General features: G+C 42.4%; 2 protein-coding genes across 2 annotated transcripts; both read left to right on the top strand.

The window, feature by feature from the left end:
* Window positions 1-16863: 16863 nt before the first annotated feature.
* Window positions 16864-51755, top strand: LOC128354056 (bone morphogenetic protein receptor type-2-like). The gene is made up of 13 exons (XM_053314300.1): window positions 16864-17765; window positions 31632-31817; window positions 33588-33767; window positions 37804-37911; window positions 38089-38180; window positions 41171-41401; window positions 43668-43782; window positions 45091-45251; window positions 46767-46914; window positions 47155-47291; window positions 47616-47788; window positions 47895-49237; window positions 49807-51755. The coding sequence occupies exons 1-13, from the start codon at window positions 17687-17689 to the stop codon at window positions 50055-50057; spliced, it is 3204 nt and encodes a 1067-aa protein (XP_053170275.1). The 5' UTR covers window positions 16864-17686; the 3' UTR covers window positions 50058-51755.
* Window positions 51660-63155, top strand: fam117ba (family with sequence similarity 117 member Ba). The gene is made up of 9 exons (XM_053314474.1): window positions 51660-51693; window positions 55204-55502; window positions 58825-58932; window positions 60433-60516; window positions 60775-60885; window positions 62005-62148; window positions 62305-62512; window positions 62670-62814; window positions 62930-63155. Exons 1-9 carry the CDS (start codon window positions 51660-51662, stop codon window positions 63153-63155), a joined length of 1359 nt encoding a protein of 452 aa, XP_053170449.1.
* Window positions 63156-67124: the final 3969 nt, after the last annotated feature.

Raw genomic sequence — 67124 nt, 5'->3', positions numbered from 1 at the left:
CAAATAATAAAGAAAAAGAAAAAAAAAACAACAATGACTTTTCCTCTAGCATCACAGATTTGAATGTCATTTCTACACTGGAACAGACAAATTTGGAATACTTTCATGTTGGTACTCTTTTCATGTTAGCATATTAACAGGCTAAACTAAGAGGGTGAACACATACCTGTTAAGCATCCGCATGTCTTTTGGCACTTTTCCACTACACAGTTCCAGCACTACTCGGCTCACCTCGGCTCACCTCGACTCGTTTTTTTTTTGCGTTTCCACTAGGGATAGTACCTGGAACTGTGTAGTGGAAAAGCGCCAATTGTGAGCAAATTAGCATGCTAACGTTAGCATGTAACTCAAAGCCCCACTGTAGTACAGTCTCACAGAGTAGCTAGTGTCACAGTCATTTTGTTGTTTTTTTAATGTATGAAATTGTAGTCCTCACCTCTAGTTTGTATTTAATGCTAATTAGCTAATGTTTGTATGCTAACAGGCTAAACTAAGATGGTGACAACAAGCACGTTATACCTGCTAAACATTGGCATGTCACTGTGAGCATTTTAGCATGCTAACGTTAGCATGTAGGCAAGCTCAAAGGCCCACTGTAACTAAGTACAGTCCCACAGAGCCACAAGTTTTTTTAATGTATGTTTTATAGTCCCAACAAACTCACCTTTACTTTTTTTAAATGTTAATTTAGCGTGAGCATGCTAACATGATAAACTAAAATGTTTAATGGCATAGAAACATCGTCATAACGTCTAGTTCAATTTTGCTCCCGGACCTTTTTTTCACGTCATACCCCTCTTTCTACTTTGCTAGCATGGCTGTGCTCTTCTTCATAATATATTCATAGCATAGTCATTATCTGCTTTGTTTCCTCTTTGAACACTGTAGCATATACCGGAGGTAAATATGATAGATGTTAGGAATTGGTGCCACAATGCAAGTGCCTGGCTATAAATCATCTGTATTGTGGTGTACAAACTGTTCAGAATTAGAGTTAGAGGAAGCGGAGATTGAACTATTTTGGCAACTCAGTATTCTGTATCCAAATCTTATACAGGTGTCTAACTTGACTTTCCTCTGGCGTCAGTGTCATTCTGACTGCTGACTGTACTGCATCACTGTGGGCCTGCAGAGGACTCAGTGACAGCGTCACCAGCTCAGCGTGATAATCAGCCTCTTGTCAAAGCTCTGGCTGCGCTGAGGTCATCCTGCTTCATTCACCCACATCTCTGGAGCGCTCTCACGCCACCACGCTTCCTGGAGCTATCGCTGGTACCGTGCCATGAATGCGTGTATGATGGGTGAAGGCAGTGCAAATTAGTTTACAAGGCCATCTGCGAAAGAGCTCAACACACACACATACACACACACACACACACACACACAAAGTTGTCAGAGAGAGGGTGAGCATGAGGGAGGAGGCAGTGGGGAAGGATGTCCATTTGTTTTTACACAGCTTGAACCCATTAGGACATGTGAGCCTTCCACACCCTTCCCAAGAGGCATACATGCATACGCACACATATATAGATGTAGAGCGTCACACAAGCCTGTGGAGAATTGCATAAGGGCAGGTTGATGTAATGTTTGGGAGCCGACCATTGCTACAGGCGCCCTGGAGAGAGAAAGTGTGAGGGAGTTGCCTGAAAATAAGTGAAACTTCCCCTTGGACTGATTCCCCTCCAAACACATGCTACACACACAGACATGTAGTAATCACATGAACGTTAGCTCGCTGATCCATAACTCACAGCTGTAGCTCTACCCGGCTTGAATGATGAGCAAAGCTCTCTGTGACAAGCACAAAAACTAAAAATGTCGACTCTGGTGTGTCTTGTGGTCAACACTGTATTGCTGTAACTCCAGGTAATACCAGGGAAAACATGTGGGACAAGTTAAATATGATACGTGAGAGGGGAGTTCCCTAAGACTATGATGTCAGAGCTCTCGGAGGTGCTGAGAGCTCGGCTCAAGACTGTAGAGTAACATCAACTGAAGCAGAAAGTTCCTGCATAGGATTAGCCCAAAGGAACAAAATGAAAATGCAAAATACACACACACACACTCACACACTCTGAGATTCTTTCAGCCTCCACAGTCTCACTGGAATGTTACGAGCTGGTCTCAGTGTGGTAGGGCTTCCAATATTGTATTATGTGTACTTTACAGTATACAATACTTATATTGTGTATAGCACAAATAAACCATTTAATTAAAATATGGATAGCATTTATAGCTTATAAACTTATGGTATTTATATAACACTACAGGTACATGACAAGTATGATTGGATAATTAATCAACAGGAATCAATCAGCAACTATTTTGATAACTCAATAACAATTTCTGTAACTTTTCAAGTGAAAAGACAAAATATTCTCTGGCTCCAGCTTATCAAATCATTTTCTTTGTCATATGTGACAGTTAATCAAAAATCTTTAGGTGTTGGACTGTTGGTAGAACAGAGATCAAACTAAGTAGCTTGCTGACAGTTAGCAGGCTCGCTAGATGAGAACAACAAGCCATGAGGGAGTACACAGGCACAGTTCAGTGAAACAAGCTCGGAGGGTAATTGAGACTGACTAGCATGTTGGTGGTTAGTTTTCCAGCTATATTGGTATACTAACCAGCCTTGCAAGTGCTTACATCACTATACAAAAATGCATGGGCTAGTTTCATTCCACCACTTTTAGGTGTGGCCCTAAAAACCTATTTTCTCAACTAACTTCCTACTATCAGCATTGTGGTCTTAAATGAACACACATTTTTCTGTTAAAAAAGTTATTTCACATGAGGAATGACTGTTTTTTCTCTCTCCTTTCTTCACTGCTTAGAAAGGGATGTAAAATAGTTTTGTTACATGTTTTCACATATACATAATATTTCAGTCAAGATATTAGGAACTGAAATAGATTAGCCGAGTTTTTGACTGTTATATGTTGTGTGTATATAATACTAAAGGTTGTTTTAACTCATTCAACCTGTTGATTGCTGCTTATTCAGTCATAAATACTAGGTGTTTCAAACACATACTAGCACAAAGATATCAAAGTCACAAGAAATAAGTACATAGGCCTAATGTATGTTTTCTAGATTCATAACTGATGGAGAAAACATGAATTTCACTTTTTTCAGTATATTTTCACTCTTAGGAAGTTCAGGAAATCAGAAATGGCACTGTGGTTCTAAGTCTGAGGCTCAGTCCTGGACGTTTCCTGTGTTTTCCAGCTTATAAATAGCTATAATTTGTACATTAATGGAAAGAATTTTCCACTGCAACTGCAACTGCACATGTAATTGTTTTTATGAGAAGGGTTATAAGAGGCCAACCACAGCCTAATGGTTGTAAAGAAAGCACTGCATCCAAAAGTGATAATGGTTTATAGTGAATGTCCTTGACTCACAGGCACTAGCAATCCTACTTAACCCTTTCTCTATTGATTGTCTATTAAATCTCTTTGACTTAACACAGGGCAGACTGCTGGCTAATGGAGCTAACTGGAGGGAAGCAGCCTAATGTAACAGTGCATAAATCCACTGCTGCAGATGATGATAACAGCTGAGAAAGGAGACAGAATCTCAACCCCATCAGTCTATTCTATTCCTGTCACTTTAATAAAGGCAGAAAATCCCTTGAAAAAATATTTTTAAAAAGTTGAAATAATCTCTCGCTCAGTGTAAGCAAACTCATGCAAATTCAGGAAATTACTCATTTCCTTGCAGCCAAATGTTAAGCTTGTGATGAGCTGCACCACTAATTGTGTGATTGGGTGCAATGAAAGATATACTCTTCTTCTAAATCTAGCTCCTCAGGGGAGTCTATTAGGGGGGTTATTAGCCAAAATTCTGCTGATCTGTGCGCTAACTCATGTTTAATCCGATGAGTCTGGCTCTCTCTTTAAATTATTCATTATTTTCTTTAACTAGTTTTCAATCCTAAAAACTTGGTCTTACATGTATGTGTGAAATAGAGTAGACACTCAACCCAGAAACAGTTAATTCTGTGAAATTAGAATTTTCTGCTATGATCCGTTCAGAAATACTGAATTCTCCTTGTCACATGGGGTAAGAAATACACTTATCTACAGATTGTGTTTTATTCACCCGTAATCTTCAGTGGTGAACTGCCTCACAATGCTGGTTAACATCATATTAAACTGGAGAGAGAGCACTCTTCTCTGCAGGCATATTTTGTTTAATTAAAAGCACAGCTGATCGTAAAACGGAGGAAAACGATTGTGCGCACATCAGCAAAAAAAAAAAGCTTCTATTTGGAAGCGGCTTTACCAGAGCTGTGGTCGGCATCCAGAGTTGAGATCCCCTCAGACTCACTGTTTCCTCCTCTTCTTCCAGAGCTCCCAGCTCCACCGCCCCCTTGATGTAGCCACAGTTCCTCTCGAGGATGGAGCGCAGCCCCTCCAACAGAACCACGCTGGTGGTGCATCCCATGGTGCTGCCGAACGCTCACCGCCACCATGCAGGAAATATGCACCTTATTTGGAAAGCTTATTTCTGATCTCTTCACCTTAGTTTCAGCCCCAGGCAGTCGTGGCAACTTCACTCAAAAAAGTTGATAGAAACTCTCTACCTTGACCTCTTCCACATCCAGAAATTGTTGAAATGCACCTTTAAAGATCCACTGCTCCCTAAAAGACCTCTTGAGAAAATATCTGTCGAGTATCAGTTCATCTCCTTGGCAGCTGTGGAGGATTTTCAAATGACTGTGCTTCCCATCTTCGAAAGCAAATCTTGAGCCTAAGCATGAGGAGCTTCTGGGTCGCTGTGCGCGAGGGATGGAGGGATGAGCGCACGGAGGAGAGGAGCTGATCTGCTCATTCAGTTGGAGCAGGGCGTCGACTCTCCTGCCTCCTTCTGCTGGGGGATGAGGATGCTCCGACGCTCCCACTTTGCTTTCTCGCTCACTCTCTTTCACTGGTTCTCTTTCTCTCCCTCTTTCTTCAACCTTGCCATCTCTCTCTATCACTCATGCCTGTCACTTTCACTTCTCCTCTCTTGCCTCACTCTCTCTGTCTCTCTCCCAGCGGGTCCTCTCTCTCCCTCCCTCTGTCTCTGCCTCTCTCTTTCTCGCAGCTTAGTCATTTCTCTGACTCTGCGTGCTTTGTCAACAGTAAAAGCAGATTTGTGACCAACAAAGACACACATACACACACACAGTCTAACCCCCCCCCCCCTCGCCCCACACACACACACACACACACACACACACACACACGCTCGCATGGAAAAGCAGCTGCTGCAGACAATGTTTTACTCTCTTTCCCTCCTTCCTCTTTCTCCCACTGACAGTGAAATTACAAGGGATGCAGTCATCCCTCTGATGTCATTTACATGCACTCTAAGACATTAAAAGGAATGATTTAAATGTCTTGACCCATGTTGCCAGGCCCACAGCCGTTAACACCTTGTGGGACTGATGCATCATAGGACAACTGGGACAAACCTGGCATCCCTGCGTAAATCATCATCCAATTAACATCACAGCGTCCTCACTCTCCCCTGAAGCGAGGATGTTTGCTGAAGGACACGAGCTGCTTGGTGTTGGTCTCATTTAAATGCACATATAAACAATTCTCTGAATGTTCCTCCGCTGTCTCCACTGGCTGGTGTAAATATTTCATCAGTGGTTGACACACTCACCTACTTTTAAGTGGATGATGCAGCAAAATGTGGAGAACGAAGGAGACTCTTATCATGGCTAATAAAAATAACTGCAGAAAGTTGATCCTGTTAGTAATCATTCCAAGACTGGAATTTTTAATCCTGCAATAAATATTTTTGGGCTACTTGAGAGCTAGAAATAAAGTGTAAACACAACATATGGCAAACTTGTTAGTAAAACAGTTTCCTGTTTACACCTCCAGCACATACAAGAAACATTAACATTCTTTTGGAGCTGCCCATTTGATGAATGTAAGTCGAATATTTACTCTCTTTTTAGCTCCGTTTCCTTATCCAATAACTACCAATGGGAATATCTGGCTCTTTAGCTGCTAAATATTTATTAGAGCCAAACCAATATATTGGTTAACTGATATTATCAGCCGATATTAGCCTGTCACAGATATATCAGTGTCTGATATGCACCGATATTTCCCAAAAAGTTATATAGGCATCATTTTATGTATATGTATCATTTTTCTTAATTCAAGTTTAATGCATACAAACATTTTTCTGTAATATGTGTTTTATTATTTCTAGTCATTTGTAATGATTAAATTCCCAGTGAAGTTTAGTGTTTCACTCATTTTATAGTTTAATATAGTTAAACTTAAACTTAAAATTTCACAGCCTCCATTACATATCTTTGTCACAAGTGTTTGGTAACCACATTGCAAAAAATGTGCCTTTTCTGTACATATTCTGTATATATAAGATTATTGGCTGATAACTAGAACTCCCAGATATCGGTATTGGCATCAACCCCAAAAATCCAGTATTGGTCGGGCCCTAATTTTAATCTAAAGGTTTTCTTTTCTTGTGACAAGTTAAGTAATCGTGTGTAAAATTGATGAACTGCCCCTTTAAGGTTGTTAACTAGTTTGTTACATTGCAGTGTTTTCAGGCTCATTTTAAAAAAGCCTCAGCCGTATTGTCTGGCTATTCCTCAAAAACTGCATTAATGTAATGAGATCCAAACTGTATCCCACAGTGCACCCAACAGCTTTTTCACATAGACGTCTGCAAACCAGAGAGACATGGCTCCACACCACAAAATGGCTTTATCAGAATAAACATACACAAAAGACATTTATCAGTTGTTTCCATGTGCTGCTTAGTCATGACAACATGGGTACAGAGGGGTAGTGGAAAAGATCAAATCCTCTTCATGCAGGAGAAGCAAAAAATAATGCTCTTCTCAGATGCTCATGTGAAAATTCACAAATCATTGCAGGGCACCCTTCCTCCATCATAAATTCTCTCCATAAACTTTGACGTTTTGGTTTTTGCATTGGAGCAAAATGTGGATTTTTTTGGGTCCGCTTTTTAAATGTGGTGAACCCTTAACATCACTCTCTCGTTTCTCCTGAAAAAAGCAGACAATAATTAAATACTGTATGAGAGATTAAAGACGGTCTCCTGGCAACAAGGCTGTTATTTCAAAGGAAATAAATACATGAATTGAGGGACATTTTTTGGTGGATGGCAATCACTCATGCCAATAGACGTCAGCACTTTTTTTTTCTCACTGCACAAGTAGCATAAACCAAATAAATCAAACCAGACATGTGATTTATAGATTTATAGGGTGAATGACTAAATGAAAGCCTTATTTCCAAGTCTAATGAATGTGAAAGTGCCACACATAAATATAAAAAGTCAAACATACTAAAGGGAGAAAGAGAGAGAGCAGAAGTATTTGTCTTTACATGTTTAAATACTTGCAGTGTGATCATTCGCCCTACAGCACCTCTTGGATAGAGTGCCAAGATAGAAGCCATACATCACTGCTGCCCCCTACAGGCCGCTCCTGACACTGCAACAACACTGAAGCTTGATGACTCACTGGAAAAGAAGCCAGGCGATGCTTCTAACCTCATGTTTTCTAATAGATTTTGGGAACGCTTCCCGTGAATCAAAGCAAACAGACACTATGCCATGTGAGCTTGCAAGGCTGTACCAAAGAACAGGGGGGCATGTAATCGTATAAGCTTTGTCCAAAACATACTGTAATGTGACCCGGAGAGCATGAGAGGCAGAGGGATGATTCAAAAGACGGCATGGCGGCCAAGTTTCATTGCAGTGGTTTGATGAAAGGAGAATGGAAAAACTATCCATGCTTTGTTTTGCAAAAATGGGACTAAAATATTTCATCTGATCTCGTGATTCCATAGTAATAAAAACTATTGTGCCATTTAATAAGGAACCAAACTTCTCATTAGACGTGTGAAAGTTCTAATTGTGAGGATTTTAAAAGCTGGTTATGAGCTGTATTAAGAAGAGAAAATAAAGTTATATATAGAAATAGGGGCACTCTTTTTTTGCCAGTGACAGTGGAAAAATAGGATATAAATTGTGTCCATATCCTTCCAAAATTAGCAGATGATTTTTCTTGTTTTAAAATGAAACATGCCATCTTTCCACCACCACCACATACACCACCACAGTAGCTGTAACTGGATCTGCCACAAGTGGGATCTAAAGCTGGATGCATTTAGGATATTTTGACTTTTGTTAAATGAACATGACGTACGATCTTCAGTTGCGTGAGAAGAAGTTCTTGGTCAGAGATTGTTTTTCCAGTCTCATTCAAAAGTGAAAGGCAAAGATTGTGTTCCCGCTGTGCTTTTAGTATAATGTAGTGCAGGTTTAACTGTGATTCGTCTCTTCATCTCTGGCAAACAGTGCCAATAATTCATCAGGGACCTAAATTCAGGCTGACAATAAATGAGTGCTACTGAAGAATCTGGGTTACATTGATGTGATTTGGGGTATTGAGTGTCTCATTGAAAGGCCTGCAGGTAATCTGGCAGACTAGGACAGGATCCTTATGCACACTGATTAAAATAAATAACTCTGTCCAAACACAAGGTTTTGGCTCTAACTAACTAACCAGTAATGAGAAAAACTAGCACACTGCAGCAGCCTGTGTTTATACTTTCGTCCTTGCTTATCACGCTCTAGTTCTACCTATTGCTGCTCAACTTTTCAATGGAAGTAATCCCAGGCTGCCAGAAGAGTTACAAATGTTTTCCATACTACTCATGCAACAGAGAGCTGGATGTGCAATTGTGTCAACTGGGTCAGTAGAAATTTTATGGTCACTGCCCAATTTTTTGCAGACAAGGCTGGCTGCACCGCTTGATTGAAATAGCGACCATTTGGTTAATCGAGGTTATATTAAACACGCTTATCCTTTACATGAGTGACTGTGCCAGTCAGTTAAAGGGGCGCTCCACCAATTTTACACAGAAGAGTCCCTTTACTTGGCATGGAAGGTGAACACTGGTGTATAATGTTTTATGTGGCTCTAGAGCTGCTCTGTTAAAGAGAAAATAACCCTGGTGATGTCATCATGTTATCAGTTATCTCAGTTTGGGCTTCGACCTCAAATTTATAACAGAAATGTGAGGGATTGTGGGCATTTATAAAGCAAGGATGGTCTAACTGAACACAATGTTGGTTGCATTTTGGGAAATGAAGTTTCCAGTGTTTATCTGCTGTAATTAGGACTTAAAAGCCAGAATATCTTGTCTTCTGCTGCTTCAATTTTGATCTCTATTTGACCCCCAACTTCATGTAAGTGCAATCATTAATCAGTGGACTACTCCTTTAAATGGAGGGCTCTCATGCTGCTACACTCCACTATAACACTACAAAGCTTTAAAGCACTACAAGATCTTACACCATCTTACATCATCATAAATCATATGAATACATTAAGTGTATGAGTTATTAATGCTCTATTCCATAAATGGCATAGTCTTTGTAATGTGCTAACAGAAAGCTAATGCAAACACATTATATATGCCATCCCATTTTCTATGTTAGCACACTGCATTGTGCTCTTCACATAGATTAATGGGAAAACATGAACACATAACACCAATTCTGTTTTCATTGCACTGGCTCCCTGTCTCCTTCAGGATTGACTACAAATCCCCCAAGAGACATGCTCCACCCTACCTACAGGAAGTGATCACACCACAAACCTCCACCTGCACCCTCAGATGTGCCAGCAGCTTGCTCCTCCAGGCACCCAGCAGTAAGCTCCACATCATGTAGAGGGGGGTGGAGCCTTCTGCTCTGCTGCAGCATGCTCTTGGAACAGCCTTGCTAACCACCTTAACTCTTATTACTATTTCCTTTAATAGTGTATGTTCTATGTTATTAATACTGTAGCACTTTGAGTTTCACTATGAATGAAAAGTGCGCTACAAATGAAATGTATTATTTATTTATTATGATCACAAATGTGACTGAACGCACTGAACGGTCATGGTATAATTTCAGCTGAACCATATTTTGTGTTATTGTCTGATGTCCTTTTTTTAAACTATTAATGCAAAAAAAAAAAGCCCACAATCTGCTTAACTTGAAATGTAATCCTGCTGTGTGCTAAAGCGAAGGCAGATTCCTACGATAAACAACGAAGGAAACCTCCAAACATTGAAGATGTTGCAACAAGCTGAAACTTTTCTCTCGCACACACACACACACACACACACACACACACACTTTTCTTGAATCAACACTGCGGGCCATGTAGCAGAAACAAAAACATGCGGCAGCCGTCCAATAAAAACGATGTGGCGCTCAGACAAGAGTGGGTTTCAATTTGTGAGCCTGCAGGCCCTGAAGCACAATGATTGACGGAAAGTGGCAACGTGTCAAAATCATGTCATGGTGCAAGAATTTTGGCGTGTGTGTTGCCGAATCTTGCCGATGTTGCTGAATCATGCTGTTTTCCGTCAGTCTGAATGGAGAAATCCAGTTTGACACTCGCAGACAGACGAGACCTTTTATACAAACATACACAGGCTGGATTGACCGCCTACGCAAAAAGACAAGCGGGTGTTTACGCCGGCGCGAGGGTGGTAACGATACAGAGAGCACGAGGTAGCCTAAATAAAGGAGACACGGAAACCACAAAGCCAGACGAGCCCTGGCCTCAGCGATCAGCGGCAGCCTCTCTGGACTTAACCCCAAACCCAGCAGACGACCAAAACGGCCCGCTTCATCACAGCCCCTGTATCATGATGCAGATATAGGTCAGCAACGCTAAAGCATCTGCAAATCTGCATATTATCTCTGCCAGGTTTTTTTTATTTTTTTTTATGCTCTAATCAGACCAAATCCTCTGGAGTGGAGTTCACTCAAGTGGAGTTCCACAGTCTGAACCTCTGCTCGTAACTAACTATGAATGGGATGAGGTATTAAGGTATCAGGATGCACACATTATGGGATTAATGTTGCTTGCACTCTGAGGTTAGCACCGTCTGTTTTAGCAGGGACTGGTGCACAGGGACTCGGAGAAAGAAAGACATGGGAAATATGCAACTTGGGTGTATGCGTTTTCTATATGTGTGTGTATGTGTGTGCATGTGTGTGCATGAAGGAATGAGCACAGGCAGAAAACGGTATAAAAAAACCTCCAAGCAAGCATTTCCCCACAGTTGGAAGTGATTATTAAAACTGCAGGGGCTGTCTTTACTGCTCTACTGCTTGGCCTCCACTTTGTTTACTAAGGTATAGCTGAAAGCCGGCCACGCCTGCACTAACTATGGTGTGTGTATGTGTATGTGTGTGTGTGTCCAAGAGCTGGCCTCAGTCTTGAATCTTGAATCTGGATGGTTTTATCACATACTGTATGTAGATATTCATAATTGATGGTCTCCCGGGTGCTTAGTGTGACAGCGAGTTATAGAAGAGAAAGAGGGCGAGTTTAAAAATAGCCAGGACACCTACCATCATCTCATCCATTATTAAATACGACCCAGAGATCTGATCTGACATCCATTATGCCACTCCACACACTGTGGGCTAAGATACAACTAATAGGCTGCCGTGACAGAATTGCCAAGAGTGGAAGATGAAGATTAAGACTGAATAATGTATTGTGCGTTTCATGTGTATTAGGATGGTTGATATGCAATACCTACAATTTATCTACAGACTACTTCCTGCATCTTTTGACAAAACCAGTTCTATCAGATGAACGTCAGTCAGGCGACTCGCCACAAGACCACACCAGCCGAGCGGCTTCTCACTGGGTGAAACCGGAGTTGTTGAGGAAATTCTTTGAAGTCTGGTATCCTATATATAAATTTGCTTTTAACATACCAGCATGTCTGTGTAGTGCGGGGGGGGGAAAACAGCTGCGCCATAAGTATACACAGTCAAAAATAGAGGTATACAGGAGTACTATGTTTTTTAACAGATGTACCGTAACAGGCGTGTAATGGGGCCCAGATGCACCGCTTGTGTAGTGTTGTAAAGTACAAAGTAGTTTCTGATAGCTTAAAGTAGCAATTTCTGCTAATTCGACCTGAACCAACTATACGGCTTCCAAAGTCTGTCAAAGGGGAACTCCACCAATTTTACACAAGAGGGTCAGTTGGCTCGTCATGGGGAGCGATAACTCGGCTTTGTTAAGTCTGAGAACATAACCCCTGACGGACCCAAGCTAGGATAAATGATGTCATGGTGATGTCATCAGTTATCCTAGTTTGGGTTTTGAGATTATACATTGAAAAGATAAAAAGCTATGTTGGAGTTTGATATCATAGATATAGAGAGGGTTTAACCAAATGTGCCATTGGTAGCATTATGGGAATTGTAGTTTCACTCAAAATGTGACGTTTCTGGAAAACAAAATGACCAAAATGTGACCCTGGGAAACAAGTAGATAGGGCCTGTTCAAAATGAACAAAATCCATACAGCTCTCATACATCTCTAAAGCTCACTGATTAACTGACCATTTGTTTAATCCGCAGAGATGTGTAAATATGGTAATTTGTAGGACAATTAGCACTGTTAGCTGGAGACAGCTGGTGATGACTATATCACAACAGTGCCTCGTATTGATTGGTCGATACACTTTCGTATCTACTCATTCTCCAAGAGTGGTAAGAGTGGGAGTGAACAGTAGCAAGAGGTCAGAGAATTTAACATGGAAACTAATAAAAGCACATTCACCTGCTTTACATAATTACAATGATGACTACACAAATGGCAGCTTCAGTACATCAAACTGTACACTTGTGCTCCACTGCTTTCTGCTTTAGACTATTACTGTGCTGTGACTGAGGCAATGATGCACACTATGTGAGTGTAACATGATGACCCGAGCTCAGCCCCAATGTCACATCATCAGCACTGACAAGGTCTCATGAAGCTCTGTCATGTGACCGCTGACACATGAAAACAGACTCATGTCGCTGCATTAGAAAGATACAGCAGCTAGTCAAGTGTGACACAGCTGTGTGAGAATACAAATGTAGCATTAAGTGCATTGCCTTCAATGTGTTGGCTCTGTTCTGAACAGACTTTATTGGCATGCTGGGTTTGACCTAAAAAGCTTTGATGAGACAGAGACAAACAAACGGATGTAATAACAATTTAACTTGACAGTTAGTATTTGTAGCTTTTGGACTCCTTCATTACACTTTTATAACGCTGCACAATGGAATAATTTGAATATTTTATGCTTTATGTTTTTTGCACTGAGTAAAGAGAGACCCATTATTACGTAGTGAGGAAGAATAAATTGGCTAACTTCAACTGACTGAGAAAATATAGAAGAAAATGTAGTTATATATCAATTTTTTAAACCTTTTCTTTAGCTGTTTGAGATCACTGGAGAAGATAAAAGCTCAACATGCATAAAAAAGTATGTATGTCTTGTATAAAAATAAACCATCCTGAGTGTCTCTGTATGATCGAGAGGAAACTATCAGTGTGACTTTTGACGACTTTATCAAGATCAGCAGGCGCACCGGGACCATGGAGAGATAGAGAGCAGCTCTAATTGACAGCCATTAGTTGCAGAAAAATGGCATATTGATCACCATTATGCAACAAGACACAGGCACAAGGCGGGGTTAGTCAGGTCACTGCGATGCACAAGTCCCTAAAGACTAGAACACTGCAAGAGGTGAAGTGAACCACCTACAGCACAGTTTGTACACATCATAAAACACAGTCTGCATGCAAGGTGTATTGAAATATATTACCTGTCTTAACATGAGGAAACTTGTTAGGCCTATGCAATATCATCACCATCCTCATCACAGACAGTTTTACAGTTTTGTAGCTGAGGGCATGTATCAGCCTATATGTTCTTTCACATCCTGGTATATAGTAAATAATAATAAAATTATCTTTGACATTACTCAGCTGTTTCTGCCTAACCTATCTGGTTGCAAGGTGCACCTTCAGGGGTCAGGTGACAGGTTTGACTAAAGAAGTGTGCATGCAACTGTAGGTGTGTGTGTGTGTGTGTGTGTGTGTGTCGCCTCCTTGTCCCTTGCGACCTGTAAGGTGTATATTTCAGTTACCTGGCAACCCCTTTGAGAAAGTTGTAACAAAAGACACCCTGCAGGATCTGACAACAGGGGAAATGCACCAGCAAGTGACAGCACTGCTATGACAAAAGACGTTTCAAATAAATAAGTGATGGATGATGTAGCATGTAGTAGTTAGCCTAAGTTTGAAGTAAAGCAGCTGAAGTATCAGTGAGCATGGCACCGAACTTTGTACCCAATCTAGCTGATGCTGACCTCTGACCTAATAGAAGAACTGATAAACTCTATCATAATGGTGTTTGTGATATGCTGTATAGTGCATGAATGTGCGTTGTGTTGATCGTTTCTCTTACCACTAACACGGATGTCCTGACAGCCTCGGAGACGCTTTGCCTCAGCTCTGCGGCGGTGCCAGGTTTGTTGAGCCCCCGGGTGAACTTCCTCGCCTCAGGTAGAGCAGATGCCATAGTGTAGCCCACCTTTCATCAGACAGTCAGGTCACTGAGGAGAGTAGACCTACGAGAGATGTCCCAAGCGGCGCTGCGAAGGCTGAAATCCTGCGCTCCTGGCTGTGCGGCGTGCGTAAATGCACACAGGCGTTGATTTATCCTGCCATTACGCTTCTGTTGAACTTTATATCAGCTTGATATTAAACACAGTCGACAGTGTAGTCCAAGATGGGATATCTAAGATGACTTCTCTCTACAGCAGCAGCCGGACAGCTGTATGCACAGCCTGCCTCAGTGTGCTCCGTCCCGTCAGCGGAGGTCCCGTTGTGCCAACTGACACGCCCCCACCTTCCTCACCGTGAGACAGTGCTGTAAAGTAATTAATCCATCATATACATCTCCATATAATATAACTGCACATTTCTACAGTGTAGCTGTAGGAGATTCCACTGTAACTTTACACAGTACAGATACCACATACTATTTTTAACTCCTAGGTCTGTAATGTTTCCTTAATGGGTAATGTAAATTATATTTTAATCTCAGAGGTTTAAATAGAATTAACGGCCTGATTGTTCTATTCTGTTCTATTCTCAGCGCATACAGTTTTGGAGCAGGCTACTCAAAAGTATATCTCTGAGCAGCACTAAATACTATTTTGATGTTATACAATTGGAGACTGCTCAATGTTGTGCCGCAGGCTCAGGCTTACATTGCCACCTGGTGGAATAACTATTGTTTTAACCACACAGTTTTGAAGACTATTAACTCTCTATAAAGTTATTTGACCACACAGAGGCAGTCAAGTAACACTAATAGCTGAGTTAACTGTTATTGTCATTAGGAGTAAACGGGAAATATAATCAGATTTTTTAGTATTGAATTATCATTATATTTAGGTATTATCGTAATCGTATACATATTTTAAATACATCTGCATATTGATACATAATTTCCCTCCACACTGCATTAAGGTTATTGTGCCTATTTTGTTTTATGTTGCGCGCACAAACCGAACCAATTAACCAATCAAACCGAGACAATTAAGCAGCTTTGAGATAAACCTTTTATGAAATATCCAATGAAAATGTATGGTCCTATCCATCTTACTCTAAACCAATGTTTCCCAAACGTGTTGGCCGGTGATCCCTTTAAATAAAGCAGTTTACCTGCAACCCATCACATGTTGCATTGTCTAACAGTTAAGTTACCGATTATTGTAATTTATCGTTAATCGTTTTGCCCATAAAATGTCAGAGAATACCCTCAAAAGTCTAGTTTTGTCTAACAGTTAAAATATATTCAGCTTATCATCATGTTTCACAGAAAGCCTTTAAACATTTTTTTTACTTAAAAAATTATAATAAATGATTAATAAAACGATTATTCAGTTACCAAAATAGTCGATTAGTCTTCTGCTGATCGACCAATCATTAAAAGACTAACCTTGCAGCCCTAAAAAGAAGACTTATTTTATTTCATTTGAATAACTTTTAGATGCAGAAATGAGAAGAAAGCTTAAAATATATATTTGTATCTATCCTATCCTGTCCTGTCAACTCACAGCCGCTTTGATTAATTCACCTTGTGCTACTGGTTCCAAACACGGGAATCTCGACCCCGACTGGGGTTCGCCAAAGCTTCACGGGGGGTCGCAATGCTTTCTTGGTTGTAGGGGGTACTACTATATATCAGCATTTCATTCATTTATGAGAAGAAAAGAACTAAAAGCAGTTGATATTTTTTTAAGGTTGAATGTCTTTTTTTAATATATAAAGGAGGATAAGGGCGTGGTGAAGATATGGACTCAAGCTATATTCACTCTCCTGTATTAGAGAATGCAATTAAAACATCCAAAGAGCCAATAGAACAATGGAGAGAAAAAAACACTGAATTTTTCCTAAATATGCATGTATGATAATTAAAACAAAGAACACAGAGAATGGAATGAAACGTTCCTAAAAATATCAAGAAAACTCATCTGCAATATGTAATATTTACATATTCTGCTCAATATTCATCCAGGTCGCTTGTTTCACACAAACCTCCTGCAGTTATTGTCTTCACTATCTGGGTTAATTATACAGTGGATCAGTTGTTATGTGCTGTTATTGTTATGCAACATGTATGAAATATCCATAAAGCATGTCACTTGATTGGGGGTCGTGTGTTTACTCACTAGTACATGGGTCCCTTAAGGAAAAAGGATGGGAACCTCTGTCACCTCCAGGGATTGCAACCATACCCTGAATGCAGCATTTGCAGCCAGGGTGTTGTATCCATAGTCTGCGGCACAGCGGCGCTGCAGCACCCCTCTCCTGTCTGTGTGGGACTGTCCTCCACCCCCCAACAGCAACCTGATACCAGAGACGAGCGGTCCAGACAAGCCTGCAAACGAGGCGTTCCCAGCCGCCCAGCCTGCCTGTCTGTCTGCCGAGAGGAGCTCCAAACGGTCAAACGCAGTCGACCGCCCCGGGGAGGATCACACCGAGAGATATCCATCGCTTATCTTCCCCTCCCGTCGTTTGCTAGCTCGGGAATAATATTCTCTCTCTGTCACAACCCAGAAAAGCTCCATGTACTCGTACTGTAGACTTGTGAATATTTTTTTTTCCCACAAGGAAGACGGCGAAATAAGACGGGACGCGGAGAACTAACTGGCGAGCTATTAGGCTAACGTCGGCTAGCAAACCACCCGAGCGAGCTAGGTTAATTGGCTAACGTTTATATGCTAAATTCCTGCCTGTTATGTCGAATGGGTGTATGCTTTTATTAAGTGCACACTTTAGCTTGGCCTGGATGTAGGAGAAATAGTTGTGCGTCGGCTATTTTTTGCCATATTTCTCCTCTTTGCGTAAGTTTTCTAGTATCAGACAGTCGCCCCCAGGCAGCTAGCATGTTAGCTCGCAGATATGGACGTTGCTCGCTGTTTAGTTTTAGACGGCAGGTCAGCCAGACGAGTTAGCCGCTCGGTTTATCTGTCTCGGTTTATGCTGGACACGATAGCGGGACTAACTTAACTTTGATTGGAGGTTAGTTATCACATTACAACAACCTACACCCCAATCACAGGAGCGCTTCTTTTCCTCACTCGATGTGTTGTTCCATGCCTGAGAGAGCAGTTCAAGTGATTGAGCTGACGTGAGGAAAAAAAGGGGTGAAAACAAAGTGCTAAAGAAGAGGACCAAGAAGTAAAAGTTAAGATTTTGGAGGAGCTCCAACTGCCCGGACCAAAGTCGGTGTCCACTGTCATGGCTGTGGGCCGAATCACGATGAAATCACTCGCTAAATTTGGGTTTTGCCTGACGATTCTCCTGACTTCTGTTGCTGGTAAGTGGCTTATTAGTGAATTGATTTTTTAGGAGTGAGGAGGAGGAGGAGGGGGGGGGGGGGGGTGTTCTTCGCATAAATATTTGATGCTTTCCTTTGGTTTGTACAGTCTGTATTTCTTCCACACATCTGCATCAAATGTTGTAAGCTATTTCAGCCTCTACATATAGACTGTGATATATATTTATTTTTTTTTGCACTGGGACAGCTATACTGTGGTTGTTTATTAAGATTTCTTTAACCTATTCTGTCATTTTAATAGACAGAGTGTAGCAGACAATAACAAACAAGCGTGTTCTGAACTGACCTTTTAAATATTGCACATCACCATATGTTCTCTATCTGTCTGCCTCTTATCTATCTCTTCCATCTTGTTGTCTGCCTGGCGCATTTGTGGAGTGATCTGTGGAGCTCATCTCCATTGTAGTCAAGTAGCCTTCATAGATATCTTCTATAGAAGAGAGCTGCAAAAAAAGCACCTCCCTTTAATCATTCTGTGTACAAAGGCCTGGAAAAACACAGCCAAACATACCGCAGTCCTTGTCTGCCAAGTTGTGCCCCCTGTTCAAGACTTTGGGCTGAAGCCAGGCTTCTGTGAGACCTTGAGCATGATAAGATAGTGACTGGCTCGCATGGAGATGGAGGAACAGTGCATGCAGGAAGGGGGGGAAAGAAATGTGGAATGTGTGGGAAGACAAGGGGAAGGTATTTTACAAGATGGGTGATTTAGGTGATAGAAGTTAAAGACGGGGCTCAGTCTAAGGCAGCATGTGTGGAAAAAAGGCGGTTTTGTAGCCTGATTTGCCCATCCGGTGTTCCAGCCTGAGTACGTGGGTGTGAATGTGTGTATAAACAGTCTCTTAATAATGTATTATCATTTCTGTTAGTGTGTGTGTGTGTGTGTGTGTTATTGTCGAGGCTCCTTCATTCATAGACAGGGTGTTATCAGAAGCTGAGAATAATAACTGCTATTGCAGAGGGAAATATGTGAGTGTGGAGCATAATTTGAATACCCAGCATGTCTGTTCATTACTTAAGGCTGCTGGCACAGAGGGACTACAGTATGTCCCCATTTGCATTTACATTTGCATTTAACAGACAAGTGGTAGTCTGTATATTTCTTTAATTTCCCACTTCATTAAAGCGACAAGTAAGGACTGTAATTGCCAGTGTTGCGACGCCCCAACAATATTTCTGACATTATCCGATTACAACACTGTTTATTAACTAGTGGAGGGAAAAGCCTGCCACTTAAACACTGGAGGAAGTAGATAGGTAAGCTATAGGAGAGGGGTGATTCAGCAGAGAGAGAGCAGGGCATGAAATATTCACTGGAGAGATGAATTGTCGGGATGTGACGTGGAATCGGGGAGGGGGTGATGCTGTGTGGAAGAAGAAATAAAAAGCTGAGTGCAATTTTCAACGTGAATCATATAAAATCAGCAAAATGTGAATGTTCAATTACTCATTTGTGCTGCCTTATTACACAGCGCGCACTTGCCCATCATGGGGAAATATTAGCATGATCGGCTCACCTTTTATGAGACGTGACATGCAAATGAGTATTCCCTGAGTGCACTTTAACTGCTACAGTGACTGGCAGAGGATTGACACGTTCACTCAATAATCAGCACAAGGACGATTAATGGATACTTATATGCATGCGTGCCATGTAAACAGTCAATAAATCCAAATCGTTGCTCTGTGAGAAATTAATTAGGGCAGCAGTCAGACTTTGTTGACATAATGACTTTAAAGAGACAGGAGACAAATAGCTCTCTGTGTGTTGCTTATTGGTTCATGAATGCAAAGCTCAGATATCCCAGTGGCCATTTCTTAGGATGTAAGGATGATGATGATGATGATGATGATGATGAGAGGAAGCAGGGACATGTTAGTCATCTCCCTGACCCGACACCTTTCCCTACACTCTCGGTTCCGTCAACATTACTCCCTCCCGTCTTCCCTCTTTTCACTAACACGCCTTAATACCTTCACTAATTTCTCTTTCAAATCATCACTTGTTTTCCTCCAACTGCCATAACCTGTCTGCAGCCGAGCCTGTGTCGTCCTTCCACTCCCTGTCCCCTGTGACTAATCAGTGTGTGGGTGTACGCCTGCTGCTTAAAAAATCTGGAGTAGAATCGCTTCCAAACACGGCACAAGCCCGCAGACGCTACCTGCGGTGTGACCACAGGTGTTCCTAAGTAGGGACGGTAGGTTGAGGCTTTTCTTTACCCTACTTTTTCCTTAAGTGTACTCCTAACTTGTAGCACATTCAAGCCCACAATGTGTGCCACAACCCACATTCAGGCTCTGTTTTAACCGCTGTCCCAGGTAAGCCTTAGGTTTGGGGGTCCAAAGAGGATTAGAGTAGAAGTATTATACCATAGCATAAAAAGGCCTGCTCATTTGCGCCGCTTGTCCAAATCCTGAAGCTGTGTCTCGTGGGCCCCATACGGCGGCGTTGACAGGCGCACTGTTCCCCCAAACCGAGCCGTCTCCCTCCAGCCCCTCTGGGCCACGGGGGACTCTTGAAGCTGTCGGCTCGGCGGTCACATCAGCGGCTCAACAGAAAGTGAAGTTATTGGCTCCAGATTACAGACTCGCGTAGTACTGGCCCCCGGGTGTTTGTTTGCGACCCGGGGGCCGGCCCAGACCGGAGCGCACAGAATTGGGTTGAGCCAGGTACAGACCGCTGGCAGCCCCGGCTTCTAATCTGTTGGTTTACTGGCATGGTTGGTTGGAGAAGACTGAGATCAGGATGAATCAGACGTACTTATATGCCAAGTATAATGAATGCTGGGGAATTTGCCCTGGTGACAATGCAACAGAGACATTTTAACAACAAGGACAGGAACATCTGTAACAGCAGCAGCAGTGCAAGATACTGTATATCCTTGATGATATTTTGCCATTAGCTTCAACTACATTCATATTTCTATTTTAATTCTGGCAAAAATATACGTCTGATATAAAAGGCACTATAATAGAGCAAGTCAAGGTATAGTAGCTCATTTTATACTTCAGTGGTGAAACTGTGTGTGATTTAGTGTGTCAATTAGTGGCACTGATTTTGCCTAAAGCCCAGGGGTTCAGACTGCCATGGTGCATCACCTACGGCCCTAATGCTAGATGCTTCTAAGTGTGCATTATGGTTCTTTTGAGGGTGTACATTAAGCATCCCTCTGAAGGGTGAACTCAGGGACAGTAAATGGCTAAAGTAGCTTGTAAAATACAAAAAAAAAACAGTCATAAAACCGTCAAGCAGCCAGCGTACAGGAGTAAAAAAAAAAAAAAAATAGAGGTAATATGATGATGCGTGCTTACTTTAAGCCCACAATTTGGCATCACTGTTTGTTCTACTGGAGCAATGCAATTTAGACGGCAAAATAAGAGAAGTCATGGCTGAGGCCGGAGGATATAAAAGCACTGCGCCCACTGTGATTCCATAATATTTTGCACTCAGTCCACATCATTATTTCGTGAGAAGAGATGACACGGACTGCAGCTAGAAACAGACCAATGAACGCCGGAATGGAGGGGGAGGAGGAGGCCATTTGGTTTCTAATACAGCTAGCCTTGTACTCTATTAGATGAAAAAAAAAAATCAATGACTTTCTGTCTTTAATACCATGGTCTTTTTAGTTTAGCAGAGGTAAAGAAGCAAAGCGCGATACAATAGAACAGTGTTCGGGCCGACCTTCTGCTTTGGCAAAAAGGAGAAATTAGTGCATGTTTTAGAAAACAAAAGGTGCAGCCTTGAGATGGTAACTCAGAGTGACAGCCTATGATTAACAGGAAGCGTTCTCCTTGACCAGCAGAGACAATAAGTCTAGAGTGCGCAAAAATGTTGCCCAAAGTATGGATGAGTTTTATGAGGGTTTTCTTTGTATTTATACATCAAACTGTTCAAAAAGAAGGGTCCTTGTTAGCAACTGCAAGGTTTTAAGGTCAGATTGTGGCACTCGGGAATAATGCTGATAATGTCTTTACAGTTGTCTCCTCAGTATACCTTATCTGTCTTCAAATGTTTCTAGCCACATGCGCTTCTAGTAGATGCTACAGTGTAAAATGGAGCTCCTAGATGCCAGTATTACAAGTAAAGAACACATTTCAGACCAGTTGTGTGCTGTCAGCAATTGTCTGAGAGACGAATGAAATGGCTTTTTGGAGGGGTTAAAAGCTTTTTACTTAAAGAGATTAGTTTGTCATTTAAATGTCTTGTCACCACCGGGACATCACAACACTAGTTAGCGCTCACAGAAAAGAATGTAAACCCCCATCATACCAGACAACCACAGGCCTCCAGTGGGTGGATGAGCAGGGAGAAATCGGCCTGTCAAGCTAGTATGTAGCCTACTGAGCCTGCAATGGCTGTTCATTCATTCAACAAGGAAATCACATTGCTATAAACAAAGGCTAAAACTCAGACGGAGACCACACCAAACTTTTGGTTGTTCATAAATAATCCACCACCCCTCTGAGTGTGATAGCAAACCCCGCTTCAGTCACCCTGTCATCTGTGTTTCCATCACATATTTGGGAAAGTTAAGATATAAAGGGGAGGGGAGGGTGGATTTTTGGTATAAATGCATTGTGGTCAATAATGGAGGCCTCGGAGTTTGGAGGGTAGTGTAAGCCCCAGGATTAGCATAACTGTACCAGACTCAGACAGACACAGACTGAGTGGTGATGGTGTAGAGTGGGGTGGTGGTGGGGGGGGGGGGTTCCAGTCCCAGGGCAACAGATGGGACAGATTAAAGCCCACTCACCCCACCCTCATATCTTTAAACTCAACTGGGAGGAGGAGGGGTGGGGGGGACTTGGAAAAATTGGGGGTGTCAGCAAATACCCGCGAATCCCGTCCCGTCCTACCTCAGCAACAAGCGTGCACCCAAACAGCGGCAGCAGGTACGATTAGAGCTCACACACTCTTCTCACGGCCGTCTCGCCGGCGTGCTGCAGCTTGAGCTTTTGTGATGATGAAAACATCACGCGCACCCACGTGTACACACACACACACACACACACACACGAGCAGCGACAAATAGTGCCCGTTTTGCATTTTTAACATTTCTGTCTGTGGACGCTCGGTGGCATATGATTGGCTGGTTGCGCTCCCTCTCTGTCTGCAGCACACAGAGGCAAAAGTAAACAACACCAAAGACAGACGGGGACCTGCCTGTGTGTGTGTGTGTGTGTGTGTGCGCGCGCTCAGCGTTTAAGTGATTCTTGCACACATCTTTTTTTTCTTTTTTTTTTGATATGGCACAGAGTCAGCACTGTACAAAAGGCTTTAAATGTGAGGTAGAGAGCACTTATATATACCTCACTGGCTGAGGACAGTGTCTGCAGAAGATATGCTGCATGCACGGGTGCATCGGGCACATTTTTGCCTGTAGCCAAAAGGGCTTCGCTTCTTCTTTTTTTTCTCTTTCTCTTTCTCTCTCTCTCTCTCCCAAACCCACCCCGTGTTTCTGTCTGTAATCTTGGATGTGAAGTCGGAAACAGTTGAGGAGAGAAAACAACCAACACATCAGTGCACTCGGTGACTTTTAATCAAGTCTCAGACTGCAGTGTCTTACATCTCTCCTATGGGCCTTGGCAAGTAGGAAGGAGAGAGCCAGATTAGATCGCTGTTGTTTTTTAGTAGCGAGGCTGAGGGGAAGGGGGTAGTCTGAGAGGGTGGGAGGGTGCACCGAAGGCCAATTGGGGGAGGAGGGTTAGAGTGTGTGAGGAGGGAGGGGAGAGATTAGCAAATAACTGGGCCATGGGTAAACACTCAGCAGTGCCCGCCATCATCCAATGAGCAGGCTCGGAGCAGAAAACTACTCTGAAGCCTTTTGATATGACTACCCTCTCTCGCTCTCTCCCTTTTTTTTCTCTCTCTCTCTCTCTCCCCCGCTCTCTCTCTCTCTGATCTGCCTCGCTCCACTGGCCTTGCCTGCATACTCTGACCCACAATCCAATACTGCAGTGGAAGCCAAGATCACACAGCAAGCTCCACAGAGCAGAACCAGGGACAGAGCCTGCCACGACCAATCAGAGATGAACACAGAGATTGGCATCCAACCAGAAACGCTCCTAAGAAAGACAGAATTTAGTAAAAGAGCCAACCGGGGCCGAGCAGAGCCACAGACACACCAATGAAAACCGAGTATGGGAGCGCTCCCATGGCTCTGACTGAAAATGAGCAAAGCCTGGATGTTAGTTACTGTTTGACCCATTCACACACTCATTCTCCTCCTTCCAGCTCCTCACTCTCTCAGAAATCACAGAACTCATTCAGAAATCCAAGCCAAAAACTTGTCAACTGGACCCCCTCCCCACACAACTAGTTAAAGTCTGCCTCCCCTCTCTGGTCCCCCTCATCTCTGCCATCATCCACTCCTCTCTCACCACTGGAACTGTCCCTACATCTTTCAAAACTGCTGCCATTACTCCAATTTTGAAAAAACCTGGTGCCGACCCCTCCAACTTCAACCACTTCCGTCCTATCTCCAATCTACCCTTCATCTCCAAAATTCTTGAAAAAACTGTTGCTTCCCAACTCCATTCTCACCTATCCCACAATAACCTGTATGAACAGTTCCAGTCCGGTTTCCGCCCACTCCACAGCACTGAAGCAGCACATATCAAAATCACCAACGACCTCATTATGGCAGCTGATTCTGGACTCCTCACCATCCTCATCCTCCTCAACCTGAGTGCAGCCTTCGATACCATCTGTCACATCACCCTCCTCAACAGGCTATCTTCCATTGGCATCACCCACACTCCATTAGACTGGTTCACATCTTACCTCTCTGGCCGCACTCAGTTCATTCAACTCAAGTCCTTTAAATCCATCCCCTTCATCACCTACCTCCTTCCCCTCGGCAATATCTTCCGCAAATTTAACATTCACTTCCATTTCTATGCTGATGACACCCAGCTCTACCTCTCCGCTAAACCTTCGTCCACTCTCCCACCTACCTCCCTCACTGATTGCATCACTGAAATAAAAACCTGGTTCACCCTAAACTTCCTTAAACAGTAACAAAACTGAGGTTCTCCTCATTGGCACCAAATCCACTCTATCTAAAACCAACAGCTTTTCTTTCACTATTGATAATTCGTCCATTTCACCCTCCCCCCAGGTTAAGAGTCTGGGTGTCATCCTCGACAGCACACTGTCCTTTCAATCCCACATCAATAACATTACCCAGTCTGCCTACTTCCACCTATGAAACATCAATCACCTTCGGCCCTCCCTTACCCCCCACACTGCCGCCATCCTCGTCCACAGCCTCATCACTTCCCGTCTGGACTATTGCAACTCTCTCCTCTTCAGCCTCCCTCACAAATCCCTCCATAAACTTCAACTGGTCCAGAACTCAGCTGCCCATATCACCACTCGAACCCCCTCCATCTACAACATCACTCCTGTCCTCCAACAGCTCCACTGGCTCCCGGTTCAGTTCCGTATTCAATTCAAAGTTCTTCTGTTAACATTCATGGCCATCCACAACCTCTCCCCCCCATATCTGTCCAATCTTCTCCATGTTCCTACTGCCTCCCGCTCCCTCAGATCCTCTTCCTCCATCATCTTGTCAAATAAACCTGTGCGCCAGAGTCTCACATTGGAGTTGTGTTATTTGTACTGAAAAACATACAGAAAACCCAGAGTTATATTTATCTACCATAATGAGTAGTTATTGCTTGTGTAACACCAGTGTGTCTGAAACAACCTGCTGCAGCCTCAACGAATTCGGTCAGGAAGCACATAGGAGACAGTTGTACAGCTCCAGGTAGGGTGACTACATGAGAGTGGGTGGGGGAGGGTGGATGTGGGACAGGGGAGTCGGGTGGGTGTGGTCTCCAGTACATTGCATTCAGTTTCAAGGACCAGGAAAACATTTGAAAATCCTAAACAGTATTTTTTTTCCCCCCATGAAGTCAGCTGTCTGTCATTGCGGAAAGAAACATAATGAGTGTGTAAATCATTATCTGCTACATAAAATGAGTGGTATTTTATTCATGTCATCAGTGTCATGCCGGTCACTTCTCTCTGTTTGACCTGCATGTCAGATCACTACTTCTCCCTGTCTGCCTGCAGCTACACTCCACCTGTCCTCATGACTGCAACTGATGTTTCATTTAAAAATAGAATAAACGTGATTACAAGTAATAGATGTTTCAAATTGACTTCCTGTCTCTTGAGCAGCAATAGTAATGTTTACCTCATGAAGTCACTATATAAGCTCAGTAATACCTCCCTGGAAACACAACCAGTATTCCTGAGTTCAGATGAGTCACAGTGTTTATACCTGCTATACGTTTTATAGCAGTCATGTTGAAACAACTGAACCAATGACTCAAACAGGTGGCTTAATTTATACATGGGAAAAGGATGAGAACGTGTAAACATCAGACTCTATCATCATTTGTTATTAATGTTTTAAAGGTCAGTTTGTACAGATGGATAAAAATAGAGAGATTGATTGGTTCTTAGGATGATATGACATGCAGACACATGAACAGTTAACTTACACACAGGTGACAGGTCTGCTACAGTCATTTCAGCAGCTGAGATTATCATTAAGCTGTGTTTTTGTGTGTGTATATAGCTGTGTATATATTTTTTTAAATCACAACCTCCTCCTACAGTGGCGGCTGCACTCTTTCTCATCTGTTTTGAAACAGTTGGAATGACATAAACAACCTGTTATTTATGATAACCTAGTCTGGGTGATATGACCAAAATCTTATATCTGGATATAAGTAATTTTATATCTCGATAAAGCACATTTTAACTCAATGGATAAATATTTGGTCTGTGACCCATCAGCCTCAGCTGCGGTGAACTACAGAGAGCAGAGGAGAGCAGCGTGACTATAAATGACTATAAAAAGCAGTAGAGACTCACACCGAAATGAAATGAGTGCACATAAATTTGGTAAATAACATAAATAAAGACAGCCTCTGCTGCATTTTGCTCTCATTTATGGTCTCTCCTCTTCTCTTCACCGCTCCAAAAATACACAGTACCTTCAGTGCAGCATTTTTCTATATTATTATGTCACCAAGTCAGGTTTCCTCAGTGTTTTTGCCTTGAAATCTCAAGTCCAGATGAGTCTTTAGGCTTTCAGTCTAAAGTAGTGTAAATCGAATCTCAATGCATAAAGACAGCTCTCATTGCGCTGCTGTATTTTTTGACTTTTATTTTATTTAGCTTGGTTTTGTCCTGTATAATGTCAAGGAGCCAAAGTGCCTATATAACCAACAAAACATATTTTATTCTGTAGCAGCTTGTTGTCATCTGTACCCACCCCCTGATGCAATTCTCCAGCACTCTAATCATTTTGTCTTCAGGTGACACGTTTTGATACATTACATCGCTTTGCACTGCAGGCGGAAGTTCTATACAAAAGAAATAAATTTATCGTACATATAGAAAGTAAATGTAGGTCTGTTAGAAAGTCTTGACGTGAGTTTCTGTTAGAACTTCCCCGAAAATTGCCCAGCCCTAGCCGGAACCTTTATTTACCTCAGTGGGAGAGCGAAGCAGGCCTTTGTTTCTAATATCCTGTGTTCCCCCGCTTAATGCAAACTCTGAACCTGCTCCATGTTTACCCTTTGTCTTAATAAATTCACTTCATTTACACATCAGGCATTCCACTGTGCCTGTTTCACCCCAACTACCGTGAATGAAACACATCCTCCAGAATTTCAACAGTAAGAGTCATGCAGCCCTTCCCTTTTATAGGCTTTAAAAACTGACATTCTGCACATTTTCAGACCTGTATTTTTAATCTGGGGCTCTACTGGAATATCTTTGCATGATTTACAGTTCAAAAAGCTCCTTATACATCTTATACTGGCTCTGTATGCAGCTCCTCAGTTCAGCTTCTGTGTGAAACAGGTCGTTTAACTCCTGTCCCTTCCCTATGAGCCTACCCTGTTCTGATTGGTTAGCTTCCAGTGTTAACATCTCAAATAAATATGTGCATATGTGAGCTGAAATCTTATCTGAAATATGAGAGTGGACATGCAAACAGTACACAGGAAAAACCTTAGCAACCACCTTAGCAACCAAGGCTATGGAATGGATAGCCATTTATGGGTATGTGGGACGATCTGACATCATCTGATTGACAAGGTAGAAAAAAACCTGACAAACAAAATATTCAGGGCAGGTTGAAGCCTTGACCATTTCTACATATGTTGACCCCAAATATTGGAACTCCTGACCATGTTTAGCATGAATATCCAACATGATACAACATTGATGTTTTACTGATAGTTCTGATAGTCATAATTAGTGCTGGGGAAATACACCAATAGCTATTATTTGAATACCAGCTTTTATGAGATTTATCAGCCACAGTTGTCACCAACACAAGTAAATATGTATTTGTGAGGGTGAATAACCTCTTTTAGTTAAGAGTCAGGAGGAAGTGAGAATTAAAGCAGCTGCTATGTGATAAGTCGGTGCTCTGCATTTATTGAGCGCAGGCTTTTTATGTGCGGCCGCATCGGCACAATGAAACTATTTAATGCTTTGCACAGTCAGTGTGTCATAATGTTATTTCAGTCAGACAGCCAGTCACGGGTTGAAGGCGGGTGGGGGTGAAGGGTTAGGGGATTGTGGACATGTTTCTTGGCACTGTGGTCTGCCTTGGGGGACATGAGACAAAGTAGACCGCTCTTAACATACATTATCATCAGGTTACTTGACACCTGCTGCACACTTTAAGTTAGTAGTGTTTACATAGATGTATTTAGCTTAGTCTAAAATAAGCTTCTTTCTCTTATGACAAACATTTCAGAAAACTCATGAATAGAAACCTCAAATGAATTTCTAGATTTAAAACTGAGGACATAAACCTTTTTATCTTCTACCTTCAGTTATTTTTCATACCAGAGCTTTCGCTGAAAGAGCATCATTACAGGGTTTTTTATTTCATAGCCTTGAATCGAGTAAAAAATATTAATAATTGATGCATACAGCATTCAGTATCTACCCAGCTTTGGTAGAAAGTCAGAAGATACCCTCCTATATGGATTTTTGTTCTCCTAACCCTGGTGCGCAAGGTCAGTGTGTTTGTCTTAGTGTCTGTGGGTGTTGTCACCGGCTATGCACTTCCTTCTATTGTTCCTTCATGTTTCCTCCTCTGCGACTCCTCCACCCACCCTCCTTTCATGGCCGGGTTTGGATAATTAGAAAGGTATTCGAGGCAGAAAAGAGCATTGTGTATGATGTCATTATGTTTAGTCTTGTACCAAGTCACAGTTGTTGATTTTGAGTGTAAAAAAGCTTTATATAAGAATTATATGAGTGATGATACTGAATTGTACAAATTGGTGAACGATGTTATCTTTCTATCTCATATACAGAGTACAGTAGTCTAAGATGTCATTAACTATTGCTTGTTTGCTAAACTCTGACCCCTTAGTTACAGTTGCTATGCCCATCAAGCCTTCCGTTCTTACATTTTACGCAGTTTAAAATAACAGTGGCAGATTCACCACTAAAGATTCTTGGCAATTTTTTTCACAGAAGCAGCGTCTCATGTTCCAGCCTGTGACTGTGGGTTTTTTGTGTGCTGGTAAGTGCTGAGCACTTGTCTGCAGGTGTACAAGGGCAGCTCAACACACGACACAGCTGCACTCGGTTCCCTTTTCATTATTAAGAAAAGCAAACTTGAAACTACAGCGATTTGTGGAAAACGATATCTTAATATTAAGATTTCATATAAACTTCAGTGTTGCAGGGGTTTTTTTCAGTGGAATTTTGATCTATTTTTCAATATATAAAATAAATATATTTTTGAAGGGTTTCAGAGTGGATTTTTTTTTCTTTAAGCGTAGCAGCAGCAGTCTGATAGATACCTCTGCAGCAATGGAAAAGTAGTAAAATATGAATGAATATCTGCCCATTTTATCTCCCTGGTAATACTAGCTTTCTGCTAGTTTTCATTTTGGGGAAAAAAATCATGTTTCTCTGCGATCAGTCGTTTTTATGTCTTCCAACACAAGAACTCGATTTGGCTGTGGGCTGGAAATGAAAACAGCTCTGTTGAATTTTTTTTTTTACATTTCATGATTGCTGAAGAGTAAGACTTGTTTTTGAATAGCTTTTAATTTGATAAAAGGTGAATCTATACATGCACAGTAACATGCACTGTATTATGTATGATAATTACATAGCGCGTTTATTGTTTTATCTCAGAGGTTGTTCGTGTTCTGTACATGAAAAATCTATGCGAGTGGAGCATCAGCTGCCCTGGCGCAGATCTAAGTGCTAACCCTGGCAGTGCCATCCTCGGTTCATTGAAATTCAGTTTCCTCATCAAAATGAAAATTCCTCCACACACTTAACCTTTAGTTTGAACTCCTTTCCCACTCCGCATGTACACAGTGTGCTTCCCCCCTGTAGGCAAATCAGTCCCACAAAGCAGTAGGCAGTAAAGGCCCACAGGTTCAGGGCAGCCAAGGCCCACAGTAGGCCAGGGTTGATAGGCTCGGTTTATCTGTGGATGGGAGCAGAGGAGGAAAGTTGGCGCTGTGCCCGGCAGAGCTACCACTCCATCGCGTCACCCTCTGCCCACACAGGCTAGCTTGACCTTGGGTAGGGCACAGCCAACCCTCCTCTTCTCTCCCCTCCATAACAGACGCCCTGCCCCCCCCCTCTCTCCACCAACCCCCCACCCCCTACCCCCCACCCTTCCCGGATAGAGGAAAGGGAGGGAGCTGGGAGTAGGGGAAACAAACTGGCACATCATGTTTCCTTTATCTGAGATTATCCACAATGCAGGCTATGTATACAAACACACACACACACACACACACACACACACACACACACACACACATACTGACATTGGCCCAAACTATTCCTCCCTGGCATGGCTCTCCCTCTCCCAGACGTTCCTTTTTAAATCAACAAGCAAACTGTCTTGTTTCACAACTGTATTAGCTTTTGGACATGTACTGTTTTTTTCAAAACACACTGTGCATGTTTTAGCTTTTAATTTGACGCCATCTGAAGTCCATCCAAATGTAGAAAACAAACTGAGTCTAGGCTGTAAATCAGTGGAAGCAATTTGGCAAACTTTTTTTTCCTTTTTTTTTTTAATACAGTTTGCAAGGTCGGAGCTTTAACATGTGTTGAATATCCATCTCTCATTTTTCTGACATTTAATTTTCCCCGCACTGTGTTTTCATGGTCAACTCGCTATTTTTTTTTTTGTTTCTTTTTAATTAAGGTTGTCTTGAGCCTTAATGTCAACTTTTCTTCCTTGCTCTGTATGTGTGTGTGTGTGTGTGTGTTATGTCCTTCAGGCTAGAGTTTAAATTGGTATTTCTATTGATCTTTGCCTGTGAGAGGCAGCGGTCTTTGCAGGCAGACGGCTATTTTTCAGCTGTGTATTCTTCCTGTATAGACGGATGCAGCAGTGGTATCAATCAGACTCTGGCAGCTGGTTCAGCACACGAGAGATGTGTGGTTTGATAAATATATCATGTGTAAATGTGTTTGTTTTATGTGCTCGCCTTGTTAGAGAAGGGCTGGGTTTCTTATTTTCTAGATCAAGCTGAAAATTTTCATCTAAAATGTGCATATTAAAAGTGCGTTGGTGGAATGAGACAATGATCGATAAAGAGATGCCACGAGATGTCATAAATTAATGAAGCTGTTGAGCAGCTCTGTTTCCTCACTTCACATGCTCATTAACACAAACTCACAAACTGCCTTTACCCCAACACTACGTGCTTGCCTTGTTATTACCAAACTATATTATTCACTTTGTTGCTCGGCAAAGCAAAGTCTTGTTTGACAATGTGACTTGACTCGGCTCCAACCTGTCTGTCTCTCCACAGCGGCGCAGGGTGAGGAGAGGGAATGTGCCTTCACGGACCAGCAGCAGCAGTGGGAGGTGGAGCGAGTGGCGGGCGGTGAAGGCCGGGTCTCCCCAGAGAACACCACCATCAGATGTGCCAAGGGCAGCCACTGTTTTGGCCTGTGGGAAAAAAGTCCACCAGGCGAAGTGCGACTAGTCAAACAAGGTATGATAGGAGAGACACTGCCAAGGCAAGGCAGTTTTATTTATATAGCGCATTTCATACACACTGGCAACTCGATGTGCTTTACATAAAACAGACATATATGAAATATATGTACTAACAATACAAATACCAGCCAACATATTTATACACACACAATGTTTCAGCTTCAAGTTGACATATATCACAACCAGGCACAGTGTCCAATAGAAAAGTGGTGCATTTAGGCCCTTTTTAGATGGCAGGAAGAAGGCTTTGTGAGCAGGTTTTGAAACAGCTTCAGTGCTGCAACGATTAATAATTAATGGACCAAAAGAAAATGAATTGCAAACTATGTTTTGATTATCAATTAATCACTATTTTTTCTTGCAAAAGTGCCAAACATTCTCTGGTTCTAGCTTCTCAGATATGAGCATTTGATGCTTTTGGTTGTCATATATGATAGTAGGTGTGTAACGGTATGTGTATTTGTCCTGGACCATCACAGTACAGTGACCCAAACAATTACTGTCAAAATAGTTTCATAATCAACTTACTCCAACATGTGGAGCAATAATTATAGTGTGCATTTTCCATCTGGAACATTTTGGCAGCGCACCATTGAGCTGTAACCTGAATGTAGTCCATTCAGCAAGGTGGCCTGGTTACCCTGTAGTGTTAGTGCCATCAGAATGACAAACTAGAGACCCATAACACTGACTGAGTGCTACATTATTATTAAAATATGCTCTGTTATCTCTGTAGTGAAATTGTCCCCTTCCTTCTCTGTCACTTTGAATGAAGCTGTTCAGAACAACTATGAAAGCTTTTGATTTCTGATGTGGTGTGACAGCAACCTGTAAGAACCAGTTCAGAGTATTACAGTGAAAGTAGTGGTTTGGTCCCTCTGACTGATATATTATTATATATGACATTAGTTTTAGAGCAGCATGTTACTGTTGTAGCTGCTGCTGGTGGAGCTAGTTTACACTACTTTATACACAATTAGACCATAAATCAGCAGAAACAGCTGTCAGCAGTTGTCCTGACTGCTTTCAGGAAACAGAAAGGCTGTTTTCCTTTTTCACTGCAGCCACTAAACTGTTGCTGTAATAGTTTTGGTTAATGAACCATTGTTGGATATTTAAGATAATATTATTTTCTACCTTTTTTTTCCTGCTGTAAGGAAATCATACTGAACCGTGACTCCAAAATTGAGGAATGCATTCTTGAATTTTGTTTTCCATTACGTTGCATTGATGGTTCAGTTAAATGTTTTATTTTAATAGTCAATAAGTTGAAGTCATTTTGCAAGCAGAAACACGTTTTACAATATCAGCTTCTCCTTTGTGAGAATCTGCTGGGTTTTTTTTCTTTGTCTTAACTTTACAGTAAATTGAATTTTTGGAGATTTTGGGATAAAACAAGACAAAAGCTGATGTCAGTATGAGCTCTTGGAAATGTCACTTTTTCCTGATCATTTATAGATAAAGTGATTAATTTGTGAATACAGAAAATAATGAGCAGATTAATTGATTATGTAACCCTTAGTTGTAGTCGTTCATATGACAGTAAACTGAATATCTTTGTCTTTTGGACTGTTTGTTCGTAATATGAAGAAGTTCTGGGAAACTCTGGGAAATTATAATGGTCTTTTTCACTTTATTCTGACATTTTAGAGACAAAGTATCAATTGAAGAAACATAAGTTGCAGCTCTAGATGGCTTGTATCCACTTCTGTGCCCCCCCATACGTAAACATCCCCATCTCCCCCTTCATTTTTTCTTCTGTCAGGTTGCTGGACTCACCTGGGCGACCACCAGGGTTGCCGCGATGACCGCTGCGTGGTGACCAACCTCCCTCCGCAGATCCAGAATGGGACATACCACTTTTGCTGCTGCGGCAGTGACATGTGTAATGTCAATTTCACAGAGGACTTCCCGCCGCCGAGCCCCACCACTGCACAGCCCATCTGTAAGCACACACACACACACACACACACACACACACACACTTGTACAAAGCCTTTACAGAACATGTAGTCAGACACTAGATGATATCTAACGGGTGCTTGGGTTTTTTGTTGTCGTGTCATTAAATTTCTCGCCCAGGGGTTCCTTTTAACTCATGATGATGCATCATCTTTTTTTGTGTAAATGGTAAATGGACTGCAGTTACATCGAGCCTTTCTAGTCTTCCGACTGCTGAAAGCACTTTCCAACACACGCCACATTGACCCATTCACACACATTCATACACCGATGGCAGAGTCTGGCATGCAAGGCACCAACCTGCTCATCCAGAGGAGTTTCTAATAATTTACACAAACACACACACACACACACACACACACACTCACACACCGATGCCACAGATGACCGTTTGTATGAGTTATCACAGAGAGTTTTATATTAGCCTCTTTTGTCAGATAAATTGACTCAGGAGGTGAGGAAGAGGTGTCATTTTTAGCCTTTTTATGGACTGAATTTCTTGGAACAGCAAGAATATTAACATTTCCACCACAGTCCCAGTCATCTCCTCTACAGCTGTGCATGATTAGGTGGAGAGGGAAAACAAAAAGGAAAATGACTAACAAAGACAGGAATGGGAAAAAGCACAAGGATATTAACAGAAGAGAATGAAAGGATGTTTGATATCATCAGAGCTGTCGTACCTAAATCTACTTGTACTTACTTCCTCTCTCCTCCTCCTCTTCATCATTCAGCCACAACGCTTAGATCAGAGCTTCCTGATTTGCCCCTTCATTGTAAACCTTTACAGCTGTGAATTTCAGAGGTGAATCACACAGATAAGCTATTAGAATCACTTTTTCCCTTTCCCGGCACAGATCTGACGTGGAGTACATCCTCTACATGGCTGTGAAAGCAGCCGATGTTGGACTCTGCGTGTATCGGCGTCTTGTCTGCCGTGTGTGTGTGTGTGTGTGTGTGTGTGTGGTTTTTTTTAAATGTTAAATTCTCAGAAAGGCATCTAACAAAGCAAGTAGATGTCATTTTAATTGCTGCTTCAAAGGGTTTAGCTGTGAATGGAAGCAATGTTTGTGGTGGAGGTTGAGGGGGGAGGAGAGGGGTGCTGGGTGGCTCATCATCTCTCACGCCTCCACACACACACACACACACACACACACACACACATGTAAACACAAACACGCACGCACTCTGCCATCCATGTCGTCTCTCTGCATTCCACGGATTACAAGGCGTCTGCTCTATCGGTCCGTCTGCGGGCGTGCCGGTTACTGTTCCGCTGAGTAGACAGATGACGAGACAAAGGCAGGAGAAATTTAGAGGGGAAAACAAGCATTCGGTGTTAGAGGCATGCTGGATTAATCAGTGAAACTACAATTCGGGTAGCGTTATAACTCTAAATCCTGTTTCTGTTGAGGTTTTTTTTGTTTTTTTTGTCTAGATTAATTCCTGACATGTCTGGGCACATCGTAGCCAGTATTACTAGAAGTAGGAAATGCTTTGAGTCAGTTGGCTGTCTGCGAGTGATCTTAAGCCAAGAATGATGGGTGACGACATTCGGGGCTAGGCAATGATGGAAGAACTGCCAGCGAAGTAAAAGTAGTAATACAGCAGTGTTGTAAGCAGCAGTTAAATGGAGTTCATTTTAAAGGTATCCTGCGGAGATTTCTTGTAAACAAACAGACAAAAGTTATGTTTACATTTAGCGCTTCTCACCGTAACACATTGGGCGAATCCTTTGGGCCAAACGTGTTGACAGCGTTTCCTTCCTCATAAAATCTCTAGATTAAAAGAATATATTTTAAAAAGTGCAAACAGACCAGAATAAAACAAGGGTGCACTCATAAAAACATTGAGAGCTACTACTGTTCAGCTCCACAGAGTCCCTTTAACTGCTACAGGAGGAGTTTTATGAAAGCAAAACAAACACATTTATAATAGATATGAAACCAATTTTATATCAACAGAAAGTTCATCAGCATTTTCTAATTCAGTTTTTCCAATTTAGACATTTAGATTTTTTTGTTTGAACATTAGTTGCAGTCCAAATGTATAAGATCTCATCCATCTTTTGTATGTAAAATCTAATGTAGTGGAATAGAATTTTAAAGTAGCATAAAATGGAAATACTAAAGTAAAGTACAATGCCTTAAAACTGTACTGGTGGTTAATACTAAGTAGCTGTTAATTGCTTGTTGGTGTGTTGGTGTTTGTGTCTAATGGTTTCCTGTGCCGCCCTCTCTTGTTGATTACAAACTCATCGACACTGACATTTGAGGGGAGCCTCGTCAGCCCTCACGTGTGAATGTTATTTTGTGTGCGTGTCTACTGGTGTGTGTGTGCGTGTGTAGCAGAGCATGTGTGCACGCATGCTCATGACCTCGTGTCAGTCAAAGCCACCCTCAGGCTTTCTAAGCTATCAATTATTGATAAAGCTGGTGTCTCGCAACAGCACCAGTGTGTTGACTGATATAACAGATGCAGGAGAGTGTGTTTCTATACCACTGTGGACCTCTAGAAGTACTTTCTGCAGTGTATAGAATAGTGTTGTGTGTGTGTGTGTGTGTGTGTGTGTGTGTTATGTGTGTCCCCAGAGTAGCACTTAAAGCTGATGCAGAGTTTCATTAATCACAAGTACATGACAGCAGAAAGTGCAGCCAGCCCAGCTCACTGCTCCTACCTACAGCCTGAACTGGATTCATCTAAAGCAGCTCTCCACTGTTCTCTCCCTGTTTACATATTTTCTTTCTCTCACTCTCTCTCCCTTCCCATCCCACACATCCTCTGCCTCTCTCTCCCTGCGCTCGCTTTCCAGTCCGTTGACCGCGCTTTTCACGGTCGTTTTGGCTTAATTGACGCTTTTTTCTTCTTTGCCTTCACGCACTTCACAGTACGCTCGATCGTCCGTGAACGCACACTTCCCAACACCCGAGACATTTAAATGTTAGTGTGTACGTTGCTCTGTGTGATCTGCAATTATTGAGCCACTCTTTTGGGGGGAAAAAAAAAGTACAGCATACATCCAGTTGACAGTTAATTAAAAATCTTCCAGCCACACAGTAGCAGTGTTTTATTGGCCTGTTTTGAATGCAGTGGCCCACTTGAGTTTTTACCTGAGCGCTAGCTTTAATTACTGAAGCTCTTTCTTTTTAATTAAGCTAAATATGATGCCTTGAATGGGAAAACATCATAAAACACATTTCAATACAAGGATTTGACACTACTTAATTGCATTTACCTGCACGATATATAATAGGAAAATAAAATGTTAAAGGCAGAGCAAAGTTCTATCAGGTTAAAACGTGAGGAAAGAGTGGTACAGTAACAACAGCTGCACAGGGTTAGGGTTAGTCAAAAAGTCAAGAGGCTTGTGTTGTGTGAGAACTAAAAGGTGCTGTGTTGAGTTTTCTTGTAAACAAACAGAAGTTGTGTTTACATGCAGTTTTTTCCTTACTCGAGCACTCTGCATGTATCTTTGAGGTCTACCAAACACGTTAAATGCATTTCCTTCCTCATAAAAGCGTTTAAAGTTTCCAGATTGTAGGGCCTCTGTGAGGAGGGCTAAATTGGGCGTGTGACGTTCTACAAAAAGCAGCCAAAGTTAATGACTGTTCCTAGTTAAGGTTGTTTGTCTTTTTGTACACAAGCTATGTTGCAGCAACTTTTTAATAATAATGTCCTATTTTGCAGTTATGTTGTTTTGCTATCGATTTCCAGTTCAAGTTGCCATCCAAGGATTTGTGTTGAAGTGGTTTTCTCTAGAAGCACATGATCTAAATAAATATTTTTACAAAAATGATACACAGGCTTGACTCTATCAGAGGCTGTGTTGCACATGTGTTGTACTAGATTGCATCAGATTGTCCAGGTGTGCCTAATAAACTGGTCACTCAGTGTAAAGACATCAGTTGTGATAAAATGACCTTCATCCTGACTCCTGCTCCCAAATCAAAAGGCCAGTGCATGGCTTTTCCTATGTCAGTCTGATTTGTACTTTTGTTTTTGATGTGTCCTCCTTGTAGATCCTCACACGCTGCGCTATCAAGAGACAGTAATTATCGCCCTGGCAACAGTCTCCGTGCTGGCCGTGGTTGCTGTAGCAGCCTTCTTTGGTTACCGCATGATGCACGGTGAGTTACCATGGCGCCTAGATGCGAGCATTATTCAAGGATGTTTTTGGTTGAGTTTTATCATGAATGGAATAAGAGCTGATCCTTTTTTTTTTTTTTTTAAATGTTACACAGTGCATCCATGTGTTGTGCAGTTTTCTGAATTCTGAGCTCTTCTGTATGTGTGTGTGTTAACAGGAAACGGTAAACAAGGCCTTCACAACCTGAACATGATGGAGGCAGCTGGTTCTGAGAGCTCTCTGGACCTAGACAATCTGAAACTGCTGGAGGTTAGTGCCAACGTCGGCCTTTGCGCATCCTTCCTCTCCATCTCCACACTGGCTCCAACCTGAAAAAAATGTTTAGTTTCACACTAAACAGTCTTCTCATCAATTGACTCAGTTTGCTTTCTGGCTCAGGGTAGAGCCAAAGTATTCAGTGTAGCTGTGCAGCATGCCAGCACAACACTATGTAACACTACTCTCACTTACCAAATAAGCCAAGAAAGAGCCAGTAACATTATTTATACACTTGTACACTGGCATATTGTTCAAGCTCTAGTGGCGATGTTTAAATTGGTCATGTGAAAATAGCATTAAATCTCACTTTACAGCATGGCCGACTCACAGATCTCTACTCGCCTGTTTCCTTTTAGAAGATGAAAGCTTGTATGATTGGTTCAGACGTGTATCTTCTCACCAGTTTCAGCATCTCTACAGCAGAGGTGTGCATGTGAGAGGGAGGGGAAAACAAGAGTTAAGGAAGAGAGAGAGAGGGAGAGGGAGAAACCAAAGGCGTAGAAGCAAAAAAACACACCCAAAAATACATCAAGGTTTACTGTTACATTTGTCATTTCAATGTGACTTTTATCATCCGATCACGGCAGGACCCATTAAGTGACGGGCCCAGGTGCCCAAAAATAGGATTTTGCTTACACTGACACAGGATCCTTAAAACCCGATATGGAAGCGAGAGAGCTCATATTGTGATAGGAAGTCAATGGAGTCAGCCAGGATGACAATACAAGCCGGATGAAGGGATTAAAAGACAAACAGGAGAGATGAGAGCAGGTGCTGATTTAAATACATACAGCATATTTGAAGTGCAGTTTAACTTAAAAAAAAAAAAAAAAAGTCCTGTCACTTTCTGTACAAGCTCATTATTTCTGTAATATGAAGACATTCTTAAATTTGTAAGACCCGGGTTGCAGAGCGTTGTAATTTCACTTCACTTGTCTTGTTTTTTTTCTTTCCAAGCAGCAATTATTGTTGTTTTTCAAAGAGTATGCTGGTACTTTTACATATTTTTTTTCTTAACAATCAACCAGAAGCAGCTGTTTTTATCAAGAAGATTGCTGCTTTCAGCCGCTCTGCAACACAACAATAACACGACTGACAAAAATCAGAACCTAGCACCGGGTCGTCTTGTCTCTCTCGCGCATGTTTTCAAGTCCGTGCAAGTTGGTTATCATGCAGAGAAGAGCTGAAACCAGAGCTGGGGACTGACTGGAAGGCAAAAGGGGGGCTGGGGGGGGGTCAAAAATGTGATGGTATGCCTTAAAAAATGACTCCCAGTAGTAGTAACTATACATGATTTCTAGTAAATCGGCTAAAAATGCAGAAAGCAGTGTGGTGATGTGTTCTATGTCTCAGATAAAACTACGCTTCTTTGGTGCTTTTTTTTTTTTTTTTTGACAAGGCAGAAAGACAGGCAGCCAATCAGCTCCTCACATAATGATCCAGCTTCAAAGATGCAGCAATGTCTCTTCCCCTCTTCTGACATTTATTTAGTGCATTTCAGATTAGAGCTAGGAATGGTATCAGGAGTTGAATTCATCGCTGTCCTTGTGCCTTATCAAATGCAGGCACACGTTCTTTCACATCACTCTCATTGAAGGGAGGGGGCTGGAGGAGGAGAGAGACAGGGAGTCGTGCTCTCAGACAAAACAAAGTCCACTTGCTTTCACTGTATATGTTATAGCTGCAGATAAATGATGGGAGCAAACGTGGAGGTGGAAATCACCAAGGAATGAATGCACTCCTGTATTTACTCCCATGCAGATGACTTTTTAAAAAAACCCAGTGTTTGGACATTAATGGCATACTGTGCTCTGCCTAATTCAGTACACTAATTGAGTGATTTGGAACTGACTTTGGGCCATTTTAACTGTTTAACCCCGCTGTTAGCCTGTAATTTAGTTTATTTCCTATCTGCCTTCTTCCTGCCTGCCTGCCTATCTTTATTTATGTTTGTACCTCTCTCAGCCTTCCTTAATGCGTTTCTGCTTTTTTCTGCTTATATTTATCACGCAATCTCTCTGTATCTTTGCTCGTTCTGTGACATTTCGGAGTGAGCACAAACAAAATTATCATACCCTTCATTCTTTCTTGGCTGGGCTGCAACAGTGGAGCCGGCCCTTTTAAAACCCGACGCGGCAAATAATTTTCCCACCAATTCAGAGGGAGCAGGGAAAATGCGGTATCATTTGTTTGACCGACACGTGGCTACAGATACCTGACTTAAATGTGACTATCCCCGGCTCCCACATGTTTAACTCCAGAAGGTGCAATCCAGGAAATATCTTTCATCTCAGCTGCTAGCAGCCCAATTCCTGTGTGGCAAGTGGATTACCTACGATTACCTACTGAAGGAGACTATCATGTGATATTTACGAGAGAGAAAAGGATAAACTGACAGTGAGTCATACAGGTGGCTCACTGTCAGTTTATCCATGTTACGTGCATCTAGTGTCCTTCTAAAGTAAATACCTCCTTGTTCATGGTAAATAAAATAAAAGCAATATGACGAATGCACTTGGGGTTGTTTACACTTTGAGGTTTTTTAATGAGGAAAAAATGTGAGTGGAGTTTCAAGTTGAGATTATTTTGTCACAGAAGTAAGCTGAGCTGATGCTGCAGAATGATTGTACTGCATCCTCACGTCCTTGGAAGCTTGTACATCTGACTCCAACTCCCCAAGTCCAAATGAGCAAATATGCAAGTCTGAACTTGGCATTCTTGATATTGATAAAGGCCCCATGTCAAATTGGCTTCAGTCAAAGCTCGGCACACTTCCTGGAGGCTTGGTGTTGCAACTTCCTGTATCTGTCATTTCAAATTCGAAGTCCTCTGCTTCATACAGGGTCCAACTGTACACTGGGTTTTGACCTTTCCTTGTTTTCATGTTTTTTTATTAGACAAGCAAGTGTTAAAGGTCTGATATAACAAATGTGTTATTAATAGATTTTTCTCTCCCCTTCCCCACAATCACTTCTTTTCAGCTGATTGGGCGTGGTCGATATGGCGCCGTGTACTGCGGCTCTCTGGACGAACGGCCTGTCGCTGTGAAGGTGTTTACGGCAGCCAACCGGCCCAACTTTCTTAACGAATGCTCCATCTACCGGCTACCACTGCTGGAGCATGACAACATAGCCCGCTTTGTGGCTGCTGACGAGAGGACAGGCCCAGAGGGACGCACAGAGTACCTGCTTGTCATGGACTACTACCCACATGTGAGTACTGGAGGCGGCAGGAGGTGTGTGTGTGTGTGTGTGTGTGTGTAAAATAGACAGCCCTGCAAACCTATCTGTGATTGGAATGGAAAAATATGACAGCTGTGTAATTAAGTCAAAATCAAGTTTTTCACATAGCAGAGGGGCTCAGTGAAGCTGTTTAGCTTGCAGGTGTTGCAGTGTTTGCTCTTCATCTAACAGCTCACTGCGGCGGCTCCGTTATTGTTCCATTACTCTCTATTCAAAACACATCAGGCTGTCCAAAAATGCAGAAACCGTTCAAGCCTTTTTGTTTTGTGCGCATTTTTAGAACAACAGTGGACAGTTTCAGTCTCAGTGATAAATGGACTGCCATCCCTGTGACTGCTTGACAATAAAAAAACAGTTGAATGCTTTTAATTTGAAATGGCAGCAGTAGGAAATGTTAGGTTTCCATTAGCAGTAATGTCATCCAGCCCTGCTGTAAAGAGTCAACAGTGAACAGTAAGGCTGGTATCAATGAGATAACATTTCAGTGATGCTGGATAACATGCTGCATTGTTTCCTGTGGCAGTTTGAATGCAGTCCCAGAATGGTAGAGTCTGCCACTAACAATGAAAAATACTATATAGAGGTAATTGCAGAATGTAAAAACTAAATGCTGCTGCTGAAAAATGTCATAAATTGTATTAAAAATCGGTTGATACAGACTAAACAGAGGCAGAGAAAATAATGAGGGCTGCAACTATCTACTTTTTTTTTGACTAGTCTGGTGTGAGAAAAAATAGTCCCAGAGCCCAAGATGACATTGTCAAATTGATATATAATTAAAAAGATTAATTGATTTTCAGAATTGACAGCAAAAAGGCTGAAATTTCCAGCACCTAGTGAGTTAAACAGAGTCAGTAGTCAGTGCTCAGTCTGTCTGTTCAATGGGGTGGATCGCCCCCTGACTCCCTGCAGGGGCTCGATTTAAGAACTATCACCCTTTTCATTCCACTTGAGTTTGCAGGCCGGAGTTTCAGAAGGACTTCAGAGTGGATTCTTAAGGATGTACAGACAAGAATCACTATAAAGAAAAAGGAAAATCATTTCACCATCTCAGATCAATTTATATGCAGCTGATGTAACTAAAGAAAGTGTTGACACGGACTGCTAAAAGCTGCCTCTAGAACTCTTCAACATTAATGTCAATGTACCTTAAAACTGAGTGTGTTTGCTCTACAAGCCTTCAGCCTCATAATCAGCTGACCTCCGCAGCCAGCCTATGAAAGGAGCCTGTTATGCATCCTACCCATCACTATAATGCATGTTGTCATGGAAACGCAGTGCACGCCAGGACAGGAGCCCGGGACACATAATGCATTCAAGTAAATGATAATATAATTTATTTAAAACGAACAGATCTAATGTAATTTTCTTTAGTAGCGGATGCGAGAATTGCCTTGTGATTGATTTTTGAGAGAAAAGATTAAGCATACGTGCATGTGTGTGTGTTTGTGCGTCAGGGTCCAGCCAATAATGGATAATCAAGGCTGATGGATATAATTGAGGAAGGAAATTAATTATATCCAATATAATTTCTGGTAAACATTTTTGTGGAGTTGTTGATGCTTCTCATAAGACTTCATCATTATTATCCTCATTGAATACTTCGACTAGTATTAAAGACAACCAACCTCACAACTGAAGATGGAATGACTGCTTTTACTGGCTGATGATCAGATATTCTGTAACTCTCTTTGCACAAGGTCAGCTTTTTTTTTTTTTTTTTTTTTAAAGCTGTGGTGAACAGCAAAGTTTTACATGAGAGATTCAGCTAAATTGTCTCGACCTCCTTTGGATTTTATCGGTGGTGGGAATGTTGTGGAATTTTAATTCTCAAGTCCAAAATGATGTAGCCTTGCTGTGGTGCATGTGAATGTGTGTGAGATGGAGTTGAACACACACACACACACACACACACACACACACACACAACTTACTGTTTGTGAACTTGTGTTTTGAAGTGGCAAACGCCAAGTCAGCTATTCCCCACCCCCCATCTGTGTCTCTTATCTGTCAGTTCTTGAAAGTGATGTTAATGATTGATTTTTTTTCCTGTATTCTCTCCTCCTCTCCTCTATCTCCTCTCTTTTCCTCCCTTGTGTAATCTCCAATTTTTGTCGTGGACTATCCTCTGTCATCTGTTTCTTTCTGTCACTCCCTGCTCCCTGTTTCCTCTCCTTCCTTCCTTCACCTCATGTCCTTGCCTCCTGTCATCATGCCTACCATTTCTCCTCCCCAGGGCTCTCTGAGTCGCTACTTGAGCGGCCAGACCAACGACTGGGTGAACAGCTGTCGACTGGCTCACTCCGTCACTCGTGGCCTGGCGTACCTGCACACTGAGCTCTTTAAAGGAGGTGAGCTTGAGGGCACAGGAACACTCACACACTCTCGTTAATTACATAAGCGCTCACAGTTTACTTAAGCTCAGCTGCTTCCAGCTGTTACAGAAACACAAATACATACACAAAAAGTTTTTGGTGGGAAATCTAAAAGCTATTTGTGTGTTTAGCCCAGTTAGTTTAGATTATCCAGCAGGCCTGAGTATTCCTGTCTCATTGACTAATGCTTGAGCCGTCTTACAACCTGCACGCTGCAGCCCCACGTGGGTCTGTTTGGCTTGGAGCGCTTTGCATCCCTGCGTTTTGACCAACACGCACGTACACAGTGAATGCACGCCCTGCCAAGGGTATTTATAGACTGCTCCAGCCAGACTCAGAGAGAGAAAAACACAGAGGGACAAAGTAGGGGGAAGGCTGAGGCGAGATAGGGATTCAGATGACATGTGAATATCCCTGTGGCTCAATGAAATCATTCTCAGGAGGCAGAAATGACAACTGAACCGAGCTTTGCCTCTTGGTTTTTTTTTCTTTTCATTTTTTTATCTCCCCCCCCCCCCACGTCACCAACGCTCATCCTCAGGAGTTGCACTCGGCCGTCCTCTTCCTCTGTCTTGATCAGCATCAAACAGGCATAGAAGCGAGGGGGGAACAATGTCCACTCGCAGTAACTGCAAGTGTGGAAAGTGAAGACTGCAAAGAGAATAGAAGTTATTCTGTTTGTACAAGCATGTGATGAATACAGGCAGAGGCTCACAGAGAGAGAGAATGAAGAGAGTGTCAGACCAGAGAAGTGGGAGAGGAGAAAAGGAGAGCTGCTGTTTGTCAGCTCAGTGTGTAGCTGCTAACAGCAGAATCTCTTGGGCTTTGGTACAGTCGTCATCCTCCCTACTCCCTCTCCACTCCCTCCCTCCCTGCACATCAATAGCAGGCAGCACATAACTGTGGTGACTGCCACAACTTCCCATACTTCCCTTTGGCTCAGTGCACCCTCTGCTGGCCAGCACAGGACTGCAGGCAGAGGCTGCTCAGTGATATGGTCTTAATCCCATTGTTGTAGATTAGATTAGAGGGTTTAGCTGTCTGTTGACAGCGCAGCTTGCTTTGGTGAACAATGAGTAATGAGGGGAATGGAAAGCTATATGAGTGGATTTTCTGGATGTTATCATTCATTAGCCAAAACCACAAATACTAGCTGAGTACACTGAATCTGGGGATTTTTGGGAGTGCTGTACTGGCTTAAATATTTCATGAAAGATAAATTAGCCCAATTCTTTTGTCTTCCCCTGATCTTATCTTCTCTCCTCCTCTTTCCTTTCTCCAAAGACTTGTACAAGCCGGCCGTCTCCCACAGGGACCTGAATAGCCGTAATATTCTGGTCAAGCCTGACGGCACGTGTGTCATCATCGATTTCGGCCTGTCCATGAAGCTGACAGGAAACAGGCCAGCGCGTCACGGGGAGGAAGAAAATGCTGCTATAAGTGAGGTGAGAGTTAAAGGGGAAGCACCATTTCTACCAATACTTTTACAGTCTATGTATGAAGTGAGTGAGATAGAAGGTAATGAGAAGGATGCAGCAGGGCGGTGCAACATCACTGCAATCAAGATGAATTGTCATTGCAACAATTAATGAATCAGTATTATTATCTCATTGAATACAGCAACAATAAATCAGAGATTATGACTGCCATTTTAATTAATTTTATTTAACTAATATTAATTAAACCTATTTGGTAGTTAACACTGTTTTGCTTCTGTTTCATTCCATCTTCAGGATGTTTTGGAAACTCCTTTTGAATGTGCAGAAAAAATGAAATATTTGATCTGGAATCATCTATTCAAATCAAACATTCTGGGTTTCTAAGTACAACAGGCCATGTTTTGTACTTAAAATGTAGTGTTGTTGTGAGCTCACAGTGGAGGCACAGTGAGTTGAAGGCACATGCTGCTTTTTATTTGAGCAGGCAGCACTGAGAACAAACATAGGCACAGGTGTAAACATGAGCTGCGGGAGCTAGGAGGCTAACAACAGCATTCCACACATAAAAAACACAGCAGCTTCTTATCAAACAGTTTTCTGTCATTACCCTCCAGTAATGTCTTTGCACTCACTGCAGCCAATCAGCATCCCCTCCTCCTCTGCTGTAAAACTACACTGATAAATCTGTCAGGCTGATGTATAACAAGTAGATATTTTAACATTGGAGGACCTTGCAGCCACTGACCTCAAACCACAGCAGTTTGTTTTTTTAAAGTGACAGTTCTGACATGCGCTGACTCAGCTAAGTTCAGCCACACAGTCTCTCTTCACAACACTATTTACAGTTCGCTTTGTTTTGTTCTGTATTAAGACTGAGGCTAAAGTGGCCACATGACCGACACTGCATCTATTTTCCCGTAGCAGCTGTCTCTCATGTTCATCCACCCTTAGCTGCATCGCTTCAACATTTGAGGTGCTCTGTCGGCCCGGGTTAGACTGGACACATACGCTTATTTACATCCTTAAACGGCTAAGTGGAACAGTGCTGACTCCACTTAATGCGTTTGAAATGAATCCACAGGGAGGATTCATTTATCAGACAAACCGCCGTGACTGAAATTAGGTCAGTTGGGAGTCATAAGTCATAATATTGGTTGTAGTATGTTTTGATTGATTGCCCAGCCGTAGAATGCGGCACAGTTTGAGCCCTGTGAGATCCCTGCATCACTTTTCAATGAGGTTTGTTATCAGTCAGTGCACATTTGCCTCTGTACGAGCAATTATTGTTTTTTTTCCCCACCACAACAACACAGATATGTAGTTCTCACATAGAACCTTGTGGAAGGCTCTTATCTGATGTTCTCCCCATGCAGGAAAAAAGATAAAGCAGCAGAGTGAAGCCTGCAGTGGAAATGCATTGTCTGACTTTGGTACAGAACATTCTGCTATATCACACCCCTTTTCTCACCTTTTCTTCTTTTTTTCCTCTCTGTCTCCATGCGTTCCTCCTCCGTCTGCCAGGTGGGCACGATCCGCTACATGGCTCCAGAGGTGCTGGAGGGGGCGGTGAACCTGAGGGACTGCGAGTCGGCGCTGAAGCAGGTGGATATGTACGCCCTGGGCCTGGTCTACTGGGAGACTTTCATGAGATGTACCGACCTGTTCCCTGGTGAGACAGATGAGATGTGACTGAAATACACAAACTGTAGTACTGTCTGAATGTTAACTACTGTCATTATCCCAGTAAGACACACAACAGAAGGATGAGACCCGCCTACACCACATACAGCAGAATATCATTAAATACATTTTAGTTTATTGTGAAAGAGAGGCACACTCATACCTTTTTAATGAATATTTATGCTTCATGAAAGACATCCTTCCTCTCTCTGCCCTTGACTACCTTCAGGCGAGTCTGTGCCAGAGTACCAGATGGCCTTTCAAGCGGAGGCAGGGAACCACCCGACGTTTGAGGACATGCAGGTCCTGGTGTCCAGGGAGAAACAACGGCCCAAATTCCCCGAGGCCTGGAAAGAGAACAGTTTGGTATGTGTTTGTGTTTGTGTGTGTGTGTGTGTGTGTGTGTGAGAGAGAGAGCAGGGCCAGAATTCAATTTGTAATGCTGTGATAAACATAGCCAGCACACTGTGGAACATGTCACTACCACTGCACATATGTCCAGTATATGACTGACATATGATGAGTTAGATCTGATTAGTTGTGACTCTGTTGTCAAAGGATGTAACTTATCAACAGTATATCCAAATGTTATATTGTGATTAGTGTTCATATTGTTCATATTTCCCCAGCGCTAGTCTGGACTTTAAAAATGTAGCGTGCACACAGGTCAGTATGTGCTTTGTCCTGCAGGCGGTTCGCTCCCTGAAAGAGACGATGGAGGACTGTTGGGACCAGGATGCAGAGGCCCGCCTCACAGCCCAGTGTGCTGAGGAACGACTTGCAGAGCTGCTCCTCATATGGGACCGCTCCAAATCTGTCAGCCCCACACTCAACCCCATGTCCACCACACTGCACAATGAGAGGTAAACACACATCCACCTCTGTCATCATAGTGTTTGATTTAATTAAGCTTTTTCATATGTTACCTTAAACGTTTTCCTCCGTCTCCCTTTCAACGTTTTCCACCAGAAATCGCATGACGCCAAAGTCTGGCCCGTACACAGACCATCCCTCCAGCTACATTGAAGAGCACGAGGGTGTAGCCAAGAACACGCAGGCTGACACCACCAGCTCTGTGAATGGCCGAACCGGAGCCGGGACCGGAGAGAGAAACAGGAATTCCATCAACCAGGAGCGCCAGCAGCAAGCCAACGCTCGCCTGCCCAGCCCAGAGGGCAGCAGCACCAGCGGGGGTATGAGAGGCAGCCCTTCAGCCTCCACTACAACCACCACTATTATCTCTGAGTCTGAAGGAACTACAGGGACCGCCACAGTCCCTGTCTGCCTCCACCTGACCCAGGAAGACCTGGAAACCACTAAGCTCGATCCTAAAGAGGTGGACAAGAACCTGAAAGAGAGCTCGGACGAGAACCTGATGGAGCACTCGCAGAAGCAGTTCTGTTCGCCAGATCCGCTGAGCCCAGGCAGTTCCAGCCTACTTTACCCCCTCATCAAGATGGCCAGTGAGGCCTCAGGCACATCAGATCCCGCTGCCACCATGCCCACCACCATCTTCCCCCTGCCCAAACAGCAGAACCTGCCCAAGAGGCCGTCCAGCCTGCCCCTGCGCAACAAGCCCACCAAGAAAGAGTCGTCATCCTCTTCACTGAGGTTCAAGTTCGGACGCTCCGGGAAGTCCAACCTGCGGCAGGTGGAGGGAGCAAAGATGAACATTGGTGTTGTACCGGGTACAAACACGGCTGTAGAAGCTCACCGGGGCACAGGCACAAACAACATACCTGCCCTACGAGACACGCACGCCAACGGTAGCGCGAATGGAGCCGCCAACGGTCACGCCGGCACCAGCATCTCGTCCATGGCGACGGGCGGCGCCTCAGGTTTCGGAGGATCCGGCATAACTCACAATGGTTCCGGAGGAGGCCTGAGGTCCGACGACGGCCGCCTGAGCCTCGGCGTCATCACGGCCAGCCCCGACGAACACGAGCCGCTCCTGAGCCGAGAGCGAGAGCAGCCCGATCCCAGAGACACGGCCTCGAGTGCGGCGGCCCTCCGCTCGGCACGACCCAACACCAACAACAACAACAGCAACACCGGCCACGGCCAGGGGGACGGAGAGAGCGGAGGGGAGAGCGACGCAGGAGAGGAGGAGGGGAGCGGAGAAGGAGGAAGCAGGGAAACCACGGGTCCCCCGGGAGAAAGCTCGGGGTCCGGGTCCGGCACCGCGGACCCCCAGAGGGAACCTCCAGTCACCATGAGAGGGGAGGCTCTACTGAGGCAGCCAAGAGCTCGCAGGCCTGAGAGACCTAACTCTCTGGACCTATCCTTCACTACACAGGACCTGGCCTCTCTAGGTACACCTCTACACCAACACTAGAGAGCCACATCAAACATCTGTCCAATCTGAACTCAACCCTCACTCTTTGATTAGATTTAGCTGACATTAATAAGATTCATCAGGTTGGTTACATCTTTTCATGAGTTTTATGGGAAATATAAAATAACACTAGATTTATTCTTTAAAGTGTCTCAGTTTAGTGAACACGTAAAGGGGCACTACAACACTTTTACAGAGTACTACTCAGTTTGTGAAAGCAGCTGTTTACTGCCATCCAGGTTGCATTATGGGACATGTAGGATCCATTTCTCTTGGAGCTTGATTGTGGACTAAATGTTAGGATATAACAGGCTCTGTTGCTTCAGTTTTGATTATCCTTTTCTTTTTTTTTTTCTTTTTTTTTTGCGTCTCAAGAGTTTCCCAGCAGCACTGAATTGCCAGAGTGCTCCTGTAAGTGACTGTACTGATAAAGAGACACTGTTACACAGCCACCTACAGGAGACTTGCTGCTATTGAATATACTTCATGCACACTGGTGTAACAATCTTCCACAGACAGTGATGATTGTTCCTTCCTGTGTTGCAGGAGGGGGCTTGGTGCAGCCAGACGGAGCTCTGGGAACAGGAGAAAAGATCAAGAAGCGCGTCAAAACTCCTTATTCTCTGAAGAAATGGCGACCCACCACATGGGTCATCACAGACACCAGGGGACCTGAGGTCAACAACAACGGGTCCAGCCACGGTCAAGGTCACAGTCAGAACCGGGCCAAGTCCAGTTCGGCTATCTACCTGCGGGGGGGCAGCTTGGCCAGCGAGCCCAGCGACACGCAAGTGTGAACTCAGACCCTCTGTGACAAGACTGAAAAAAAAAATAACCGGAGCGCGTTCTCTTTTTTGTTTGTTTTTTTTGTCTGTTCTGCTCTCTGCTCCGAGTCAGCAAGAGGAAGCTATGGAGTGTCTTGTGAACAAACAGTCGAGTCTGATCATGTACAGTAATTAGGTCTGTCTCGCTGCTCCCTGTGTGTCTTTCTGATGATGGCATTGCTTTAAATGGAATCCAGCTATGCAGCATTTTCATCTGCTTTCAGTTCCCGCGTTTTACTAACCCCCCCCCCCTTTTGGTCGGTTTGTTTGACGTATCACCCTCATGAGCATAGTGACATTTTTATTTCTCTCGAATGGATTTCTTTTCTTTCTATGTGCACTTTGAACCGATTAAAATCAGTGTTTTAGAAGTCCTGTCTGTTGCGACCACGACAAGAAGTGGTCTCTAAACTCTTTTTAAAAAAGGCGATGAAAAACAATCAACACTTTTGAGCGCTCTTTATCTCGTACTTTGCTGTATCAAGCAATGCTGGCGAGTTAGGCTCTGTAAAGAATCAACGGTCTTAAAAGACGGAACAAACTACTTTTTTAAAATTTCTTTGATTTGTATGCAATACCTTTTTTTTTTGACTATGTATCCATGTTTTGTATCATAATAATTTTAATTGTGCAATAGGATGTAGCTTTTAGATGCTTTTGATGTTTTTATCGCTTCCATTATTTTGGTCAATGTTTTATCCCTTCATTATTATTATATGTTAATCTCTGTTGCACTTATGAATAGTCACAATCGTTCGTAAACAATCCACCAGAAACTATCATCCCCCCCCTCCGTCCCTCCCTCCCGACTCAAGAGGAGAACATAGGTGACAATCCTCCTCTCTTTACTTCTTCTCTGGACTAATCCGTAAGTGGGCTCAAACACTAACAATCAGTCCCAGCTGACTGGAGAAAAAGTGTGTTTTTTTTATTTTATTTCATGGAACCTCTCTGCTTGCACAATTCCACCAGGAACGGCTCGGACTCTGGGGTCTTTCAAAAACACTACAATCACCAGAATCTAATCTTAAACGGAGAGATCTGTTACAGTGGCCGAGTCAATCGCTGTACCACTACCACCTGACCTCACTGTGGACTGTTTTTTGACTGTGCGTTAAGCTGTCTATATGTGACTGACAAAAGACCAGAAACACTAAAGCCCAGATTCTGCTCTTGGAACTCTGCTGGAAATCAAGACACTACTCTAAAAAATAACAAAACAACACAAAAAAAAAGAAGAAACCCAAACCCTTCTGAGGCACGCTGGATATTATTTCTGCTTCTTGTCGTCTCATCCTTTCGATGTTGGAATGAGTGGGTCAGTGTGTGTGAGTGTGCACGTGTTGTGTTTCTTTACGTCGGCGAGCATTAGATTTGCCAGGGCCTAGCGCTGTACAGGCGTGCTGAAATGTCATTGTACTCCTTCTGTAATTTTCAGCGCTGCTTCAGGGCAAATGAAAAGATCTCATTTATGTTTTTGTAATCTGTAATTTGTATGAGAAAAAAAACATATGTATGTGTATTGCATTGATATTTGCATCATTTTTATGGAATTCTGTTTTGCATTCAATGGACATGGCCTTTGATTCCATTGCTATGCGTCTGCTCGGTACAGTTTCTGTAACCATTTTCAAGTCAATATGGAAGAAAAAATCTCAATAAATGTATGGAATAATTGTTGGTTATATTTGTTAAGGTCTTGTTAAGGTTTCAGGCCTTATAATTCCTAAAATGCTGTAATGCAGAACGTATCAGTAGTCATTCCATATTCCTATACAATCTAAAAACTGTTTTCTGTAATAATGTAAAGGAATATTTGAACATTTTGGGAAATCTGTGCATTCTACTTGTACTTTCTTGCAGTGTGATAAATATTAATATTGATACCACACACACCTGATTAAGATTGGAAACATGATGATTCTGTTCAAAAGGTAACAAACCTGAATACCAGCACCTCTAAAGCTCACTAATAATACATTATGTAATTGATTTGTTTCATCTATACAAAAACAAAGTTGAAAAATGTTAATTTCTTCGTTGGGAGCAATGATTGAATGAATGACACCCAGCTAATAAGTTTATTCCCCAAAATGCAGAAATGTTCCTTTAAGAACCCTGACTGACTAATGGCTGATTTTATCTCTGCTGAGAATTTTAATGAAACAGGTGTGTTCATACTTGGCAGGGCATGTCATGTAGGATATGTTGCAGACAAGGGCAGCACCAGAGGACCACAGCTGGATTTTCTGCTCCTCAATCCTAAACGAATGGAAATAGTTAGAAACCAATAAAAACTGATTTTTGCAGCCTTGTCATATAAATCTAACCCCTCCGGAATCTCTGAAATTCACAGTAAGTGGTTAAATCCATCACAGGAGGGAGACATTTCCTCTCCTCGTCTTGTTTACTTCACTCCTCTGCTCCGCGCGCCCTAGCAACTGCAGCATCAGCACGAGCGGCGCAGCGTTGATACGCTACGTCACAGCTCTCCTGTGACTGCGTCAAGTCGCACACAGTTATCCAGGAAGAGGCCGGAAGCTGGCAGTCAGAATGAAAAATAAAATGCCACTACTGGAATTGACATGTGTACTATTAATAAAATAATACAAGTTATATTTACCACAAGTACTCATTGAACATTGTTTTATTGGTAATTTAATAATGTAATTAACTCAGCCTATATTATTATATTCACACATAGTGCTGCACACTGATTAATTAGATTGAGAAAAACTATTAATCTGGAGAGAAATTAAAGTGACAGTAGGGGGTGCCAGTAGGATTTTTGGGCCCCATGAAAAAATATATTGGGCCCAACCACCAGGCATAGGCCACGCCATGCACCATGCACAATTGCTGTAACCACACCTCCAGCTTTAAATTACTCCACCTGTGCAGGTTTGCAACTCTTCTGTAGTCCAATACTAACTATAGAATATTTACTGAAAATATAACACTGTGTAGACACACATAACATATTCTGCATACAGTGGAATTCAATATTTGATGCAAAGCTGATACACTCTATAAGTAATGTGCTTTAGACTGTCTTTTATAGTCTAAACGTAATCTTAATGGTAACATTCTTAAACAGAAAATCATCTTAATATAAATGAATAACATGAAATAAACTTAAAGTCCATGTAAAGTAAGAATAAATATGTGTTCTGAGTTTGACATACCACAGAAAAGTGTGTTGTTAACCACCCTGCCAAATTGGAATGATAAAAAAATCACCAAATATATGAAATTAGGCTTCAAAGTTGTGTAAAAATCAGCCTCTTTCTCTGCTCCCAAGCTGTGAGAGTGCCCGCTGAGTTCGCTGAAACCCCGCCCCCTACCAAGTGTCACCTGTCAATCAAAGTCACCACCTCTACCAGAAACATGGACTAGGTCTAGAGCTTTCAGCTGCTAACTCAGTTGCTAGCTCGGCTAACTGTAGACTGTAGTAGTAGTAGTGTGTGCTGAATGTATTTATACCTCTACAGCAGCAGGGCGGGTTTATGTCACAGCAGTGATTTTCAGACCCACTCACTAAATCCTGAACACAAATCTTGAAACACAGTTTGTGAAGCCTAGCTCCACAATTCAAATCCAAATGGTTGAAATGCTTTTTACACCTTTTTTAGAAATACATTCATGACCTATTTAATGTGTTTAGAAGAAAATGTCTGAATTCACTTTACAAGGTCTTTAAATATAAATGATCCTATTCAATTAAAATAAATTAACATTGTCATCTATAAAATGATACAATGATCCAATTTTTAAAATAAACTGCACATTTTGAACTAAGTGTACCAATTCTTATCACTGAAAAATGATTCAATCAATTCAAAATGTTTTTCTTAAAGGGGCTAAATGCGATTTAAATGTCACCGCTAGACGTAGCAGCTCTGGACTGCATGTAACCATAGACTGTAGGCTATAAAAGAAGAAATTTGTAAAATGTAACCAAAACAAAACTGGCTCAGGGGTAGCCTTTTTGACCTGCAGCCAGGGCTGGTTTATGATGCAGCAGGGCCATCATGATGATGAGGATAATGTCGAAATGGATGAAGCATGACTATAATCTCAAATCATGTCAAGTTTATTGGTGAGCAGTATTGCACAGTCAATTCCAGAAAACAATAATCATAAATACTACATTTTTTAGAGGTATACGTCACCTTTCTCTTCTTGCTGTAACCATCTGGACAAAAAAGATCAATTGTAAATCTGTACAATCTACACTTGGCAGTTGAAATGAAAACAAAACTCCACTGTTGTACACATTGATGTATTAACATCCCAAATGTGTTTTACAGACATGGAGATATGTGACTGTATATACACATAAAGTTACTTACCGGTCCAAGAGAAGAAGCTCTAGCTCCTTTTGCCTCTCGCTCTCTGCCTTGGAAATGAAAGGCCAAGGCTGCCCCGGGTCTCTGTTTCCAGTAGCTTTCGAAAGGTGCGCGCTGCTCCTCCCTCACTGCAGCGGTTATATAGCGGGAGTGGGTTAACGGTTCCGGTGGAGGAGAGGAGGAGGTGTTTCACATGCACTATAACCTAACCCTAACCCGGCGTGTCACGTGACTCTCTACTCCAGATGTCAATACACCATTAGTTGTTTACATAGTAAAAATAATATTCCTGAAAGCTAATAAAGCTGTCTTTCTCATATAGACCCTTTAATAATAATAATAATAATAATAATAATAATAATAATAATAATGATGATAATAATAATAATACTAATAATAATAAACCATGACGATAATCATATTTTTAAATAATATATTATTGATATAGGCCTATTCATTATTATTATTATTATTATTATTATTATTATTATGATCATCATCATCATGCCGTGTGCAATAGAAGCATATCGTGCAATAAACAGTAAAGCCTTTACTTTGAAAACACAGACTGGAAGCGCTCGTTTGTATCTGAGCTGTCTTCACACTGGTCCTTCTCCCGTCGTGTCAACCGAGGCGAGCCCAGCATCAGCGCCCTCTTCTTTCTATCCTTTCTGTATTTTCTATCCCTCTTTTCATCTTTCCAACATCTAACGAACACCAACAGGCTTACCTTTAACTCTTTTTTTAAACTCCTTTTTTTTTCCTTGGAGCGGACAGCGGGTTTTGGGATTTTGTTAGCTTCATCAGCCGTCGTGCCGCATCAGCCGGGAGAGAAAAACATCCATCCACGACGGCGAGGAGGCAGGGTGCGAAACACAGCTACGCCCATTTCTACACCTACTGTACCGCTACTGTAGCCTGGAAGACGTTTCTATCTGTTTCTATCTGTTTCTATGTGTGGAAGAGGGCTGTGCTCGCTTGCTTCTGCCCTGCCTGCTTCCTTTGTAGCATCCTACAGGGGCTGAGCTGGCCTGGCTGCACACGGCTCACCTACAACACCTTTCTGCAGGTGAGCGCGCTCCTTCGCACGTGCACTCATTTCATCACAACATCTCGCGCGGGAAACGTGTTATAATGTTGATGTGTTACTATGTTGAAGTCTCACAGTGATACAGTGTGTTTTCATAGATGTGTGTGTGGGGAGGGGTGGCATGCTTGTCTCCCAGTAAACAAAATTGGCCTACATCAGTGGTTGCCAATCTGAGGTTCGGGACCCCCACAAGGGGTCGCGAGATAATACGATAGGATAGGATACAGGGGGAGACAATCATATTTTGGACACAAAATTGTGATTTCTTTTTCAAGCTTTCATCTAATTTCTGCTTTATTTCTTGTAGATTTCTGTATTATATCTCCTTAAGCATCTACAAGTTATTTAAATAAAACAAAATAAGTCTCCTATCCAGAGCTGTAAGGTTAGTCAATTAAGCAAAAGGTGGTTTTAGCTTTTCAGATGTGATTTATTTTACTATTCTTGGACATTTTATGGCTTAAAAATAATTCAGCAATGAATCAAGACAATAATCTGTGACTTTACTGGAAGACAATGCAACATGTGATGAGGGGTCACAGGTAGACTTTGCTTTATTTTAAGAGGTTATAGGTTAAACAGGTTGGGTTTCACTGGCATACATTATACTGTCCAGACTATTGCATGGAGAGTCGGCATGCAAATGAAAACATCAATATTTCATCATAGTTAGTGGTCTCATACATGTACAGAGGCCTCAGACGGTGTATTTTAACCATGATCTCTGCTCAAGCTCAAGCTTTTCATAATAAAACTCAGCAGTTTGCAAGATAAATATATATATTTAATGATGCAGAGTTCGTGAGGTCATTCATTTTTATCCTGTTAAAATACACAGATATGCTAATTAAGGCAGACAGTGTGGATGTGCAGTGGTGTGTAAAGGCTGTTGTGTAAGTAACAATGATAATATGATAATGATTTTTGTCAGGAGACTATACACACTGGGTTTATTGCTGTCCTATTTTTTCCTGAGTGGATCAATAATGTCTGTCTCATGTTGTGAACTGGTTTAATGGGACCTCAGGTGGCAACCAGTAGCTCCTTTTAAAGAGCTTGTTCCTGTCTCCCTCTAAGATCAAAGATATTCATGTGGAGAGATTGACTGTTAGAAACAAACATGACATCAGTCTGAGCCAAGATGCTGCTGCTACTGCTACTAGCAGCATCTCTGTTGCTGTCAGCCTTCAGTACATTGTAGTGATTTGTGCACACATACAGTGTGAGACAGAGAGAGCAGCAGTCAAAATAAAGAATGCCAAGCATCTTGCGAGTAGACTGCTGCTGCTCAAACCCCTGTTTACTTACACACACACACACACAAACGCGGCTGTGTGTTAATGAAGATCAGTCTGCTCCGTTCCCTAGCAACAGCGATGTGCGCTGGTCAGCCAAATTTAGCTCCAGGACCAGCAGTGCCTGTCTACGATGGAGTGTGTCTGTACATATGGATACATGCATGTAAAGTATGTTGTTTTTAGTGAGCGAGTGGCTTTTAATTACAATTTAAATGCATTCTCCATACTGCAAGGTGTTCTGCATACATCTGTGTGTGTGTGTGTGTGTGTGTGTGTGTGTGTGTGTGTGTGTGTGTGTGTGTGTGTGTGACTTCATTAATGCTGCTGTTTTTCTGCTGTTTAAACTGGTTTTAAGTACAAGTTTCTCAGTTATGTTCTTTGTGTGATAGAAGTGAAATATAAGACATTACATTTTCAGTTTTACATGCATTATCAGACACCTGCCATATATTATTAACTAACCTAAAACTCACATTTTTCAAAGTACTACTTTTTACAAATACCATCAAATGTCATGTCTTTTTTTGGGTCATAATATCTGACACCTATGTTTGAACCAATCTTGTTTCATCATGCAAAAGATCTCATTACCTAATATTTTTTACACTCAGTCACTCCACGCACGACAACGAGAGTCTTCTCACATGTAGTCATGCAATATATCACATGACCACAATGGCTTTCTGTATACTTACTACACCACACTGATTTTGAGGGAGTTGACTGTTACAGAGGAAAGATCATGCCTTGCTATTTATTGGAGTTTTGTTATCCATAATTCCACCTTGATGTCACAAAAGCATTTCAAACTTAATGAGATGTTAAAATGTAAAAGCTATTCTTTATAGAAGTGATGTGTTCAATTGTGTGTCTGCATAAAATGTATTTAATTCATGTCTTTTTACAACTTCAATAGACCAGAGGGGAAAAAACCGTTATCAGTTAACTAAAAATACAGTTAAATTCAGTGATGCTAATATCTTGTGATGCTACAGTGCTAATTGAGAGTTACAGAACATATTATGTGGAGAGGTAACAGAGATCACCATGGAAACCTGTGATCAGATGAGTCATCCCCACACGGTATATTCTCTAACAAATATGACATTGTTCTTAAATTTCTGGCGACCTTAAGAGGAAAAAAAAAATTAAATCTACTGAAGCGAGAAGAAGAAATCACACATTCTTCCTCCTTCAAATTAAAAGTTGAATACATAAGCAATAAAACACACTCATTCACTTCAATCCACTTTCTGCTGCTACAGCCTTAACTGTTGAGTTTAGTGTTGTTTGTCATTTTTGCAAATTAGTCGTCTGTCTATCACATAATGCTTTCAGCTTATAAAGCAGTCTCATGTTCATTTTCCAAAACAAACTGCTATCTAAAATTAGACCTGATCATTTGCTGATGCTGGCAGATGTCCAGACACTGCTCCTGAATGTCAGTGCAGCCGTGCAACCCTGCAAAACATGCTGCTGCAGCTCAAAATCAGGGTCAGTCGGGCAGAAGCCATCACATGCCCTCTGTGCCCCCAAAACCAACCCCCCACCCCTCTGCTTTAAGCTGTTTTAATGCCATTAGCCAGGGGGGCTGTGTGGTGACTGAGGGGGGCATATCCGCTGTGCCCAGCACGGGACGACGGATTAACATCAATCTGGCAACACACACACACTCTCTCACACACACACACACTCACACAAACCTAGACAGACAGAGCAAGGCAGCGATGGGCTTATCCTGCAGGCCAGCTGTGAGTCTGTTGATTTGTTGATGTGTTTACCATGTGTTGACAAATAACTTGTTTACATCTCCAGGCTGACCTCGCTCCTCTCTCTCTCTCTCTCTCTCTCTCACTCCTCCTCAGTCTGTATCAGTGGCCTTACCCGTCCACATCTCTCGGCGGTCCTCCTCCGCGTCCTCCGGCGTCCTCGTCGCCGCCGGCCCCCCTCTCTGAGCGCTCCCGCTCCTCATTCTCCTCTCTGTCCCCCGCCATCTCGTCCAGCTGTGGCCCTCACAGGGCGCGACCGCTGGCTCTCACCTGACAGGTCCCTGGCCTCAGGACGACAGCCAGAACCAACACGTTCCCTACATGAGGGACAAGGCGACGCAGGTGAGTGCTGTGGGCTGCTTGTGTGTGTGTGTGTGTGTGTGTGTGTGTGTGTGTGTGTGTGTGTGTGGTGATGTTAGGTGGGTGCACAGGCTCAAATCAAACTAATGATATACAAATAATGTAGATGAATGAATGGAAAAAAACAAAAATGCTAACTGATTACCTATTGAGTACAAATTTACACTGTTAAATATTTCATGACATGAAAGCAACAAGATTATAAAACTGAGCTTAAAATATGTTTAATGTGCTGTGTCAGACTTAAAGGAAGGGGTTATTCTAGTTAAACTGCAGGGTTAGATGACTGACTGATTGAATTGTGGTGAATCTTTAAGTTAGTTTGAAAAGATATTTGAATTGTATCTTGTATGTAAAAACATTGATATCATAAATTATAAGGAAAAGGAAAGAAAGAAGATGTTTTTGGAGAAGGGAACAAAATATATAGATATGTGTATTATATAAAAGCTAACAAACTAAATTGTCACTAAATATTAAACGATTTATAAGACATAAACAGATTAACCAGAGTTAGCTTTTTTAAAATCAATGATAGAAAATGGGAGTGTGATTGATATCGTGTCATCTGCAAACAACATATTTATTAATCATATATTAAAATAAAGAATAGTAGTGGTATGAGAGTAGAGCCCTGGGGCACACCACATTTTAATAGTGCTTTGTAAGAGTGACAACCCTATTGATAATATTATGTTTAACCACACAATCCTGTGCCATGTAAATAATACAGTATTTACAGTATTCAGGCAGTAAAACAACATCATTGTTGTTCACGTATCAAATGTGTTTATGTGTTTGAGTTATCCAGAAATATTGTCATAATTATATAAATAATTATGAAAACACAGCTGAGATTGTGTCTGTGTTCTAGTTTCTCCCAAAGACGCATGAAGCAGGCGATTAATGCAAAGAGGTTAAGAGAGATTGCAGGCGGTTGCATCACTGTGCTGCACTGCCTCTCTGCCTCTCTCTCTCTCTCTCTCTCTCTCTCTCTCTCTCTCTCTCTCTCTCTCTCTCTCTCTCTCTCTCTCTCTCTCTCTCTCTCTCTCTCTCTCTCTCTCTCTCTCTCTCTCTCCCTCTCTCTCTCTCCCTCTCTCTCTCTCTGACTTTGAAGCAGACTCTGGTCAAACAGCAGCTGGAACAAGATAGCACAGCTGTCAATCACACGTTTCACACTGGCCTCAGGTTATCTCTGTTGTTCTGTTGCTGTTTTTACAACCACCACAGAGACATTTCATATGAAATATTTGTAAATAATTCATAGTTTGGTCTAAAACTCAGTAACACAAATAATGACATGTTTAATGACAGAGACACATTAGAAATAGAGTTAATTGAAGTATGCAGGATAAAACTAGGCCTGTTTATTTTTATGTGTTATGTACTCCAGGTCTGTTCTTTTCTATCTTTTCTATTCTATTTGTCTCCAAATGTTGTGTTTAATGTGCATGTGTGTGTTTGTTTGTGTGTGTGTGTCAGACCCCCAGGGCCTGGGCAGATGAGAGGAGGAGGGGCTCTCACAAACGCTCGGCCTCCTGTGGGAGCACCGATCAGCTCAAGGAGGTCTGTGTTTTTTTCTTCTCCTGATTTAGCAGCCAAACAGACAGAAACATACTTTCCTGTTTGATAAATAAGAGCTCTTTCAATGCACTTTCCATTCACTTACCATTCATACCACAGTCATACATTTTTGATTGTATTAGTCATAGAAGTTGGAGAATTTCCTCAACCTGTAGAGGACAATGTCAAACATGAATAACTACATTTATATCTGTATGTCTTAATTACAGTGTGTGTCTCTTTGTCTTTGATTGTCTCCAGATTGCCAAATTGCGTCAGCAGCTTCAGCGCAGCAAACGCAGCAGCCGCCATCGGAGGGATAAAGACCGCAAGTCTCCCTTCAATGGCAGCCATACCATCATCCAGTCGCAGGTGATCAATAGAAACACTTTCACAGAGGGAGTGTGTGTGTGTGTGTGTGTCGGCAGAGTCGCGCCATGTCTGAGAAAAAAACTAGGTTGGGTCCCTGATCTAGAGAGGTTTTGAGGACGTCCCACTTTTCCTCATGTCCCTGTTTGGCTCTATCAATGTGTGTGCGTCTCCTGGTGGTTTGAAATGTGACATGGTGCTTTTAACAGCTTCTGGTCAATGCAAAGTCAGTTAAATTGGGTTCCTATATTGCAGATATTGCAGACACACTCTTTTTCTCTCTCTCTCTCTCACACACACACACATACAGGCTTTTAGTGCCCACTCCTGTCATGTTGTGGGGCCACTCATACGCTCCCTGTGGAGTCTACTGGAGTGCAGCTGTCCTGCTTTCTGGGCCTCCTCGTTAGACAAAGAAAGAAGGAGCGGCTGAGCTATCAAGCATCTTTTTCTCACAGCGGCTTTGACAAGTTCATTCAGTCATACAAAGAGCCACCAGCTACCAGGAACATTCTCAGGTGCCCAAAGTATGCCTGAAGTGTTTCCTTCCCACTGAATAGAGTACACACAACATCCCCCATCTTCACACTGAGGTCAAATAACTCTTCTGGTGTTTTGCAGACACCAGAAGAGTTATATCAACATATTCCCAAAGATGTAGTCTAGATGTAGTGTTTAAGGGTGCAGCTAAAATCTACTTCTGTATCACATTCTGTAATATAAGAGAAGAAAAACTGTGCAGGAATAAAGATGCTGAGATCCAGACAAAGCCGACAAACACATTTTTTGTCATTTTGTTGGAGGGAGAAAAAAAAATCAAGTAATAAGCTGCCATCTGTCAGCATACATTGTTCCTTCTATTAATAAATCCAGTGCTGAGTTAAGGAATGTAAGTCTCTGGGTGCTGAAGCTTGTTTCAATATTTATGATTTATGAATAGTCGTGCTGGTGGTACAGCTGTGATTTTTCTTGTGTGGGTTTGAGAAAATATGAAGAATATATTGACTTTTTTTGTTTTCTGTCTGTGGCAGCACTCTGCAGCTCAGTGCAACATCAGCAAACAGGTGCAGAATATGGATTAAATGCAGATATGTGTGTGTGTGTGTGTGTGTGTTTTTGCAGTCACCTATGCCCAAAACCATCCTGATACCCATCCCTATATCCAAATCATCGGCCCCTCGATTCCGCAACAGCGTGGAGGGCCTCAACCAGGAGATCGAACGCATCATCATCAGAGACACACCTGAGAAGGAAGAGACCATCGTTGTGAGTATTAAGAAATCAGGGGTTGGGGGTGTGTGTCATTAACATCGGAGGATTCACGCACCATCACAGGCAGGGATTAAACCCCCTGTGCAACATTGTTATTGTGACCTCATTTTTGTGTGTGTGTATGTATGTGTGTGTGTGTGCGTACGACAGCCGCAGGACGTCCCAGATGGGCACCGCGCACCCCCACCCGTCCCCCCACAGCGCAGCAGCAGCACCCGCAGCATCGACACACAGACTCCCTCAGGGGGTGGCCTGAGCGGTAGCCATAGCAACTGCAGTAGCCGCCCCGACTCCATCTCTCCCTCCTACCTCACCGTCCTCAACGATGCGGCTGGAGGCAGCCCCTACGAGGACAAAGGTGAGCACCTCACACACACACAGAAACACACACATACACACACAGAGATACACACATACACACACAGAGATACACACATACACAGACAGGCGGCACGTGCCCCTCCACAGTGTTTTGTTAGTGCAATGTGTTTCTGACTCTGACCTTTAACCTTTAGCCTCCCCTCTCTGCCTGTCCTCAGAGCTGGGCCCCTACTCCCCGCTGCCTAAATACGCCGCCTCCCCCAGACCCAACAACAGCTACATGTTCAAGAGAGAACCTCCAGAAGGCTGCGAGAAGGTCAAAGTGTTTGAAGAGTCCATGTAAGTAGAATACAGCTCCTTTAACAACTTTGTGTATATATTTTCTGATATATTTGTGTTTGTGTTTGTTGTGAAGGATAAAAGTCTCCATGCGTGTGTGTGTGTGTGTTTACAGGCCCAAACCTCTGCAGGAGATCCCCCCCTTCCTCTGTCCCGACCGCAACAAGGTCAACTTCATCCCCAACAGCGGCTCCGCCTTCTGCCTCGTCAGCATCCTCAAGCCCTTACTGCCCGCCCCGGACCTCAGCTTTCGCCCCGGGGTGGGCCTCCGAAGTCACTCCCCGTCCCTCGTGCCTCTGTCCACTCAGCCCTGCCTCCTGGAGGAGCCCGAGAGCTTCTGACGCCCCCTCCTCCCAAAACACCCCCTCCAGCTTCAAGTCACCACAAATCCCTCGCCAAACCACCACCCCCTCCCCAAAAAATACCACCCTCATCTGTGAAAATCAGAAAAAATTTGAAACTAGGAAACAACCCTTCTGCTCCAAAAGAATGCCTTCAGCATGCCAGCTAAGCTCTCTCTGATGTCCTTATCTTGTTGAAAAAGCGCTTCCCACTGCCTCCTCCTCCTCCTCAGACGACTACTACAACGTGAGAGCCCTGCAGCTACGGCGTGGGGGTCCGCAGCCAACATTTCATCGCTTTTCTTCTTACCTTTAGTGCTGGTTATGTTCCTGTTTTTTAGGAGGAAAAAAGGGGTGAAAGGACAGACTCTTTTATTTCATCGTATTATTATTCTTATTATTCTTATTATTATATACCATGGCGCCTTTCCACGGACATATCTCTTTTTCTATATGTAGTTATTTCTCTTGATATATATAAAAAAAAACAAAAAATTGCCTTCCATTATGTGAAAAAAAAAGGGCCGCTGGTTTCCTTGGCGACCAAGAGATTGACCACAGAGGCTTATATTGGTGCTGCCAGATATATATCGTAGCAAAACTTGAAGGGTCGTGAAAATGTGCCTGATATTTTTCGACTGCTCAGTTTCCCCCCCAGAACCCAGCGTAACGCTCCGGTCATGTGACCATGGCGTTTTACGATTGGTTATAGATACACGCAGAAAGGGCAGGGCCACGCCGAATTAACACAACTAAAGGTGGCACTTAACCCACGCTAAGAAAGTGTGTCCTTAAAACCGCCTGTGAACCAAATCCAGACATCCGTTTTGTACTTTTCTGAAGCAATTACAGTGACAGCTGACTGTAAACTGGTACAAGTCGATGCCTTCTTCACACTAACTGGTAGCAGTGAGCCGCCGCCCTGCCTGCTGCTGTGTATCTATGGGAAACACAGGCCAGGGCTATGATGTGTTGCAGCATGTTCAACCTGTGTCTGCTTGCCCCCCCTCCCACCTCCTTCCCACAAGCGCCAGCCTTTGCTCTAAAAACGCCCCTTTATACTCCACCACCATCACCCCTTCCCCTTCCTGATTTTCCTCCTTTTTGCAGCTTTCTCTCCTTTTCTTCCCTCCTCACTCATCACCGTCACTGTAAAAGCTGATTTCCACCGTCCGTCTCGCTCAGCTGGTGTTGTCGTTGAAAACGTCTCACGTGTCCGGAGGGGTTACATCCTCATAGGAGATGACCACATACACACACACACACACACACACACCCCTCTGGCTTGCAGGGCTCTGAGCATGGAGAGGTGCACCCATAAAACACTACACTACAGACCACCAGGGTAATACCTACTAATGTTTGCTGTCTTAAATCCACAACCCACAAGTCTTATCACTACTTTTCAGTATTATTTCCAAGCCAGTTCTTAATTTACAGGCTGAATGTAACCCTGAGTGCCCCCCCCTTCCTTCCTTTTTAACACATCCAATACCAGCAGCACAAAATACCATTTTCCAGCAGCTTCAGTTAAATTCTATCATTGCAATCACTCACATCAGAAGTCTACATTTAGCTTCTTTTGAGTTTTTTTCTGGATTAGATTAAAACTGTGGATAAATTGTGGTGATATTCTGACTGCCTCTCCGTGCTCTGCCCCCCCCCCCTCCTTGTATATGTCATTACTACTTGACTGTGCCTGCTACGGTGGGAGAGGAATGTACTGGGATTGTAAATATAGAGGCACACTGTGTTTGTATCGGCTGACAAAGATCTGAATGAGTCAAACAATTGTACCACTCACCCCCCCTCCTTCCTCCTCCTCCTCCTCCTCCTCCTCCTCCTATTCCTCCGCTGAGTACTGTGAATTACTACATGTGTCATTATTGTGAATAATAATGTATTTATTTATCAGACTTGTTTCAGGAGTGTAATTGGGTCTTCAGAGAATTTTAATCCAGAATAGATTACATCATCCATCTCAGGTTGTAGTGAATAGGGTACTAAAAAAAATTAAAGTACCAAGATATACTAACTTCTCAGTGCACACTAACAAGTCTACACCACTATAGGAGAGCAAACCAACAGCTGCTATCCATGTAGCCTCACACAATGGAAATACTGAATGACTTAAACCTGTAGCAGACTAGAAGTAGAGAGAAGTGTGGATGTCATTTGTTCAGTCACCTGATTTGGAGAAAAAAAAAACTCAAATGGTTATGTAACATTTTTAAAAGTATACAAGAAATCAAGTGTTGTTGTTCCAAAATGTGATATCCACTTGCTGAGAAATCAATCACAGGTTCTTATTTGTTGGTTTTAGACAGGCGTCTGTTTACAAAAAGAGAATCACACATGTGGAAATGGGGATTTCTTTCAGATATACACTTCTTTTTCTCTTCAAAAAGTGGATAAACAGCATTTTGGAACGAGGCTCGACAAGAGAAATACTCAACTCGAAGATTCTTTGTTTGCTTGTCCAGTTTATTGGAAACAGAACTGCCAAGTTTTCATCTGTTAAATCCCTTGAGTGAAATAAAAGGCATAGTTGAATTAAATAAAGCATTTGTGATTGACTTGAGAAATACATTCTTTTTCTTTAGTGTGTAAATCAAGAGTAAACAGTACAATACATGATGTGACTAATACTAATACAGTAGTAGAGCATCAGTAGAGTTCCTTCCTGGGTTTTTTTTTCTTTCTCAAAGACATGACACAGCTCTGATGGAGTATAGCAAAACGTTAGAGAGATACAGATGTGCAGCTTGTATAAAAAGTGTTTTTCTGAGCTGAGAGTGATTACAGGCACACAAATGTCACAACTGAGGATTTGGATTCAGTTGGTGCATGTAGACATATTGTAGTCATATTCACATCTCAGCAACTCCTGATTATTCCTAAAAATGCATTTTGGAAATCTGGTTTATAAGATGAAGCAGCCATGATGAACAAACAACAAACAAAAATCTGCATCTTCATTTTGCAGCTTAATCAAATTCATAAACATTCAAAAATGTCTTTGTAGTTTTTTTTGTCTGTCCACATCAGGAAAGAACTCCATTTGTACAATATGTGACATGGTAACAGTCCTCCAGTGTTGATTATTTCCCCATAAAACAAGAATATATATATATCCATCATCCACCTGTGCATTCTCAAAACACACCACACACAGCTAAAAATAGACAGTATTTTACAGTGTTTATAGTGTTACTTTAGTAGTTTTCTTTTCAATATACTTACACAACAATTTCTGAAAATAAATATTCTTATGCAGCTCAGGTTATGTGCAGGACTTCAAAATCCACCCACCAAAAACAATCAAGTTCCTGTTTCCTACTTTGAGCCTTCCTTCATGGAAAAGTAAAAAAAAAAAAAAAAAAACATTACAAAGCTAATGTTACCTCCTTCACACACTTTTCTTGGCTTTGGACTCGTGATAATGAAATCCGAACAACAGATGGGACTGAAGACGAATTCAAACATCCTATTTTTACTCTGTGCTGCAATACGGTGCAAGTAGAATCTGGAATGAAGTGGGTGGATAAACATAAAGAGCCTGTTGGCGCCACAGAGGCCGCAGTTTGGACAGCGCGAGTATCCGCGCCGGCTCAGACTCCAAAACCAAACCAGTCAGTCCTCTCTGGAGACTGGATGCTTCATAGCTCAGAGCTGGCTTTACACCAGTAGACTGAACGGTTAGCACAGAGGAAATAAAACAGAGGAGTGCCCTACCAAGATCAATATAGCATCACATTATTTATAGAACTGGTGGAGTCTGTAAGATCCAGTTTTTCCAGGGACCTGAATCAGAAGCTAGATTTGAGCTTTACAGTACACAAAGCTGACTTGCTTTTAACCAGGACAGATCACCATGGTAACCTGCTCTTGCACAACTAGAGTGTAAAACTTTTAATAGAGATTAGACTGTATGTCACCACACAAACAGAATGGGGATTATAGTTGCAT

The sequence above is a fragment of the Scomber japonicus genome, chromosome 24, assembly GCF_027409825.1.
Source record: "Scomber japonicus isolate fScoJap1 chromosome 24, fScoJap1.pri, whole genome shotgun sequence".
NCBI lineage: Eukaryota > Metazoa > Chordata > Actinopteri > Scombriformes > Scombridae > Scomber > Scomber japonicus.
The sequence above is the reverse complement of the archived record's forward strand: the minus strand, read 5'-3'. Positions and strand labels throughout refer to the sequence as shown.

What these genes read in the sequence shown, in the direction of transcription:
- fam117ba (XM_053314474.1), top strand. Translation starts at nt 51,660, where the DNA reads ATGGCCTTTGATTCCATTGCTATGCGTCTGCTCG. An exon ending in CATTGCTATGCGTCTGCTCG is followed by an intron (nt 51,694 to 55,203) that starts GTACAGTTTCTG and finishes TTTTCCTTGGAG; the next exon opens with CGGACAGCGGGTTTTGGGAT. An exon ending in AGAAGGAAGAGACCATCGTT is followed by an intron (nt 62,149 to 62,304) that starts GTGAGTATTAAG and finishes TGCGTACGACAG; the next exon opens with CCGCAGGACGTCCCAGATGG.
- LOC128354056 (XM_053314300.1), top strand. Translation starts at nt 17,687, where the DNA reads ATGGCTGTGGGCCGAATCACGATGAAATCACTCGCTAAATTTGGGTTT. An exon ending in AGTGCGACTAGTCAAACAAG is followed by an intron (nt 31,818 to 33,587) that starts GTATGATAGGAG and finishes TTCTTCTGTCAG; the next exon opens with GTTGCTGGACTCACCTGGGC. An exon ending in ACAGGACCTGGCCTCTCTAG is followed by an intron (nt 49,238 to 49,806) that starts GTACACCTCTAC and finishes CCTGTGTTGCAG; the next exon opens with GAGGGGGCTTGGTGCAGCCA.